Consider the following 72,089-nt stretch of genomic DNA (forward strand, 5'->3'; position numbering starts at 1 on the left):
TTTCCTTGGTAAACGATGTATAAGTTCTACTTAGAGCCACCTTTTTCGAAGCTTTTATCACAATATGTTAAATCATGAAATTCACTTTACACCACTTAGGTTATCTCAATGGTACGAGTAGTTTTGTAATATAACTAATTATTTGAAAATCCAAAATCCAAAACCCAAATCCCTTTTGAATATATATTCTATGGTAACATATCGTTTGATAATTTATATTTAATTGATTATATAGAAAATATTCATATTCCTTAATTTTTTTTTTTATTATTATTATTTCAGATTGTAAGGAGTGGTTTCGACAAGTACGGCCATCATAACTTTTGTCCTATTCGTTCTCGGGAGTTCATTTTCTTGTATAACTTTATACAGGTACACATGAAAGGGTGTATGCGTAAAAATCACAGGTGTATGTTGTAGTTATGCTTTTTTTATAGGGAATGTTGATTATTAGGTGACTTGGTGACAGGGAAAGATAATATAAATTCTCGAGTGACGAGAGTCCTACATTTTGTAGCCCCCAAGACTTCTAGAAAGTTAATGCAAATAAAAAATAAAACAGGAAGAGCTGGTTTATTGAATAATTCAGTTATGTAATAAGATATGATTAAAGCTTGGGGTCAGTAAAAATCTCTGCAAAGCTTAATAATGAAAAAGAATGTGAACAAGTTACCTTGCTGGATTATACTTCAAACTCCTTAGAAACATTGATTCTTTTGATACTTTCTGAAAACTTAAAGTTTAGTTTTAATAGCCTACGTTTTGGAATATATAGAAAACTTATAAAATGACATTTCTCGAGAGAGCAAAATTGTGTATGATAAATGAAGCATATGTAGGAATGAGTTTTGGCTAGGGTTACTGAATTGTTAGAAATTTGTCCTGAGACTTACTATAATCTACATCTCTTTGACTGATCCGACTCTGCTATTGTTTTGTGACTAGGTGCAGGAAGCTACAGTTCTGTGAAGGCTTGAACTATAATTGTACCAGTAATATTGCTTTGTGTTTGCCATTTAAACTATTTATGGTAAACATCTTACTTGGATTTCTCCACAGCGATTGCTATCATGCAATCTAATTAATTTTTGTAATTTGTGATATCCCATACAAAGTGCATCTTGTGTACCATTTACTCCTCACTCCTTAGCATTTTATAATTTTCCATTTGTAAAGTTAATATTAAAACTATATTTGCGTTTAAATTTTTGTATATATTACAATCCTATTATCTTTAGTGTTGAATAGTTTACCTAATACACCATATCGATGATCCATTTGCAATATTCATCAGCTGAAAAAATCTGGCAAAAGGACATTAAAAAAATCACTTACGTGAGTTTTATCTATATTCTGTATTACAAATCATACATACGTAAGGCTTTACCAGTCTACTGTGAAAAGACGGATAATTAAATAAAAATCCATCTGTAGAATCACATAGTGCAAGGGCGTTGTTAAGTTATTCTAAGCATCAATAGATGGCGCCACCTGATGACAATGTTACTTTATTATGTTAGTAGTTTCCAATCTCCCTAATCGTCTTCGAACGCATAACTTGACTTATTCGGCAGACGGAAGAAATGTCTCTTGAACACGGGTGTTTTCTTGAAAAGTATTTGTGTGTCTGGTGTACTTCCTAAGTTTTTACGAAGAATTTTAGTAATTTGGTAAGTATGAGTGTCATGAAAAGCTGTAAGCTAATGTATATTCGTGATAGCATTCGATTTTATACTGTACTATGTTGGTTACTAAGCAAAACAGAACATGCTAAATAATCCTTTCCCTGGGAATTGCTTGCAAAACCTTATACTGTACATGTTGTTCTGAAACATCCATTCACAGAATCAATGTAAATTATAGACGTGACTGGGTTTGCTTTGATAAAAAATGGGTTTCATTGTAGTGAATTACATGTCAATGTAACCTAGGAAAAAAACTACTGTTTCTTATAGAAAAAATTACGCTCTCTTCGAAAATGACACTTGTTCCCGTCGCAAATTAATAGTTTCTGATAAAAAATGGGTGTTTACTTCGAATTCTTGTTTAGCGAAGCCAAGGGAGCCTTTGTGTATCAGCGGCCAGTTCCTCCCGCATGCATAAAAATATGGACAACTAACCTAGACTTTCCCCTCCCCCCTAACCTGGTCTACAAGTCTTGTCCTTGTTTATTCTTGGTAAGCCGTCATCATACATACAGGGTAAAGGCTATCATACATACACCCCAAGCCAGGAATGATATGCTTAAGGAAGGATTGAGCACAGATATTATTATGGTAAAAATGTACACAAATACCTTGTTTTGTAAACTTGGAGAAATATTGAATGATTTCTAGACATATCTGAAAGTTTCAGATTACGTTGATATCTTTTTCATATGACTGTAAGTTGGTCAGTGTTGAAGCGAAGCCGTTTTTGTCAATGGCCTGAACCTGACTATTTTCAGTTTTTGGTGGTAAATTTCGGTAGTCTTCCACCTAGCAGTTGTTGCATGCAAAAGTGTTTTTTTTTTTTTTTTTGCCACAACCCAACATAACTCCTAACAGTAATGGGGGGACCCCCATGTGGGAATCACAGTTTTGGGTGGGAATAAATGGAAACTTAATCAATTACAAAAAATAACAGCTGAAAACAACAAGAAAACTAAAAGAAAAAATTTTCATGCAAAAATGAGAGGGCCAAAACAACACCTACAGATTGATTGCCAAAGTTATCTCTTGAACACCATTCTTTCTAGAGTTCCGGGTTTGTTAAAATACAAACCTTTCAATCTTTAACATGGTTTGATTTTTAAAGGGAAACTAACAGAACACCAGCTAACCTGAACTTTCCCACCTAACCTAATCTAGAAGCCGTATCCTTACCTATTGTGGGGTTAACCACTTGCAATTTCCCCCCCCCCCCCCCCCCCCTCTCTCACAGCTGTTCTATTAGCCTAGGCTGAGACATGGTCAGGAGTCAAGAGTGATCCGAATCAGGTGTAAAAGGAGGGGTGACAGTTTAGGTTCAAAATAGCACTTATCCACAAGACTAGCCTTGTTAGGTCTTTGTGACTTTATCTGGATACCAGCTACAGTACTGTGACACTGCCAGCAATGTTGATCCTTGCCTAAAATTCGTAAAAGTGCACGGCTTGGAACACTTTGGACACTATTTGGTAAACATATGATACTTTAATTTATAGCCAAATACATGAACAATATATTTTTCCTGCTCGATGTCTTGTGTTTTATGCATTTCTGACTGATTATTGGGGCAAACCACCCGTTCATGAGTTTTTGGACCCCCTTATATAAAGACAATTATGGGGGACACCAGTGGGGAAACCAGGTTTTCTGGGAGGGGAAATGCCCAAAAAAAAAGTTATTTGTATCAATAATAATGGTCAGAAATGCAAAATAAACACCACCAGTTGGAAAAATATATGGCTCATGTAAGTTCCTTAAAATTAAAGTATCATAATTTTCTATGATTCACTAAACCTTCTTAAGGTTTTTGCTGTGGCTTCCTTCGCTCGCAAGTAAACTTAATTTACTGCATCCATGTTCTGGCAAGCGGTATATGTTGAGCTGCGCTCGCAATACCCATAGGTCATTATTTCGGGGTTATTTTTTTACATTCACATGAGTAATAATATCTATACAGTATACTGAATGTAGTGTGTTTCCATCATAATTGATTGCAAACATAAATGAAATTACTCTAAATTTCAAAATAGATTGTACTGCCCCTAAGTTTCCTCTTAGCGACTCCTTTATGTGATGGTAGTTGAGCTTAAACTGAAGGGAAGGGTGGGGAAAAAAATGACTGTTATTGACTAACATATGGGTATTTGTGCATAAATACTTGAAAACTCGTAATTGGTTAAAAAGGCCAGGTAAGGAGTGTTATAGAAAAAACGGAAAAGCTTGCCAAAGTGAGTGCAAGCAACACATGTGCAATAACTGGCCATTAGTCTCCCAAATGAAAACTATGGACTTACTTCACGTTTTAATCGACAGATACGGAAGTAGTTATGCTCCAGGCCCCATTAAACATATGAGTAAAATACCATTTAAAGTAGCCAGCGCACTAATATTTCTTAAAGGAAATTTCAGTTTCGCTAGTAATATTTTAACCCTGGTATCATATCTTAACCCTTTATTTCTGACAGAAGTACGACGTGATTATGTAGAAATTTCAAACTTTCTTCTTTATTAGTTACACATCTAATGGCTGCATGTGGAGTATATACTCTTACCTTTCCCGTAGGTCGCTGTTACTGATCTAAGAATTTTTTATTTTAAATTAATTGCAGAAGTACATTGTTCAACAAATTTCAGGAAATTTTGTGGGCCTTTTATTATATCAGTAAGGGTATCCTACTGAACAACTCCCAACAAGTTTCATTTCTGTTGCAAGTAGTGGTGGTTTCAGGGGAAATATCAGCTGACTTAACTGGCCAATAGAGTGATTAAAATATGACGGTATCTGGATTCTGAATAGCCAATTTGAAGTAAAAATCATAGAAACCGGAGGGAAGAGCATTAGGAAATGTGATGCTTGCTTAAACAAGCCATGGACAGACTAATCATGATCCAAATGCAATAGCCAATAGTAATGCATTTAGCAATATTACCATATTTACATTAGAGCAATGATCCCAGTGGATGGAGCTATTGGACAATTTAGGTTAAAATTGAAGCATTATGCTATGGGGAGGAATTAAGTAGATGGGGAATAAGCGTACGAACATATGAGATCTTCTCATTGTGACACTGTGAAAAAAACAAATAACCTTGACATATTCCCTGCTTACTGTAATTTAATTATGTGTGTTTCTTGTTATCCATTTGGCAGGAAATGTATTGAGAAGTGTTTTGTTTTACTTATTATACTTTAGAAAAATATAAATTGCAACAAAAGAGGTGGGTGGGAGTACTTTTTCCTTCCATAAAGCTGCCTGAAACTTGGAAATGCTCCTGAAAAATCATGGGTATATATACATCCTAACTCTGGCTGCATATACAATGAAACATCTACTGGATGCGTATCCCGTCGATACCCTTCATGCTGATTTTCTTTAAATTTGTATTATTTGTTTAATGAGACTTTGTCCCCTGAAATAATTACTTGCCTTTCTAATTTTCCCTTATCATTAGAATCTGGCGGCCATGTGCAGCTGTGTAAATGACCTATTATCACCACCTTCATTGCCACATAACTTCTAGTCCTATCGCCTATCTTCAGTTTGAAAGCGACTACCTTCGTCATTCCAAACGGTTCTTCTGATTCACTTATTCATGTGAGTATTTTTGTCCTAGTTTTGAGCATTCGTACTACACCTTACTGTGAGTTTTCGGTGTCTGAAGAGACTACAAATGGACTGTATCGTAGATGTATCCTACAACTCAATTGTGTAGTTCCTGAGGAGAAACTGTATCATCATGAAATCATTGTGCAAAAGACCAAGTAATATCGCCCCTTCATACTAAGGGAATGTAATTTTTTGTTAGATTTAAAGCCTTGTAGAATTATGTTCCGCATAAATCTCCTAGTTATCTCGCCAGAAAGCACTGGACTGTAGTTGGCAATCAGGGTTTTACTATGGAATCTGGTGCGGAATTGCAATTTCTTGCTCTGTAATGTTGAATGGTGGGTATAAGAACAAAGTTGCAATCGGTCCCCGCCATCTTTGTTCCGTAATGGTGAACGATGGCTATGAGAACAAAAGTTGCAATCAGAGTCCTTCCCATCAAGGCATATATTGACAGGAGACTTGTTGCCAAAAGCAAGTACAGAAGAGGCTTTACTGTATTTTGAAGCGAGAAGTGGTTGTTTGGTGACAATGAACGTATCGGTAAATATACTGTATCTTCTTTGTTCTCTTGGTTGACTGTTTGTTTACCTTGTGACAGTAATACACTTCTGCCTATTATCCAGCAATGTTTTGCCATGGTCAGTTATTTTGACCTGGGCCCATTAATCATGACCTACATTTAGTCTGGTACAGCCATCTGACTGAATCCCTCTAGAGGTTTCTGTCCTCCAAGAACTGGATATTAATACAATACTTGGAACATGGAACTTTAGTGGATGGACTTCAGTGAGTGGATTAAGAAGCCTGGCATATACCTTGCTAGGTATTCAATTGTAAAAAGTTCAAATGGCTGCACTTACTATGCCAGGTCTGTAAACTGCAAGTTGATGAGCGGCTGCACAGCCTGATGAATCATCTACTGAAGAGCTGGAGCCCCTAGCTGTTTTTTTTTTTTCCAAACATGATGAATCGTCTACTGAAGAGCTGGAGCCCCTAGCTGTTTTTTTTTTTCTTTTTCCAAACATGATGAATCATCTACTGAAGAGCTGGAGCCCCTAGCTGTTTTTTTTTTTCCAAACATGATGAATCATCTACTGAAGAGCTGGAGCCCCTAGCTGTTTTTTTTTTTCCAAACATGATGAATCGTCTACTGAAGAGCTGGAGCCCCTAGCTGTTTTTTTTCCAAACATTAAGGCAAGACAATTGAGTTAAGGATTCGGCATCCTGAAGGCGTTGCAGAAAGTTGCAGGAACCTGCTCCCTGTAGGTAAGAATATGGTGTCCAATTTAGGTTAGTTGAGGAACCTCTGGCTAGGTTGTATTTTTGTTTGTTCGTACACAAATACAAACCCTCATCCTTTAATGGAAATATGTTTTCACTGAAGCTGGGTAAGACTAATAAAACTTTTAATGTGGTGGCTGTGGTTACTGCAGTGTGGTGGGGATACCATGCTCGCCAGTCAGGCCTCTGAGCTACACTTTGTCTTTGTCTTTTGTATTCCAAACATCTATATCGTGCAATTTTAACTTTAGCCAAAACTATTATCTAAAAGAATAAGAAAGATTGCCGTGTGTGAGGGTTTTAATGGAAGACAAATGTTTAGTTTGCTTACTGTTTATGATAGCTGTATGACAGTTGTCCATCCAATCTACAGATACCCTCTTCCTGTTGGACAAGTTTACCATTAGCAGTTTCTTTCCTCGTTGTGCTAGCGATGATGTCGACTTAATCGAATAAATTTTGCGTACTACTCCTGCTTACCTCCTCGTGGAAACACTTCATTCCAGCAAGATATATGGTATGCATTGGGAAGGAGTTTGCCTAATGGTGCCCGGCTGCCTTCCCCCATCGGCGCTCTGCAATCCTTACCCATTGGTTCCCTGCCACTCTCGCCCGTTGTTTCTCTGCCACCCTCGTCTGTCGGCGTCCTTCCGCCCTCGCCCATTGTCACCCGGCCATCGGCGCCCTTCCGCCCTCGCCCAATGGCACCCGGCCATCGGCGCCCTTCCGCCCTCTCCCATTGGCACCCGGCCATCGGTGCCCTTCCGCCCTCTCCCATTGGCACCCGGCCATCGGCGCCCTTCCGCCCTCTCCCATTGGCACCCGGCCGTCCTTCCCCGTCAGCCGCCGACCACTTGCGCATGTCGGCGCCAGGCCGTCCTCCCCCATCGACACCAGGCTGCCCTTAACAGTCTGTGCCCGGCCTCCCTCGCCCGTCGGCGCCCGGCCGCCCTCGCCCGTCGGCGCCCGGCCGCCCTCGCCCGTCGGCGCCCGGCCGCCCTCGCCCGTCGGCGCCCGGCCGCCCTCGCCCGTCGGCGCCCGGCCGCCCTCGCCCGTCGGCGCCCGGCCGCCCTCGCCCGTCGGCGCCCGGCCGCCCTCGCCCGTCGGCGCCCGGCCGCCCTCGCCCGTCGGCGCCCGGCCGCCCTCGCCCGTCGGCGCCCGGCCGCCCTCGCCCGTCGGCGCCCGGCCGCCCTCGCCCGTCGGCGCCCGGCCCCCCTCGCCCGTCGGCGCCCGGCCCCCCTCGCCCGTCGGCGCCCGGCCGCCCTCGCCCGTCGGCGCCCGGCCGACCTCGCCCGTCGGAGCCGGCCGACCTCGCCCGTCGGAGCCGGCCGACCTCGCCCGTCGGCGCCCGGCCACCCTCGCCCGTCGGCGCCCGGCCACCCTAACCCGACTGCTTTCCTAGAACATAGGCACTCCCCTGTTTCAGGACTCTCCCATGTTACAACATTTCTGCGCTCTTTGAAAGTCTGCATGCCCGTGGAATTCAAGCAATCGGTCTTCATGATTAGCAAACCTGAGTGCCATGCACCTGAAATCCACACACTGTGACAGTCGGAAGCATCGGAAATCAAGATTCCAATTACTCTTGTAATCCATGCCTTCCTGAAATCCACATGTACCCTACCTAGGATGCATACATTCGGTTTTTGGTGTAGGCGCCATTGAACAGTAATCTCGCCACTCGTGTGAGGGTTGTCCATCTCTTGAAGAAAAGCGACCTGGGGCGAACATGGGTGCGTGTGGTCGCGCGGTTGCGAGGGTGAGCCGTCGCGAGGGTGAGCCGTCGCGAGGGTGAGCCGTCGCGAGGGTGAGCCGTCGCGAGGGCGAGCGCAGGCGGCCGGGAGACCGATGGCGCGTAGGCGGGCGATGGCGCGTAGGCGGGCGATGGCGCGTTGGCGGGCGATGGCTCGAAGGCGCGTAGGCGAGCGATGGCGCGTTAGCGAGCGGTGGTGCGTTAAAAACGTTAGCGCGCAGGCGAAGAATCGCGCGGGGGCGTAGGAGATCGCTGACGCTTAAGAGACTAGAGAAGGTTGACGGCGAGAAGGCGACAGGAAAACTTCTTGCCTGTGCCCAGGTCTGATAGATCGTGGGCGAGAGGGCGAACTTTAGCGCGCATCGCGCTAATCAGAAGGTATGCAGGTGCATCAGGAAGGAGAGCGCTGATGCGAGCTGTCAAGCAGGCAATCCTGTGCGTCCAGGAAAACCGTTGGCGCCCATTGGCGCGTAGCAGGAAAGGGCGCGCAGATGTGCGCTGGTGAACTGAAGAGAGCTGGCGCACAGGACAGGTGAGCACTGAAGAGAGCTGGCGCACAGGACAGGTGAGCACTGAAGAGAGCTGGCGCACAGAAGGACAGGTGAGCACTGAAGAGAGCTGGCGCAGAGAAGGACAGGTGAGCGCTGGCGAGCAGGAAGATGATCTAAAGATGATCTACAGCGAGACTAAGCTACTGGAGATCGTGGTTCACAGCAGGCGAGCGCTACTGCGCGCGGGCGCGCAGGAAAAAACCTGGCACTTAAGGGACTTGCCCACACAGTGGAATAAGCCCCTTAGACCCGAAGGTACCAGTTCCCGTTGTAAACGGGGTGTGTTGGCGCCCACTGCGCATCTGCATCCAGGAACGGAGGTGAAGACTAGAAGGTCTGGCAGGAGAAGCAGCAGCAACGGTCGGTACTCGTCGAGGAGGGTCCTCTGCGGAGAACGTCGATCAAAGATGAAGACGACCTCTGACAGGTGCAACACCCTCCGACCTCCGAAGAGGAGTCTCTGAACGTGACTTCCCCCGAGGGGAAGAGTCACTTGCAGGAGAGACTGTAGGCATCAGCTGTCCCCAAAGGGAAACTGAGCCCTCAGCAACAACAGCAGGAGTCGTCCTCCGAAGAGGAGTCTCTGTGGTGAACTCCCCCGCAGGGGAGAAGCACTCGCAGGAGAGACCGTAGGCTCAACTGCCCCCCCGAAGGGGACAGAGGCTTCAGCAACAACAGCAGACGGAGGCCTCCGAAGAGGTGTCTCTGTGGTGCACTCCCCCTTGCGGGAGAGACCGTAGGGCTCGGCTGCTCCCCGAAGGGGATTGAGCCTTCAGCAACAACAACAGACAGAGATAAAGTGTGAAGTGAGTGTAGGGAGTGGTCTACCTCCCAGTGGGAGAGGTTTTTCCGGCGCTGGAAGAAGTCCAAACGGAATATTTCTCTTTCAAGGGTTTCCTTGAAGAAGGAAATTTCCAAGGACTCTTCTTCCGTAGCCCGAACCTCCTCCGAAGCTCCCACTCGATCGGTCTCTCCCGAGAGGCCGTCGAGTGGTAGCATAGGCCGTACATATGTTGACCGACCTCGGGATTCGGGAGAGGGAGTTGCCCCCATAGCGAGGCAGCTCCTGATAACAATGTTGCTAATGATGATTTGTTATAGCTTTGGGCTTCCTTGGGGCTTAAGAGTTCGCCCTCCACGGAAGCCCTGTTTGACATAATCAGGTTGGGGCCTGCTGTCAAACAGTCGCCGGCGGTAGCGGAGGTTGATCCTTTGTCTATTGTCGACGTTGTTGTGGCAAGGGCTTCCGATGAGTTAGATCAAACCCCTGCTTTGGTTCCTGATGCAGCTGAAGGCTTAGTTCCCCCCTCCGAACATCCTTCGGGGGAGGAGCTAAGTCCAACGGTTTCTCCTGCAGGTGATTCTCTCCCTCGGGGGAGTTCACTGACAGAGACTCCTCTTCGGAGGACTGATGATGGTCTGCCTGCCGCCCCCAGAGGACATATCAGACGGAAGGCTCGCCCTCCCCTTAGCCGTAGAGGCATTCCTTTTCCCCACAAGGGAGTTAGGAGGCGCCTCTTCGGTTCTTCACCTTCGCTGTCCCCCGCAGTGGATCCTCCCCGCCGTGTACCGACCGTTGCAGATGCATCCCTGGACCTGTCTGCTGATCGTTCACGATCTCCTTCGCCTGCCAGACCTTCGGACCTGCCATCTCCGTTCCTGGCTGCTGACGCGCTGTGGGCGCCCACGCACCCTGTTATCCAATGGGCATCGGTCCCTTCGGGGCAAAAGGGGCTTTCTCACATTGTGAGTAAGTCCCTTAAGCACCAGGTATCCCCTGCGCGCCAACGTTCTCCTTTGCGCTCGTGCGCAATTGCGCGCAAGCGCTCGCCTGCTGTGAAGTCTTTTCACTGTAGACCTTCACCTTCAGAGACAACGCCCCAGCGACCTCCTGCAGCCGAGACCACGCGCCAGCGCTCTTCTGTTCGCCAGCGCTCTCCTTCTTGCCAGCGATCTTCTCCTCGCCAGCGCACAACTGCGCACCCTCATCTGGATGCACGCCACGCGCGGCCACGATCTCCTGCTCGCCAGCGTTCGCCTGCGTGCCAAAGTTCACCTGCGCCCCCACGATCTCCGGATCTGGGCGCAGGAGGGAAGAACCTTGCTTCTCCTTTCCTTCAGCGATCTCCTACGCGCCGTCGTACCTCGCCTGCTCATCAGCCATCGCCTACGCGCCATCGCGCGCAGTCACCAGTTCCTGCTGTGCGCCCTCCTGCGCGCCCACGCGCTAGGGGTAATTCACGCACGTTCTCCTAGAGCCTGTCGAGATCCTGCACGCAAGCGCTTGCACACCCTTTTGTGCTTCCTCTTCCTTCACCATATCGCACAACCGTGCACCACCGATCTCCTGATCGCCCGCGCGCTCCATCGCCTGTGCGCCATCGCTCGCCAGCGTGCCCACTCGCCCTCTCATAGATCGCCAGCGCGCCCCCTCGCCATCGCTCGCCTGCACGCCATCGCTTGCCCATGTCCCCCCCCCCCCCCCCCCCCTGCCCCGCCACCGCAAGCGCAGACTAGCGCGCTCGCAGGAGGGAGGGAAGTCTCCAGATAGGTCCAGGAACCAACCTTCTTCTTCTTCCCTTTCTTTTCAGGCAGGCCCAATTGTCATTTCTACTCCGAAGGATCGCCCGATCCCCTTCCCTCCAGAGGGAGTCTCTGACAGCATAGCTGTCAGTAAGCAGCCATGGTTCGGGTCCCTCATCAGAACTGTCGTGCAGGCTGTCAAACCTGCCTTTGCTGAGATGGGCCTCAAATCAATGGCGGCTTTTTCTCCCTCTCCTGTGGACGAGGATTTTCCGTCCTCGGGAATCTTCCGAGGTGAGGCGTTCTCCCATCGCACCAATGGGAGAAACCCCACCTCGCGCAGGAGAATAGTCCCGGGTTGGGGCGGAGAAGAGCCCTCAGACGTCGTTGTTGGAGTCCTGTATTCCTCCCAGGAGGGAACCTAAGGACTCCAAGACAGTCCCCAAGTCATCCTCAAGAATTCGCCCAGAGCCAACAAGACCCGCAGAGAACGTCCACGTGTCCCCTCAAGAAGAGCCTTTGGGGATGGGAGACTTTGCTGCCAGTTCTCCAGGAGGGGAGCCACAGGAGTCAGAGCATGCCTTCTGGCAGGTTCTGAACCTGACGAGGCATCTCTACCAGTTTCCCGGTCCTGAGATTTCTCCTCGAGAGGGCAAGGACACGGTCCTGAACCGAGTCTTTGGCACTCGGAAGCCTGCTAAGGCCAGTGCAGCTTTGCCCTGGTCCCAACGGGTGAAGAGTGCGAGGGACAAGGTTGAGGGCCAGCTCTCCGAGCTCTCCTCCTCCAGCCGTTCAACTGCTGGCAACAAGCTCCTCCCTCCTCCTCGTATCCACTAGAGGAGGTACTTTGAGATCATGGAGGAGTCTTGTTTAGCTCTTCCCTTGCACCACTCTGTGTAAGAGCTTACCAAGGGAGTCCCTCTTGAGAGACTCTCTAGCTGGCAAGTGACTTTCTCGGCGACAGAGATCCTAAGCCAGGAGAAGGTTGCGAAGTGTGCCATGCAGGCTACTCCGAGGCTGGACATCTGGCTGGGGTCTCTTGGCATCCTGTTGCGATCCGAAGACCTGTCTAAGGAGAGCACCAGGAAGGCCCTGGAGACCTTCCTCCTCTCGGGCACCCACACCATTGAGTTTCTGGCCCACCAAGTCTCAAACTTGTGGGCCAATTCGATCTGAAACGACATGATGCGGTGACAGAGAGGTTCCACGCAAAGGTCCCAACCGTCGAGGTCAGCAGGCTCAGACATTCTTCCATTTTGGGGAAGAATTTGTTTGAGCCTAAAGATATGGAACAGGCAGCCGAGAGGTGGAGGAAGTCCAACTAGGACTCCCTCCTTCATAGGGCTCTTACATTGAAGCCCTATAAACCTCCGGCACCTCAACAACCTCGCCCGTCCAAGACGCCGAAACCGGCTATGGCAGTAAAGACAACGGTGTCGAAGCCCTTTCCTGTCAAAGACAAGAAAGGCAAAAAGTCCTCCAGGGGAGGCAAGAATCCTAGAGGGAGTGGCCGAGGCCGCAAACGCTAGGATTGGCAATCCCCCTGCATGTCCACCAGTGGGGGGATGCCTTCAAAGTTGCGCAGACAGGTAGCAGCAACAATGGGCCAATTCCTGGACTATTTCCGTAATCAGTCGGGGATATTGCGTCCCGTTCATAACATCTCTACACCTCCCCTGACAGCGGATCCAGTGTCGTTGAGCTCCTTTGCCATGGGATCGGCAAGGGGGCAAGCCCTATGGGCAGAAGTCTAGACTATGTTAAAGAAGGACGCTCTCCAGGAGGTCGTCGACGGTTCCCCAGGCTTCTTCAGTCGACTCTTTCTTGTAAAAAAGGCGTCTGGAGGCTGAAGACCAGTCATCGACCTCTCAGCCCTGAACAGGTTTGTCACCCCGTTCAGCATGGAGACGGCGGACACGGCAGACTTGCGATGAGACCACAAGACTTCATGTGTACACTGGACCTGAAGGACGCGTACTTCCAGATCCCAATCCATCCGTCTTCAAGGAAGTAATTAAGATTTAGCCTAGACAACAAGATCTACCAGTTCAAGGTGCTGTGTTTCTGTTTCTCCACAGCACCTCATTTATTCACCAGAGTGTTCACCCTGATTTCTTCGTGGGCACACAGGATCGGCATCCATCTCCTCCGTTATCTGGACGACTGGCTGATCCTGGCAGACTCGGAGTCGACTCCTCTTCGACACCGAGACAAGCCTCTGGGACTTGGCCAAGATCTAGGGATCATGGTAATTCTCGAAGTCTTCTCTGCTTCCAACTCAGCGACTGGTATATCTAGGCATGATCTTGGACACCAATCTCCACAAAGCCTTCCCATCAGACGACAGGATAGCAAGGCTGAGGAGGATCGCAGATCCTTTCCTCAGACGAGAAGAACTCCCAGCCCAATCGTGGTTACGTCTCATCGGTCACCTTTCTTCACTGGCCCGTCTAGTTCCAAATGGTCGCCTCAGGATGAGATCCCTGCAATGGCGATTAAAGTCCCGGTGGAATCAAGGACACAATTCCCCGGATGTCTTGGTCCTTATGGGTCCTGCGGAACGGACGGACCTTCAGTGGTGGGTGCCGGACGAGAACCTACGAAAGGGAGTGGATCTTCTCGTCCTCCCCCCGGATTTGATGCTGTTCTCGGACGCCTCTAAAAAAGGGTGGGGGCCCATGTTCTGAACCACAGGACCTCAGGCCTGTGGTCAGAATCAGAAAAGTGCCTCCACATAAACCTGCTAGAAATGAAGGCCGTATACCTGGCACTTCAACAGTTCCAACAATACCCGGCGGGTCACTCCGTGGTGGTGATGGGCGATAACACCACGGTAGTGGCTTACATCAACAAGCAGGGAGGTACCTTTTCAGAGCAGCTATCCCATCTTGCAGTAGAGATACTGAGATGGACCGAAGTCCACTCGATTCCACTATCAGCTCGCTTCATTCCAGGCAAGAGGAATGTGCTCGCCGACAATCTGAGCAGGGCATCTCAGATAGTGAGTACCGAGTGGTCTTTGGATCGTCTAGTAGCCAACAAAGTCCTGACTTTGTGGGGTTCCCCGACAGTGGATCTGTTCGGGACAGCTTTGAATTTCAAGCTTCTGCTATACTGCTCCTCAGTCCCAGACCCCAAGGCACTCTGGCAAGATGCCTTCCAACAACGGTGGGACAACATCGACGTTTACGCCTTTCCCCCGTTCTGTCTGATGAGAAGGGTACTTAACAAGACCAGAATATCAGTCAACCTTTCGATGACCTTGATAGCACTAGTTGGAGAATTGGTAATGTTACTCCTCTATGTAAATGTGTTTGTGGTAGCTCAAGTCCTACTGATTACCGCCCAATTTCCATAACTCCCATATTATCTAAAGTTTTTGAACGTCTTCTGGCAAAACGTCTTAATAGGTTTGCTGAAGGTAATCATCTACTTCCTAGTTTGCAATTTGGTTTTCGTAAAGGCCTTGGAGCATGTGATGCCCTTCTTACAATCTCCAATGCTGTACAGAAATCCCTTGATTGTGGTCGGGAAGTTCGTATGATTGGCCTTGATTTTAGTGCTGCCTTTGACCGTGTTAATCATGAGGCCCTTGTTTTCAAACTGAAACAGTTGGGAGTGGGTGGGTCGTTTCTTAGCATTATTACTGATTTTTTAAGTAATAGATCTCAAAGAGTTGTTGTTGATGGGCACCATAGTGATTATAGGAATGTGATATCCGGTGTTCCACAGGGTAGTGTTCTTGGCCCATTACTTTTCATACTATATACACATGACATGTGGTTTGGCCTAGAAAACAAGCTTGTTGCATATGCAGATGATGCTACTCTCTTTGCATCAATTCCATCCCCTGAATGTAGATCTAGGGTTGGTGAATCCCTTAATATAGATTTAGCTAGAATTAGTGCATGGTGCAAATTATGGGGTATGAAGTTGAATCCTAACAAAACTCAAAGTATGATTGTAAGTAGGTCAAGGACGGTGGTTCCTCAACATCCGGATCTCAGTATTGATAATGTTCCTTTAAATATGTATGACTCTTTCAAAATTTTAGGTGTGATTCTCGACAGTAAATTTACTTTTGAGAAACATATAAGGTCTGTGTCTTCTTCAGTTTCACAAAAAATAGGCTTATTGAGAAAGTCTTTCAAGATTTTCGGTGATCAATCTATTCTGAAGAAGTGTTTTAATTCTTTCATTCTACCTTGTTTTGAGTATTGTTCTCCTGTCTGGTCTTCAGCTGCTGATTCTCATCTTAATTTGTTGGACAGAAACTTACGGTCTATTAAATTTCTTATTCCTGATCTAGATATTAATCTCTGGCACCGTCGTTCAATTAGTTCATTATGTATGTTGCATAAGATTTTTCACAACTCTGACCATCCTTTACATTCAGATCTCCCTGGACAATTCTATCCTGTTCGTAATACTAGGCAGGCAGTTAATTCTAATAGCCAGGCCTTCTCCATCACGAGGCTCAATACTACGCAGTACTCTAGAAGTTTTATTCCAGCTGTGACCAAGTTGTGGAATGATCTTCCTAATCGGGTGGTTGAATCTGTAGAACTTCAAAAGTTCAAAGTTGGAGCAAATGCTTTTTTGTTGACCAGGCGGACATAGTCTTTTTATAGTTTATTTATGACATATTTGTTTTTGATGTTGTTGATAGTTTATTATATGACATGTCTGTTTTGACGTTGTTTCTTATTTTAGAATGATTTATTGTTAAGTTGTTCTCTTCATTTATTTATTTCCTTTCCTCACTGGGCTCGCTGCGGCTTCACGCCTGGAGACTATCCAGCATCTCCTCACAGAGAGAGGCTTTTCGCAACAAGTTGCGGAAAGGATGTCTCGACACCTGCGAAAGTCATCCGCAGGGGTCTACCAGGCAAAGTGGAGAGTCTTCTGTGGTTGGTGTCGTGGAAGGGGTATCTCTCCACTCGATGCCACTATACCAGCAATAGTGGAGTTTCTCGTGTATTTGCTGGAAGAAATCGCCTTTCAGTCTCGGCAGTGAAAGGCTATCGCTCGGCCTTAAGTCTTGCCTTCAGGCTCAAAGGAATGGACATTTCCTCTTCGCTTTCTCTACTCATACGAAGTTATAAACTCACCTGCCCTCAGTCGGAAGTGAGACCTCCTCCATGGAACGTGGTTCGAGTCCTCAGGTCTCTTGAGAGACCTCCTTTTGAACCATTACACCAGGCTTCTGATCGCCACCTGACTTGGAAGACGGTGTTCCTACTTGCTTTGGCCTAGGCCAAAGGAGTCCGCGAACTTCATGCTCTCTCTTATGACATCACCCATTCAAGGGGATGGGGGGAGGTAACGTTCAGATTCGTCCCTGAGTTTGTCGCTAAGACTCAAAATCCAGGATTACCGGACCCTCTGTTCGACTCTTTCCGGATTTCGAGTCTCCGTTCTGTAACAGATGACCCAGACCATCTCCTACTGTGCCCAGTAAGGAGTCTGAGGCTCTATCTTAAGAGAACAGCTGCAGTTCATCCTCGGGTGCAAGCATTGTTTGTGAGCACGGGAAGGATGAAGAGGAGGGTCACTAAGAATACAATCTCAGCGTGGATTCGCAGGGTTATCTATCATTCCCTGAATCCCGACCCTCCTCCGTCACGTCGCCCTAGAGCACATGATGTCAGAGGCATCGCTACGTCCCTGGCATTCAAGAAGAATTACTCAGTGACGCAGGTTTTACAAGCAGGGGTTTGGAAGCATCAAACGACCTTCACAGCCCACTACCTGCAAGACGTGACCCACAGGAGGCTCGATACATTTTCTATCAGCCCTGTGGTGGCTGCACAACAGCTGGTTTAAACCTCAGGCTCCTTAATGGACAATTAGCAGAAGGTTAAGGGCATTGTTACTCGGTTTTAGTCTGCATGAATGAAAAGGTATGCCTGGCCCTTATTCTTTCTTCATTCTCCCCTCTCTTGAGGAAAGCAGCATTCTGGGTTCTCTGCACAGCTGACCTCAAACCACTGCAGGTACTGTAAACCATGTTTCCTTGTGTTCCTAGTATTAAGATACTGTCACGTCCCCATACCCTTACGAGGTGGTATGGGGAACGTCCTATCCTAGAATTCCATCGAAAGGACTTCCGGTCAACTTCCTAGGACGAGTCACACTTCATTCCTTCACACACAAGCTTACGTAGGCCGTGGTCCTTGCAGAGTAAGGCACTTGCGAGGTGCAGGGACTCCAAAAGCTAGTAACGGCTGGGACTTACCACCCTACCTAAGGGTTAAGTCACCCATATTGAATAGCGTGGTTTGTATTTCGGTTACGGAACAAATGACAAATTCGTAGATAATTTGTATTTTTCCTAACCATGCAAACCTTAGCTATTTAATCAAACTTTCCTGCCAGCCCTGTCCCCCGGGAAGTCCTACCTCTAAGCAAAGTGAGCTAGTCACAGGTGTGAGGGGGGGAGGGGTATCTAGCTACTCCTCCCTACCCCCTCGCCAACTAGCGAGGGAGTAGTAAACCCTCGTTAAAATTCTAATGGCTCGTCATTTCAGCTACGCCGAAAGTAATACCCATATTAAATAGCTAAGGTTTGTATGGTTAGGAAAAATACAAATTATCTACGAATTTGTCATACTTTACATCTCGGCATCCTCATCTTGAGGCAGGTAGTGCAACTTGAAAGACACCAGTTTGTATAGCTAGAGAAAATAAAAATAACTCAAAGTTTTACTATATATTTCTATGCTTAACTACCTTTAGGTAAGATGAGGTTGAAAATCAGAGCTAAATGTTATGAACTTATCTCCTATCTTTAGTATAGTACTGTATAAGACAATTTCTGAATTACAAAACCATCTGTGTATATTATTATTATTATTATTATTATTATTATTTATTATTATTTATTATTATTATTATCCTCATCTTGAGGCAGGTAGTGCAACTTGAAAGACACCAGTTTGTATAGCTAGAGAAAATAAAAATAACTCAAAGTTTTACTATATATTTCTATGCTTAAGACTACCTTTAGGTAAGATGAGGTTGAAAATCAGAGCTAAATGTTATGAACTTATCTCCTATCTTTAGTATAGTACTGTATAAGACAATTTCTGAATTACAAAACCATCTGTGTATATTATTATTATTATTATTATTATTATTATTATTTTTGGGCTCAAGCCATGTCGTCCTGGTGGAAGGTTCCTTTAAGTAGCTTCCTAGGGTATATTTGACTACAGTGATATTCCCAGAGAATTTAACTTAAGGTCTCCAGAATTCTAAATCCTGGCGCGAATATCCTTAAAGTTTCCTTTAAGAATATCGCATAATATCAGGGGACGTATTCTTGACACGCCACATAGCAATTTGCACCCCGCATAGCGTTTACGCTTCGAGGGGGGAAAAGTGGCAAAATAAAAGGGGAGCCATTAATAAGGTTACCTTCCTCCGTTACTGTTATGAGTTCTCAGATGGCGCCACCATCGCCTCCTTCTTTATTCCTTTTTCTGTAGCGAACTCAGTCTGTGATTTTCCCGGTAGCTCTGTTTTTTTTATTTATCATACAATCTCTAGCTGCTTCTGCCTCTGGAAAGTTGAGTATTTGATCCTTACATCGTATAAATTCGGCTCTGGCCGTAAAGTGAAACTGGAAAGTAGAGTATTTGATCCTTACATATTATAAATTTAGCTCTGGCCATAAAGTGAAAATATAAAGTCAAAATTAAGTTAAATTTTGGCAGAGCTATTGCCTGAGCCGGAGGCGCCTTCGGCGCTGTCGCTCGCAACGCATGTGTTATTTAGTTTGTCAGAACGACTTTCCCAGTATACAGTGAACCCTCGCTACTTCGCGGTTCGACAATCGCGGATTCACCACTTCGCGGGGTTTTCCCATTACCCATATATATATACATATCGCGGATTTTCCGGAAAATTCGAAAATACCGCGAAATCTGAAGACAACCAAATACGATATTTTGTTACCTGTAATTCCATTAATACTGTAATTAGTAATATCTGCTCTTACTGATTGTTCATTGCATTACATATGATATATAATTCAGCACAGAAAGAAATAAAACACGAAAAGAGAATGTGATCATACGATAATTCAGTACATAGTAAAATTAAATCGAACATGAAACGCAAATCAGATGCAGTCATACCATATTAGAATGGTGTGTACTGTAATGGATGTGCTTCTTTTCCATGAATCTTTTGTATGTATACGTACGTAGTACAGTACTGCATCCAATAACATTCTTTGTTGCAAAAATCACATTTCGAATACTGTAAGCGTACGAGAGAGAGAGAGAGAGAGAGAGAGAGAGAGAGAGAGAGAGAGAGAGGAGAGAGAGAGAGAGAGAGAGGCGTAAAATAGCGTACGTAAATTTTTATTATTATTGTTATTATTATTATTGTTGTTGTTGTTAATAAAATTATTGTTATTATTATTATCATTATTATTACTGTACAGTATTATTATCATTATTTATTATTATTACGGTATTGTACTTAATCTACGTACGTTCATTATGCGCGGGGCATCTTCTATGAGTAACCAACGCATCATAGTACTGTAAGACGGGTTGTGATTGGTTCAAGCGCTGATAGATGACGAATCAAAACTCAAGTTTTGTTATCTAGCCTGTGATTGGTGTTTTGCCCGCATCTTCTACCCGCAGCATCAAAGTTCTCGCGGGGCTGGATCGTTCACTTTCTCTTTCCGCGTATCGCTGAGTAGACGTTCTTAAGTTTGTGAAGTTTAATCTGTGCTGTGTGCGACTGTTTTAAGTTGAACTTTTTGTTGAACTTTCTGTTAAATCCTACTGTACAATGCCTCCCAAGCGTTCTGCTTCTAGTAAGGCTGGTAGTGAGCCTAAACGCCACCGAAGGATGATGACGATAGCTGAGAAGGTTACGCTTCTCGACATGTTAAAAGATGGTAGAAGTTACGCGGCCGCCGGCCGCCATTTTGGCATCAACGAATCCACCGTTCGCTATATCAAAAAGGATGAGGCGAACATTAGAAAGACTGCTGCAATCACCTTTAGCAGATCAGCGAAGCGAGTCGTTACAACGCGTAATAAAACGATCGTACGCATGGAAGGTGCTTTAGCTGTGTGGATTGCCGACTGCCGGAAGAAGAACATAGCGTTGGATACGAACACCATCCAAACAAAGGCTTTGAGCTTATATGAGAATTTTGCTGCAAAGGAACCTAAAGACGACGACGGCAACCATGCTGAAGATGATGATGATGCAGATGATCCTCAACCAGGGACATCCACTGATTCCCAGCCTCAGAAACGTTTTTCCGCAAGCAAAGGATGGTTCGCGAAGTTTCAGAAACGCTTAGCCCTGAAAAGCGTTTCCCTGCATGGGGAGTCTGCTTCCGCTGACACTGCCGCTGCTGAAACTTACGTGAACCAGACTTTCAAGAACATTATCGCTGAAGGTGGATACAAGCCGACGCTGAAGGTGGATACAAGCCGAAACAAGTGTTTAATATGGATGAAACCGGCTTGTTTTGGAAGAGAATGCCGTCGCGAACTTTCCTGTTCAAAGAGGAAGCCAAAGCCTCTGGCTTTAAGGCATTCAAGGATCGCGTTACCCTCGTGATGTGTGGCAATGCTGCTGGATTTTTGTTAAAGCCGGGGCTTATTTATAAGTCGAAAAATCCTCGCGCTTTGAAAAATAAAAATAAGAATCTCCTTCCCGTGTACTGGATGCATAATCCAAAAGCATGGATTATGAAGATGCTGACCTCCAACTGGTTCCACCAGTGTTTCATCCCGCAAGTCCATGAATATCTCTTAGAGAAGGGCTTGCCATTCAAGATCCTTCTCCTTATGGATAACGCTGGTGGACACGCAACTGACCTGTCGCGTGAGGGCGTTCAGGTTGAGTTCCTGCCACCCAACACCACGTCATTAATTCAACAGATGGACCAGGGGGTTATCAGGGCGTTCAAGGCCCTCTACACGAAGAATACCTTGGCGGACCTCGTTGCGTGTGTGGATGCTGCCCAAGATGACGAGGATGAAGATTTCAACTTGAAGGCGTACTGGCGGCAGTACACCATAGCCACGTGCCTGCAGAATATTCAAAAGGCACTTCAAGAGATGAAACCTGCAACCGTGAATGCGAGCTGGAAGAAGCTGTGGCCCGATATTGTTTACGACGACAAGGGATTTACTCCGTCGGAAATCCAACACTCTGCAATACGGAAATCTGTGCAGTTGGCTGCCATAATTGGAGGTGACGGGTTTGGCGACATGACGACTGAAGACGTCGACGAGTTGTTGGACTGCCATTCCCAGCCCCTAACTGACGCAGACCTCGAAGACCTGACGAAATCGGCAAGTGAGGAAGAGAGTGAGGGTACCCAGGAAGAGACCCAAGAAAATGTCGAAGAAACGGGCTTAACATATGAACGGCTTGCCAAGTTCTGCAACCATATGAAGGAGGCGGAAGAAATGTTACAAGAGTGGGACGAGGATATGGTTCGCTCGATGCAATTCTGCAACAAGATCGATGAAGACATGACTCCCTACAAAATGCTCTTGGATCGAAAAAAGAAGCAGCGGCAACAACTTCCGATCACAATGTTCTTCCAGCCTCGCAAAAAAGAGCCAGTTCCTCCTGCTAGTACGCCTTCGGAAGAAATTGAAGAAGTTTCCCAGGAAGAAGTTGAAGAGGTGTCCCAGGAAAAGACACCTCCGTCTGAAGAGACGTAAAATACTATCATTGACTGCACAGTAGAACACATCATCAGCTTCATCATCATCATTTCTACTGTGCAGCAAATTCATCGCCATCACCATTCAAGTTTTTCTTCAACTTCTTTCGTGGTGAGTACAGTAACAATCTTTATTTTTTACTTTAACCTGTTTTATAGTTTAGTAATGTACGTACTGTATGCATTAAGTTAAAGGGAAGGTTTTAAAAGTCTACATGTTGTAACCTATCATATTTTTTTTGTTTAAAATTTACATTTACGTACGTAAAACAATCTCTCTCTCTCTCTCTCTCTCTCTCTCTCTCTCTCTCTCTCTCTCTCTCTCTCTCTCTCTCTCTCTCTCTCTCTCTCTCTCTCTCTCTCTCTCTCTCTCTCTCTCTCTCTCTCTCTCTCTCTCTCTCTCTCTCTCTCAAATTGTTTTCCTGCTTTGCTACGTACAAGTACTGTATAATTTATATTTGTAAGGTAACATATTTTGTAAATGCTTTTACTGTAAATACTGTATGTACTGTATCATTATTTATCACTATCATCATGCGCGTTAAATGCCTTGTTTGTTCTGAGCGTGGTTGTTTACTGAGCGTACACGCCGTCGTTTCAGGCGGCGTCATAAAGAAAAAGATTTCATTTGGAAGTCCTAAGAAAAATACGTAAACTAAAACATTGGTAATAAAAAAATCAACATACAGTACTGTATAATCAATATAATCGATGCAAAAACTAACCTATACATATATGTTTACACTAAATGAGTTTGTTTCTTCATTATGATCAGAGATGAACGTAAACAAAACATTGGTTGCCATTTTTTATCGTGCTTTTTAGGTGTTTAGGAAACGCATGATATAAAATCGCCTTTAATATTTGTGCCTGTTTTAGTTTAGGGTGCTGTAGTACATGCATTAAGTGTTCTGTACATTAAAGGGTGGTTTGTTAACAGTACTACGTACAAGGGAAGGTTTTAAAAGTCCGAATATACATGTTAAATAAATAGGTAAATATGCTGTCACTACTTCGCGGATTTTCACCTATCGCGCCCGCGTCTGGAACCTATCTACCGCGATAAACGAGGGTTCACTGTAATAGCATAAATGAAATTAGCTATTTAGTCTTCATTGCTAGGAATTAATTATATTATGCCGATAGTATTCGCATTAGCTTCGGCGATTGAGGTAGCCGATCGTGTTTACGCTAGGCTTCCTAGCCTAGGCGTTCTAGTGTACTTTCATGCATGATATAATAAGTTTTCCTGGTGTTATTAAATTTAAATGAAGATATTAGGCAATTTATACATGTATGATATATCGATTGCATATATTTCCTCTTCTGAGATAGTATACGAGAGAGCTTCGATGAGTTAGGTAGTCGATCTCACGGTCAAAAGGCTAATAGCCTATTGGCCTTAGTTTACTTTCATACATACTCCCCGGTTACCCTCATGTATAAGGTAATCTCTCCTTCCCTCTTGAGTGTAGCCTTTGGCTACAACCCTAGTTGGTCTACCTCGAGTTGTCATTCAGGCAAGACTAGCGTAGGGTTTTTTCTGCCCCTCCCTTAGCTGCAGATGGTAAGCTTTGGGTTTGGGTCAGAACCTCAGAGTACTGTATTGGCAGACCCTAAGCTGGAGATGGATTCTCACTGCCTATGATGGCGCCGATACTGAAATTGAGCTTCCTTAGAGTGTGGTAGGACTAGCAACCCGCCGGCTCCTCTCACACCCTATACAGGACCCTTTTCCCTCCCCCCTCTGTCCTTTAGTGATGGCCTAGCTATCACAGCCCTTTGGCCGTCGTCCTGCTATCTCGCCGCTTGCCGGCAGGTTGTAGGGCCGGCTTGGGTTTCTGCTTGTATGGCCTAGCCGCTGACTGGGCTAGTGTGCCGACAGCCGGCGACCGGCGGACCGCCGGCCATCATTTCAGTTGATGTTGTGCCAGTAGAATTGTGCCTAGGTGCTAGCCTTGCCGGCAACATGCCAGCTGCAACTGCAGTATATGTCTATACAGTAGCCAGTATATTTACAGTATATATCATACTGCAAACAGAAAACTACGGTATAAAAGTATACAGTAGTTTAATTTCCAACATACTGTGTGTCCAGGCGCAGTCTATTGTTGAGACCAGATAAGATAAGGAAATGAATTCTTTTTCCATATACTGATGGATGATCAGTTTCCAATGACCCTCTTTATTAACCCTTTTGGAAGTTGGTGTAAGCTACACGCATTTATCTTTATAGTCTAGATTCTTCCAGTGGGTCTCCTGAGGAGGATAACCCTAGGCTTTAATATTGAGGGAGGTCACAGTAATTGGCTGGGCAGGAAACACACGTATGTGTCTTTCCTAATTCATTTCTAGCTTATCTATCCTAAGCTATATGCAATAAAATAAAATGCAAAATATTGTTAATAATATTTATTAGTTTATCTAGTGAGATAAACTACCTTATACTCATTTTATTTTCCTCTCTTTACAGGAGGACCATGCGAAGTGTGGCAGCGTTTTCTGCAATGTCCGCAGCAAGGACTTCTGCGTCCACCTGGAGTGTAGGACACACTCCCATTTTTCCATCACCAAGGGACCTCTCAAATATTGGGACCCCCCAGGTATTTACTGTGTGCAAAGCCTTGGTTAGTGAGGCATTTGAAGACCCCAAGACAACGGAGTCAAGGGATGTAGCTCGGAATAAGCTGCGCAGATGGGTTTGTGGATTCCAGAAAAATGCCACGGAGCCTTACCTCCCAAACGAGTGTATGAGGGCCTATCTGTTCCCTAAAGCATCTGCAGATGCTGTTACTCCACAGCCTCACCCTGAGATCCCTTGCGTCCAGATTTCCGTGGACACTGATGTCTCGGATGCGATGAAGGACATCCATCTAGACGATGAGAGGATGTCAGAGGTTTCAAAAGACACCGAAAAGGACCTTCTTGCTGAAGGTCAAGAAGAGGAGTCGACGTTGGCTCTGGAGACAGAAGAGGATGAAGTCGAAACGGTGTCCGTTTCGTCCGTTCCATCCCCAGAACCAGTGCCCTCTACAGTGAACCCTCGTTTATCGCGGTAGATAGGTTCCAGACCCGGCCGCGATAGGTGAAAATCCGCGAAGTAGTGACACCATATTTACCTATTTAACATGTATATTTTTGCATCGATTATATTGATTATTCAGTACAGTATGTTGATTTTGTTATTACCAATGTTTTACTTAATTTTTCTTAGGACTTCCAAATGAAATGTTTTTCTTTATGACGCCGCCTGAAACGACGGCGTCATAAAGTACGCTCAGTAAACAACCACGCTCAGAACAAAGAAGGCATTTAACGCGCATGATGAAAGTGATAAATAATGATATTTACAGTAAAAGCTTTTAGAAAATTATGTTATTACAAATATTATTTACCATATCTATATAAAATCATACAGTACATACTGTACGTAGCAAAGCAGGAAAACAATTTACGAGAGAGAGAGAGAGAGAGAGAGAGAGAGAGAGATTTTTATTGTTTAACGCACGTAAATGTAAATTTTAAACAAAAAAATATGATAGGTTACAACATGTATACTCTTCAGACTTTTAAAACCTTCCCTTTAACTTAATGCATACAGTACTAAACTAAAACAGGCACAAATATTGAAATGTTAGAATATTAAAGTAAAAAATAAAGATTGTTACTGTACTCGCCACGAAAGAAGTTGAAGAAAAACTTGAATGATGATGGCGATGAATTTGCTGCACAGTAGAAATGATGATGATGAAGCTGATGATGTCTTCTACTGTGCAGCCAATGATAGTTATTTTACGTCTCTTCAGACGGAGGTGTCTTTTCCTGGGACACCTCTTCAACTTCTTCCTGGGAAACTTCTTCAATTTCTTCCGAAGGCGTACTAGCAGGAGGAACTGGCTCTTTTTTGCGAGGCTGGAAGAACATTGTGATCGGAAGTTGCTGCCGCTGCTTCTTTTTTCGCTCTAAGAGCATCCTGTAGGGAGTCATGATGTCATCGACCTTGTTGGAGAATTGCATAGACCGAACCATATCCTCGTCCCACTCTTGCAACATTTCTTTCAACTCCTTCGCATGGTAGCAGGCCTTGGCAAGCCGTTCTAATATTAAGCCCGTTTCTTCGACATTTTCTTGGGTCTCTTCCTGCGTTTCACTCTCTTCTTCACTTGCCGATTTCGTCAGGTCTTCTAGGTCTGCGTCAGTTAGCGGCTGGGAATGGCAGTCCAACAACTCGTCGACGTCTCCAGTCGTCATGTCGCCAAACCCGTCGCCTCCAATTATGGCAGCCAACTGCAAAGATTTCCGTATTGCAGAGTGTTGAATCTCAGCAGGTGTAAATCCCTCGTCGTCGTAAACAATCTGGGGCCACAACTTCTTCCAGCTCGCATTCACGGTTGCAGGTTTCATCTCTTGCAGTGCCTTCTGAATATTCTTCAGGCACGTGGCTATGGTGTACTGCCGCCAGTACGCCTTCAAGTTAAAATCTTACTCCTCATCATCTTGGGCAGCATCCACACACGCAACGAGGTCCGCCAAGGTATTCTTCGTGTAGAGGGCCTTGAACGCCCTGATAACCCCCTGGTCCATTGGTTGAATTAATGACGTGGTGTTGGGTGGCAGGAACTCAACCTGAATGCCCTCGTGCGACAGATCAGTTGCGTGTCCACCAGCGTTATCCATAAGGAGAAGGATCTTGAATGGCAAGCCCTTCTCTTCGAGATATTTGCTGACTTGCGGGATGAAACACTGGTGGAACTAGTTGGAGGTCAGCATCTTCATAATCCATGCTTTTGGATTATGCATCCAGTACACGGGAAGGAGATTCTTATTTTTATTTTTCAAAGCGCGAGGATTTTTCGACTTATAAATAAGCCCCGGCTTTAGCAAAAATCCAGCAGCATTGCCACACATCACGAGGGTAACGCGATCCTTGAATGCTTTAAAGCCAGAGGCTTTGGCTTCTTCTTTGAACAGGAAAGTTCGCGACGGCCTTCTCTTCCAAAACAAGCCGGTCTCATCCATATTAAAGACTTGTTCCGGCTTGTATCCACCATCGGCGATAATATTCTTGAACGTCTGGTTCACGTAAGTTTCAGCAGCGGCAGTGTCAGCGGAAGCAGCCTCGCCATGCAGGGAAACGCTTTTCAGGGCGAAGCGTTTTTGAAACTTCGCGAACCATCCTTTGCTGGCGGAAAAACGTTGTTTCTGACGCTGGGAATCAGTGGATGTCCCTGGTTGAGGTTCATCTACATCATCATCTTCTTCAGCATGGTCGCCATCGTCGTCTTGAGGTTCCTTTGCCGCAAAATTCTCATACAAGCTCAAAGCCTTGGTTCGGATGGTGTTCGTATCCAAGGCTATGTTCTTCTTCTGGCAGTCGGCAATCCACACAGCTAAAGCACCTTCCATGCGTACGATCGTTTTATTACGCGTGGTAACGACTCGCTTCGCTGATCTGCTAAAGGTGATTGCAGCCGTCTTTCTAATGTTCGCCTCGTCCTTCTTGATATAGCGAACGGTGGATTCATCGATTCCAAAATGGCGGGCTGCGGACGCAAAACTTCTACCGTCTTTTAACATATCGAGAAGCGTCACCTTCTCAGCAATCGTCATCATCCTTCGGTGGCGTTTAGGCTCACTACCAGCCTTAGTAGAAGCAGAACGCTTGGGAGGCATTGTACAGTAGGGTTTAACAGAAAGTTCAACAAAAAGTTCAACTTAAAACAGTCACGCACAGCACAGATTAAAGTTCACAAACTTAACAACGTCTACACAGCGATACGGCGGGAGAGAAAGTGACCGCGAATACGTAGATGCTTGAAGTTGGAGCTGCGGGCAAAACACCAATCACAAGCTAGATAACAAAACTTGAGTTCTGATTCGTCATCTATCAGCGCTTGAACCAATCACAACCCGTCTTATATGCTACGTAGGTTACCAATTCAAAGTAAAAGATACCCTGCGTACAGTATACTGTACAGTAATAATAATAATAATAATAAATAATGATACTGTAATAATAATAATGATAATAATAATGATAATAATAATAATAATAATAACAAAAATAATTTTAATAACAACAACAATAATAATAATAACAATAATAATAATAATAATACAGCTTTACGTACGCTATTTTACGCTTTTGTTGTAGGATGTGTCTCTCTCTCTCTCTCTCTCTCTCTCTCCTCTCTCTCTCTCTCTCCTCTCTCTCTCTCTCTCTCTCTCTCTCTCTCGTACACTTATTCGAAATGTGATTTTTGCAACAAAGAATATTATTGGATGCAGTACTACGTACGTATACATACAAAAGATTCATGGAAAAGAAGCTCATCCATTACATTTGTAGTACAGTAGTAGCCAACAGCAGCCTTACACCATTCTAATATGGTATGACTGCATCTGATTTGCGTTTCATGTTCGATTTAATTTTACTACGTACAGTGAACCCTCGCTACTTCGCGGTTCGACAATCGCGGATTCACCACTTCGCGGGGTTTTCCCATAACCCATATATATATACATATCGCGGATTTTCCGGAAAATTCGAAAATACCGCGAAATCTGAAGATAACCAAATACGATATTTTGTTACCTGTAATTCCATTAATACTGTAATTATAGTAATATCTGCTCTTACTGATTGTTCATTGCATTACATATGATATATAATTCAGCACAGAAAGAAATAAAACACGAAAAGAGAATGTGATCATACGATAATTCAGTACGTAGTAAAATTAAATCGAACATGAAACGCAAATCAGATGCAGTCATACCATATTAGAATGGTGTGTACTGTAATGGATGTGCTTCTTTTCCATGAATCTTTTGTATGTATACGTACGTAGTACAGTACTGCATCCAATAATATTCTTTGTTGCAAAAATCACATTTCGAATAAGTACTGTAAGCGTACGAGAGAGAGAGAGAGAGAGAGAGAGAGAGAGAGAGAGAGAGAGAGAGAGAGAGAGGCGTAAAATAGCGTACGTACGTAAATTTTTATTATTATTGTTATTATTATTATTATTGTTGTTGTTGTTAATAAAATTATTATTGTTATTATTATTAATCATTATTATTATTATTATTACTGTACAGTATTATTATCATTATTTATTATTATTACGGTATTGTACTTAATCTACGTACGTTCAGTGTGCGCGGGACATCTTCTATGAGTAACCAACGCACCATAGTACTGTATAAGACGGGTTGTGATTGGTTCAAGCGCTGATAGATGACGAATCAAAACTCAAGTTTTGTTATCTAGCCTGTGATTGGTGTTTGGCCCGCATCTCCAACCCGCAGCATCAGAGTTCTCGCGGGACTTGCATCGTTCACTTTCTCTTTCCGCGTATTGCTGAGTAGACGTTCTTAAGTTTGTGAAGTTGAATCTGTGCTGTGTGCGACTGTTTTAAGTTGAACTTTTTGTTGAACTTTCTGTTACAATGGCTCCCAAGCGTTCTGCTTCTAGTAAGGCTGGTAGTGAGCCTAAACGCCACCGAAGAATGATGACGATAGCTGAGAAGGTTACGCTTCTCGACATGTTAAAAGATGGTAGAAGTTACGCGGCCGCCGGCCGCCATTTTGGCATCAACGAATCCACCGTTCGCTACATCAGGAAGGACGAGGCGAACATTAGAAAGACTGCTGCAATCACCTTTAGCAGATCAGCGAAGCGAGTCGTTACAACGCGTAATAAAATGATCGTACGCATGGAAGGTGCTTTTTAGCTGTGTGGATTGCCGACTGTCGGAAGAAGAACATAGCGTTGGATACGAACACCATCCGAACAAAGGCTTTGAGCTTGTATGAGAATTTTGCGGCAAAGGAACCTCATGACGACGATGGCGACCATGCTGAAGAAGATGATGATGTAGATGATCCTCAACCAGGACCTCCACTGATTCCCAGCGTCAGAAACAACGTTTTTCCGCCAGCAAAGGATGGTTCGCGAAGTTTCAGAAACGCTTCGCCCTGAAAAGCGTTTCCCTGCATGGGGAGTCTGCTTCCGCTGACACTGCCGCTGCTGAAACTTACGTGAACCAGACTTTCAAGAACATTATCGCTGAAGGTGGATACAAGCCGGAACAAGTGTTTAATATGGATGAAACCGGCTTGTTTTGGAAGAGAATGCCGTCGCGAACTTTCCTGTTCAAAGAGGAAGCCAAAGCCTCTGGCTTTAAGGCATTCAAGGATCGCGTTACCCTCGTGATGTGTGGCAATGCTGCTGGATTTTTGTTAAAGCCGGGGCTTATTTATAAGTCGAAAAATCCTCGCGCTTTGAAAAACAAAAATAAGAATCTCCTTCCCGTGTACTGGATGCATAATCAAAAGGCATGGATTACGAAGATGCTGACCTCCAACTGGTTCCACCAGTGTTTCATCCCGCAAGTCCATGAATATCTCTTAGAGAAGGGCTTGCCATTCAAGATCCTTCTCCTTATGGATAACGCTGGTGGACACGCAACTGACCTGTCGCGTGAGGGCGTTCAGGTTGAGTTCCTGCCACCCCAACACCACGTCATTAATTCAACCAATGGACCAGGGGGTTATCAGGGCGTTCAAGGCCCTCTACACGAAGAATACCTTGGCGGACCTCGTTGCGTGTGTGGATGCTGGCCCAAGATGACGAGGATGAAGACTTCAACTTGAAGGCGTACTGGCGGCAGTACACCATAGCCACGTGCCTGCAGAATATTCAAAAGGCACTTCAAGAGATGAAACCTGCAACCGTAAATGCGAGCTGGAAGAAGCTGTGGCCCGATATTGTTTACGACGACAAGGGATTTACTCCGTCGGAAATCCAACACTCTGCAATACGGAAATCTGTGCAGTTGGCTGCCATAATTGGGGGTGACGGGTTTGGCGACATGACGACTGAAGACGTCGACGAGTTGTTGGACTGCCATTCCCAGCCCCTAACTGACGCAGATCTCGAAGACCTGACGAAATCGGCAAGTGAGGAAGAGAGTGAGGGTACCCAGGAAGAGACCCAAGAAAATGTAGAAGAAACGGGCTTAACATTAGAACGGCTCGCCAAGTTCTGCAACCATATGAAGGAGGCGAAAGAAATGTTGCAAGAGTGGGACGAGGATATGGTTCGCGCGATGCAATTCTGCAACAAGGTCGATGACATCACGACTCCCTACAGGATGCTCTTGGATCGAAAAAAGAAGCAGCGGCAACAACTTCCGATCACAATGTTTTTTCAGCCTCGCAAAAAAGAGCCAGTTCCTCCTGCTAGTACGCCTTCGGAAGAAATTGAAGAAGTTGAAGAGGTGTCCCAGGAAAAGACACCTCCGTCTGAAGAGACGTAAAATACTATCATTGACTGCACAGTAGAACACATCATCAGCTTCATCATCATCATTTCTACTGTGCAGCAAATTCATCGCCATCGTCATTCAAGTTTTTCTGGAACTTCTTTCGTGGTGAGTACAGTAACAATCTTTATTTTTTACTTTAACCTGTTTTATAGTTTAGTACTGTACGTACTGTATGCATTAAGTTAAAGGGAAGGTTTTAAAAGTCTACATGTTGTAACCTATCATATTTTTTTTGTTTAAAATTTACATTTACGTACGTAAAACAATCTCTCTCTCTCTCTCTCTCTCTCTCTCTCTCTCTCTCTCTCTCTCTCTCTCTCTCAAATTGTTTTCCTGCTTTGCTACGTACAAGTACTGTATAATTTATATTTGTAAGGTAACATATTTTGTAAATGCTTTGTACTGTAAATACTGTATGTACTGTATCATTATTTATCACTATCATCATGCGTGTTAAATGCCTTGTTTGTTCTGAGCGTGGTTGTTTACTGAGCTTACACGCCGTCGTTTCAGGCGGCGTCATAAAGAAAAAGATTTCATTTGGAAGTCCTAAGAAAAATACGTAAACTAAAACATTGGTAATAAAAAAATCAACATACAGTACTGTATAATCAATATAATCGATGCAAAAACTAACCATACGTACATATATGTGTACACTAAATGAGTTTGTTTCTTCATTATGATCAGAGATGAACGTAAACAAAACATTGGTTGCCATTTTTTATCGTGCTTTTTAGGTGTTTAGGAAACACATGATATAAAATCGCCTTTAATATTTGTGCCTGTTTTAGTTTAGGGTGCTGTAGTACATGCATTAAGTGTTCTGTACATTACAGGGTGTAAAGGGTGGTTTGTTAACAGTACTACGTACAAGGGAAGGTTTTAAAAGTCCGAATATACATGTTAAATAAATAGGTAAATATGCTGTCACTACTTCGCGGATTTTCACCTATCGCGCCCGCGTCTGGAACCTATCTACCGCGATAAACGAGGGTTCACTGTACTGTATACAGTACTGAATTATCGTATGATCACATTCTCTTTTCGTGTTTTATTTCTTTCTGTGCTTAATTATATGTCATATGTAATGCAATGAACAATCAGTAAGAGCAGATATTACTAATTACAGTATTAATGGAATTACTGGTAACGAAATATCGTATTTGGGGTCTTCAGATATCGCGGTATTTTCGAAATTTCCGGAAAATCCGCGATATGTATATATATATGGGTTATGAAAAAAATCCGCGAAGTGGTGAATTCACGATGGTCGAACCGCGAAGTAGCGAGGGTTCACTGTACATCCTCCACTCCTCCACCTGATACGTCAGATAGGACCCTGTCTGCTATCATGGCCATGATGGAGACCTTCCAGAAGAGGAGTGAAGAAAGGGAAGCTGCGCTAAGGAAGGAGATTCACCAGCTTGCAGCGTCCCGAGGGTCTGATAGGAGACTCAACGTCAAGGATCTTCCCTCGTGCTCTGAGGTAAACCCATAGAGGCATGCCGAGTACATGCCAATCACGAATGGGAAGATAGTCATCTCAGAAAAGCTGGGAGCCATCCTTTTCGAGGACATCGAGTTCTGGCCCAGCTTTGAGTCCTATCCCGACTGCTTTGTTCGTCTGAAGGCGGAGCCTTTATCCAAAAAGGAGACAGAGCCGAAGGAGGTCATAGTGCTTGACCATACGAAGGCTCAAGCTTTGTTGGCTAGCAGTCTGAAGGACAGGGGCTTCACTAATTCTAAAGTGCCAGCCCTGAGTAAGAAACGCCCTTCCTTTCTTGCTCCAGCGACAATGGTCTTCCCCTTTGCGGAAAAAGGGTTCAAGGCAGTGGAAGCTGGGAAACCTTGCCCTACACTGGAGGAGTGTAGGCCCCTTTCCCTAGCCCTGCTGAAGGATATTCAGCTTACCTTCTCAGTCGGGAAGTTGGAGGCTGATATCGCTGGACGTCAATTCAGCGAAAACCTCCCCAAGTTGTCTGATTTTCTCCTGCGTAGGGAGCAGGATACGAAGGAGAGGCTTGCTGCCTCTCTGTCCCTCCAGGTTACCTTGGAGGCAATGGCCAGTGAACATAGGTCCCCAGATATGTTCATGGTCGTGACCAAAACGCACTTGGCAACCCTAATTAAAGACTTGTATAGCTTTGTTAGGGATAGAAGGACTTGTAGGGAGTTCGTGTTTGCCTCGGCTGCGGTTAGACACGAACCCGGGAAGTTGATATCTTCCAATATCTGGGGGAAGGACCTCTTCCCGAATGAAGTGGTCAAGGAGATAGTCGACAAGGCCACCACGGAGAACAGGAATCTTCTCCAGAAGTGGGGTGTGTTGGCTAAAAGGAAGTCTTCCCCGGATAAGGGTCCCCAACCGAAACTGAAGACAAAGAGGCCAAGGTTGCCTTCTTGCCTCGCAAGACAACAGCAACTTCCCATGACCACGGTGCCCCAAATGGTGGCACTGCCCCAACCCACCTACCAGATGGTACCCCAGCAGGTGGTGACAAAGTCACCAGCCTTCACTCCTGCCTATGAGGCTGACCACTACCTTTCGCCCTAAAGGTAGAGGGTCAGGCAGAGGTTCCTTTAGACGTCCCTTGAGAGGAAGAGGGGGTAGGGGAGGACACGGTCAAGGAGGCAAGCCCTCCACACACCAGAAGCAATGAGATGCTTCCGGTAGGAGGAAGACTCCGTCTATTGCAGGATCGTTGAACCTTCGATCCCTGGGCCCACAGCCTAATCAAGAACGGACTGGGTTGGAGCTGGAAGACAGCTCCACCATCATTCCCTCAATTCTTCCAACACTCCACCCCTGTTCTGGAAGAATATACCCGAGAACTCTTCAGCAAACGGGTGATAAGGAGGGCAAAGTCCTCCAAGTTCCAAGGAAGGCTGTTTTGTGTTCCCAAGAAGGACTCTGACAAACTCAGTCATTCTGGATCTGTCGCCACTCAACAAGTTCATAGAAAACGACAAGTTCAAGATGCTGACCCTTCAACACACAATGACCCTATTGCCCAAAAGGGCATACACAGTCTCCATAGACATGGCAGATGCCTACTGGCACATTCCGAACAATCGCCAACTCTCCTCCTACCTAGGATTCGGGCTACAAAAAAGAAAGTACGCTTTCACAGCTATGCCCTTTGGACTCAACATAGCCCCAAGGATCTTCACAAAGCTTGCTCATGCAGTCGTTCAACAACTTCGCCTAGAAGGTGTCCAGGTGATGACCTACCTGGACGATTGGCTGGTGTGGGCAGCATCCGAGACGAAATGCATGCAAGCATCCAAGAAAGTGATCCAGTTCCTGGAACATCTGGGATTCAAGATCAACACCAAAAAGTCTCGACTATCTCCAGCTCAGAAGTTCCAATGGCTAGGTATACATTGGAACCTACAGTCACATCGCCTCCATTCCATTAAAGAAGAGGAGAGAGATAGCGGGATCTGTCAAGAGACTAATAAAATCCAACAGGATATCAAGACGCCAACAGGAGAGAGTGCTGGGCTCTCTTCAGTTTGCATCAGTGACAGACCCAGTGCTAAGAGGCAGCTAAAAGATGCATCAGGAGTCTGGAGAAGATACGCATCAAATGCTCAAAGAGATTTAAGAAGACCCATACCGATCCGACTACGATCACTTCTCAAGCCATGGTCGGAGGCCAAGAACTTGAAGAGGTCAGTGCCAATGCAACCGCCTCCACCCTCAGTCTTCATCCACACAGACGCATCACTGGAAGGATGGGAAAAGGTCACTCTCATCAACGGAAAGTTCAGGGAACTTGGTCCTCTCTATTCAAGACCTTCCACATCAACACTTTTGAAGCCATGGCGGTCTTCTTCACACTAAAGAAATTGTTCCCTCGCCCTGCAGTCCATATAAGATTGATTCTGGACAGCGAGGTGATAGTGAGATGTCTGAATCGTCAAGGCTTGAGATCACCTCAACTCAACCAGGTAATGTTGGCCATCTTTCGTTTAGGGGAAAAGAAGAGATGGCACTTATCAGCAGTTCACCTTCAAGGGTTCCGCAATGTGACGGCGGATGCTCTATCCAGGCTAACGCCGATAGTCAGAATGGCCCTAGATGCAAGATCATTCTCCTTCATCTTACAAAAAGTCCCAGAACTGCAATCGACCTCTTCGCGACGAGCGACAACAAGAAAGTTCCTCAATATGTGGCCCCATACGAGGACCCTCTAGCGGAAGCAGTGGACGCCATGTCCCTCGATTGGAACAGATGGTCCAGGGTTTATCTGTTCCCTCCAACCAACCTGCTGATGAAGGTCCTCAACAAGCCGAGATCTTTTCAAGGAACAGCAGCCCTAGTGGCTCCCAAGTGGCCCCGGAGCAACTGGTTCCCTCGGATATTGGAATTGCAGCTGAGGCTGATTAACCTACCGTACCCAGTTCTGTCTCGACAGGTACAGAAGTCGACTGTCTTCGCTTCATTACAGAAAACCCAAGACCTTCATCTCGTGATTTTCTCTCCTTAGCGGTGAGAAAAAGGTTTGGGATCTCAAAAGAAAGTCTAGACTTCTTAAAGGAATATAAGTCTAAATCTACCAGAGGGCAATATGAGTCATCTTGGAAGAAGTGGGTTACTTTTGTCAAGGCAAGAAAACCAAAATAAATCTCAACATATTCCTGTTTTATCTTTCTTTATTCATCTTCATGAAGAAGGTTTAGCAGCCAACACGATAACTACGTGTAAATCTGCCTTGACTAGACCCTTGCTTTACGCTTTCCAAGTAGACTTTTCTAATGAGATCTTTAACAAGATCCCTAAAGCCTGTGCTAGGCTTAGGCCTGCAGCACCTCCAAAGCCCATTTCATGGTCCCTGGATAAGGTACTACACTTAGCCTCGACGTTGGATAACGGAAATTGCTCTCTGAAAGATTTGACTCAAAAAGTTATATTCTTGTTTGTTCTAGCCTTAGGGCTAGAGTTAGTGAGATAGTGGCCCTTTCTCGGGAAGAGGGCCATATCCAGTTTACTGAAGCGAGAGAACTGAATCTTTTTTCCTGACCCAACGTTTCTCACCAAGAACGAGCTACCCACCAAGAGGTGGGGTCCCTGGAGAATCTGCCCTCTGAAGGAAGATGTCTCGTTGTGTCCAGTAGAGTGTCTAAAGGTCTATCTTCGTAGAACTTCAGACTTCGGGGGAGGACAGCTCTTTAAAGGAGAAACATCGGGCTCAAACTTATCCCTGAAACAACTAAGGGCGAAGATCACCTACTTCATTCGCAGAGCGGATCCTGACAGTACACCCGCAGGTCATGATCCTAGGAAAATTGCTTCGTCGTTAGATATTTTCCAGTTCATGGATTTCGAGCGACTTCGCTCGTATACTGGATGGAAGTCATCCAGAGTGTTTTTTAAGCACTATGCAAAGCAAGTGCAAGAATTAAAGAGCCATGTGGTGGCAGCAGGTAGTGTACTAAAACCTGTCGCTTAGTGCTGCGAGGAACAGTGAATTAGTTGGGACTATAATTCTATAGGGTGTGCATGTTGGCACATTACAGCGCAACATGGTAAGTGAAATGTCACCAAGGTGACATTATGAACTGTTCCAGTGTATAAATGTGAAGAAACATAGACTTAACACTAGTGCCGGGTGTTCTTACACAAGTGTAAATAGACAGACTTCTCAGAAAAGTAATAGAAAATTACTGTATTTTCTATGAGTGGCATGAACTTTTGTTTTCAGGTTAAACAAGTATTTCTGATTTGGCCTGTATTTTCTGTTTTTAAATTTTGTTCGCTTGCATTTTGTATGTTATTATGAGATGTATGCTAAATTATCATTTATTGGTTGCCAATAAATGTGCAATTGGTTTTCTGCGTCTTATTTCGCCCCAAACATATACAAATAAAGTTATGTCTGAGCATTACTTTTATTCCTTATTATTCTGCATAATACTGTAATACTGAACAACGATAGTAACCTTGTTCCTAAATGTATACAAACCTTTTCTGCCATGCTTGCCCTGTTTCGACACTGATATAAACTTGACTGTTAAGGTATACACCTGAGCTGATATACCTTAGATGCTATGGTGGCTTTTGTGAACTTTTCTCTTAAAATACAAACTTTGGCTAAAGGCATACAGTGAGACCCGTATGCCCCTTTGGTTGCTAGGTTGGTCATATGAGATATGCAAACTTCGAGTCTTTACCTAAGTCTAGGATGACTCTTCCCTGTAGGGGGCAGGAAGCACTAACATAGTTCATGATTAGAAGTAATGACGTTTAACGGTAACGTCATAGGTCTCTAGGTCTAGGTGACCAAGGAAAATATTGTCTTGAGGTTAAGGCACGATGGGAAAATCTACAGATACTATAATGCTCTGGTAAACTTCCATCAGGACGACATGGCCTGAGCCCATAAAACGGATTTTGAGCGAAGCGAAAAATCTATTTTTGGGTGAGATAGCCATGTCATCCTGATGGCCCCGCCCTCCTTTCTATGAAAGGCATTGGCAGGACCCCTCCCAATAATACTGTATCTGTAGTACCGGCTCAACGCTAAAAGAAATAAAGATGGCAGCGATGGTGGCGCCATCTGAGAACTCAAACGGTAACGGAGGAAGGGAACCTTATTAACGGCTCCTCTTTTATTTTGCCACTTTAACCCCTCGAAGCATAAACGCTATGCGGGGTGCAGATTGCTATGTGGCGTGTCAAGAATACGTCCCCTGATTTTATGCGATATTCTTAAAGGAAACTTTAAGGATATTCGCGCCAGGAGTTAGAATTCTGGAGACCTTAAGTTAAATTCTTTGGGAATATCACTGTAGTCAAATATACCCTAGGAAGCTACTTAAAGGAACATGGCCATCTCGCCCAAAAATAGATTTTTCGCTTCGCTCAAAATCAGTTTATTATTTATTTATTATTTATCATAATTATTTATTATTATTATTATTTATTTATTATTTATTATTTATGATTTATTTTTTTTTTTATTATAAGCTAAGCTATAATCCTAGTTAGAAAAGAAAGTTGCTCTATGCCCAAGGTCTCCATCTGGGAAAAATAGCCAAGATGCTATTTGCCCAAAGGCTCCTACAGGAAAAATAGCCCAGTGAGGAAAGGAAACTAGGAAATAAATAAACAAGAGAGAAGCAATAAACAATCAAAATAAAATATTTTAAGAACAGTGTTATGACTTACTTTGCCCTATAAAGAGGCACACGGTATTACTTTGAGTACATTCAAGATAGAGATTTTTAATATACTAATAATATTTGGTTCTTTCTCTCTCTGAATAATTTAAAGGGTTTGATAAACATAATACTTTGTTCTTGCAATGAATAACGGTAAAAATGCATTAAACGCTTTTTCATGATTTTAATTAAAAACTAATAAAGCAGAATACTGTACAGTAAATGAAAAGTGATAGAAGAATTTAAATGAAGTAGGAATAACCTCCCAATGGCACTACAGAATGATAACATCTGTTACTTGTTGACGGGATATGTTCCGCAAAACGAGCACCAAACAAATAATCCCTTTCACTGCCTATACAGATACGTTGCCAATCAAGGTAAATCTTGAGACACTGGTGGCGTCGTGTGAAAACACAATCCAGAAACCCGACGGTGGCCAGCACTGGTACACACAGTCCACTATCAAAGAAATGTAAATTCGGTTGCAATCGGAATACCCCGAATTCATGAAAGAATTCCAGCACCAATTGCCTCCGTCCAACCGTCGCCACACTAAGACCAGTAATCTGCTGGAAACAGTCCTCCTTTGGCCGAGCTAAACCTCCAGAGCCAAAACCTCAAAATAGGAAATGACCATTAGAATAATAGGAGAAACTATTACAAACTTGGCTATTTTAAGTAATCATCATAATTACAGGTTTATGACAAACAGTAGCAAGATTAATTTGAATCTTTCATATATATATATATATATATATATATAATATATATATAATATATTTATACAGTATGTATAATAAAAAAAGAAAACAGAAGTAAGGTAGAACAGCATTCCCAAGTGTACCTTCGAGCAAGAGAACTCAAATCCATGACCATGGTACAGAGGCTATGGTACTACCCAAGACTAGAGAGCAATGGTTTTGATATTGAAGTGTCCTTCTCCTAGAAGAGCTGCTTACCATGGGTAAAGAGTCTCTTTTACCTTTTTCAAGAGGAAAGTAGCCACTGAACAATTGCATTGCAGTAGTTAACCACTTGAGCAAAGAAGAATTGTTGGGTAATCTTGGGTTGTCAGGTGTATGAGGATAGAGGAGTGTGTGGAAAGAATAGGCCAGACTATTCGGTTTATGTGTAGGTAAAGAAAAAATTAGCCATAACCAGAGTGGAATCCAATGTATTACTGTCTGACAAGTCAAGAGGACCCAATAACACACTGGTGGTAGTATCTCGACTGGTGGCTGGTGCCCTGGCCAATCCATTATGCTTATGCAGCAACAGGCGTTTTATCAAATATTAGTCATTTCAAGATATTTCAATTCGCTGTATCCTTGGAAATTCAAAGTACCGTAAAATAAAGGGATTTTGACGAAGGAAAAATCTATTTCTGGGGAGAGACCTGTGGCGCCCGGTGAAAAGAGTCCTTCTTATGTATCTTTTCTGATAAAACCTTCCAATTATACCAGAGAAAGATAAAAGCATGGAATGCTGAGGTTACTACCCTCGCGCGAGCACCTTTTGCGTGTCGTGTATAAAGCAAAGGCGCGTGAAAACCACTATTCACAGGTTGTCTTCCATTTAGTTAATTCCTTCGTCAAAGGGATGGGCCGATACAAGGCCCTAGCCAAGCACCAGCGCCACACCACCACGCCACGACGCGAGCGCCATCTGAACAACATCCTTCTTTTGGAATCTTAAGTGTTGAATTTGTTTGTGGTGCTCTCGGTCTTTTTTGTCAATCGTGGATTTATTTTGTCATGTCCGAAGCTCCATCTTCACACATTCCAATGTTAAGTACTATTGTTTGTTTTGACAGTTTTTTATTGTACCGGGCTTTTGTTTTATATCCAGTATAGTCTGTTTTATTATTCCCGTCTGGCCTTTCATGGCCATTGTTTGTTCACTTGTTTGGGAATTCATCTTTGTCTGCCCGTTTAGTACTCTGTCACTTAGGTTCTTGGTTAAGTCCCTGGCCTTATGCCTTTAGAACCGTTATTATTTATTTTTTTTTTTTTGTGTATTTATGCTCATGGTACTTTTTGCTAGCAAGTCCAGCCTACGAACGAGATAGCGATCTAGCTTTGTATTTGTTTAGTACCCGCCCCACCGAGGCGTTCGTCACTGGACTGTGCTATTTATTTTAAGTTTTACCAGATGCTATTCTTCGATCGTAGTGTTATATGGATGTACATTTTTATTTTATACGTTTATAATAGTGTTGTGTGATTTTTAGTCCTGTTTTTGTGTCAAAGAGAGCGAGAGATTGGGGTCCCCGTTTTCTGTTCGCAGTCACGAGTTACCCCTTTCTCTCGTTTTCTTTCTTAGCTCCGGTGGTTGAGCGGATTTCCCGTTTTCCGTTTTGTGCGTTCAACGGGTTCTCCCTCCCTCACCTCTCCCCCTCTGGGTGGATGATAACTTACGAGTTATTTATTTTTCGTGACTTTTCAATTGTTAGTGTTATTTTGGTCCGTGTTTCGTCCTCTCCCCGTTACGGCTCGGGAGTAGTTTATGAACGTTTTCCACTCCGCCTTGAGTTCTACTCCGGCTTGAGGGATTCTCAATGACTTTCGTTCTATTGTTATATTTATATATTGTTTACTGCATGGGACGGGCTTCATATTGTTTAGATACGACCCTCCGGTGGCCCTTACTGCGGTCTCAGGCCACGGCCATATCCACAATAGCCATTGTTATTACAATTGTGTTTTTATTCACAATAATTATTCAGGACCTTTCTTCTCCCTCCGACCTCACCGGAGATCGTAAATACGCTTTGCTATGATCTAAGCCTTAGCCTTTAGCTGCGGCTTGGCTTTTATATCTTCACAATTGAATTATTAGCCACAATTGAATTATTCAGGGTATCTCATTATCCTCCGGCTCACCGGAGGTCGCCCATACACTTCACACTTATATTTGCCTTGCCTTTGGCTAAGGCGGCATTATTCAGGACATCTCATTACGCTCCGGCTTCACCGGAGGTCGCCCATACACTTAACACTTATATTTGCCTTGCTTTTAGCTAAGGCTGGTGTTTATATTTATTTTAAGGGCATGTCACTGCTTCCCCGACCCTCGCAGGTCGGCAGATTGCTTTAAGTTATTTATCCTTATGTCATTAACAGACATTAGGTAAATTACAAATATACAAACATTTGGATATTATAGTGCCAACAATGGTATTGGGCGAATAGCGATTTAAACATTTAGCGATTTAGTCTGTTAGTTTGTACTCGCCCCAGGAAGGCTCGATTTAGACTATATCCTTATTTATTGGTTACGTTGTCGTTATTCATCGTTCGGTTTTTCCTAAACATGCCACCTAAAAGGGAAACCATAGTTTTATTTTCATTTCATTGCCAATCACAACGAACTAATAAACGCATTTGCATGTTCCTGTAGCTTCCAATCCTCCTTTGTCCAAGGAACCAGTCCCATTTCAGAGTTATCTAGGAAATACAGTAAAGGGAAAATTTCTGGAAAAATATGTGATAAGAGGTCTTGCATCCTGCTCTGGGATTTTACAACAGAAGTTATGCATAGTCCCTCTAAGCATCAGTGTTTGAAGACCGTTCTATATGTCTAAAACCTCAAGCAGTTCACACGGTTAACCATGGATATACCCTCAACACTTCTGGGAGGGCAATAAAGAAAGGAGTGGATGTTTTGAATAGACCTTAGATTCATATTTCCACATTCCTATTATTCTCAATTCAAGGAAATACCTTAGATCAAAGGTTTTCCAATTTAAATGCCTGTGTTTTGGTTGCAGGATTCCTCTTAAGTTTCCACAAGGATACCCCCCCCCCCCATTTCAAACTGGTTAAAGAATCTTGGCAAAGAGAATTTTATATCTTGACAATTGTTATTTTTGATGAGTTGGAAAGTACAGTACATAGGTTTGACAAATGTGTTTTTTTTTTTTTTTTTTTCTTCAGTAATTTGAAGTATTCTGGTTCCCACTCGCAATATTCTTTATTTGGAAATTGTAACGGAACTGTTCCTTTTGGGGTTTCTTCCATCAAAAAAAGAAGATTCGGTCTTTTTGTCTGTTGTTAAAAAGGTTCAGAAGGTTGAAGTCTGTTCAGATATAGAGGAGACTTCTGGGGACCTCTATTTCCTTGAAGAAATTTGTTCCGATGGGACACCTAAGGTTGACGAGTTTTCAAATTTAATCTCCATCTGAATTGTAACAGTGATAAAGAAACAACATTTTTGGGATGATCACAAGCAATTATCCCATGGAGATTCCTTGAAATTGAAAATCCATTAAATTTCTGTTCACAGAACCTTCATAGGAAGGATAGCGAGCAACTCTAGCTCTTTTACATCTGTCAGGGAAATTGTCCTCGCAAGAGTCAATTCCTCATATCAATTGCTAGGAAATAATAGAAATATTAGAGGGTCTTCAGGACCAGGAATCATTGGTGATAGGGAAAAACGTGTTTTTAGACAATAAAACCACGTGTACACCCATAACTAAAGGCGGACACGGTCACAATCTTTGTACTGTATAGCATAGGTGCTATTGACTTGGACAAATTTGAAAGGAGTAAGCCTTCTTCCTAAGTTCAAATCTAGAAAAATATGACATTTTAGTGGATTGGTTAATCAGAAAATGTCGCTCTTCCTAACGAACTGTAACCTAGATGTGTTACATCTAACCACATCGAAACTATCCTCCGTTTTCAGAAATTATTTGTTTTCGTTGTCCTCTAGATTGTCATAGGTTCCATAAGATAGTCTAACAATATTTTTATTGGTGCAAATCCATAAATATATCTACTACTAGAACTAGTTAAGGTAATAAGATTTTACATTGCCCTATGTATGATAAATATAATTTCAGCCTTTAAGGGATATAAATGCATGGTTAATTCTGTACTTAATCATCAGGAATTAGATCTACCTTTCTGGTATTATAGCAGATATTTTTAGGTCTTACATTGTTGAAAGACCTCTGTTTCTTGGAATTTGGAAGTAGATTTACAATATTTTGGTTAAAGATCTCATAGCTAGAACTTTTTTTTCTTTTTTCCCTATTTGCATTAGCTTCAGTCAAATGCATAAGTGAACTAAAAGTACCACTTTCTAATGTAGGCTTTAGGGAATGAATATATGTTTTGCATACTCTAGAGCTAAAAAGGATGTTAAGACTAAAAATTTGTCACAATTCTTTCGGATTACCTCTGGAAAATGTTAGCATTACAGTATATAATAAAAAAAAAAAAAAGATTTTTGTATGGCAAGGGCCGTTAAATCTTATTTGGACAAAATTACGTCCATTAGAGGTATTGTTCTATATTTGTTTTATGGGATTAAGATTCCAAATCATCCTCTGTCCAAAAATATCATGTAATTTCTTGGTAAAAGTTTGGTCATAGAGGCTTGCTAAAAATTGGATCAAAATGTAATGATAGACGGGTTAGTATCCAGGATATTAAGTCCAGCTTCATATGTTAATTTTTACGGAAATAATGTTTTGGAAAGGGTTTTAACAGGATGTCAATGGTTGGTTTATCAGTATTAAAGGGCTGTAAGGTCCTATAGTTAATGTATATTGTTGAAGTGGTGTAATATCACTTTTGGGTTTACAGTAATTCATTTTTATTCTTGGTTCAAAGATTGTTTTAGTTAGTGTTTGATTATACTGTATAAATAGTAATTAAAGGATAAGGTACTGTTTAGGGGAACTCTCGAATCCATGACTTTTTTTGAGTTGGTTTGTAAATAATAATATTTAGACTAATGGTGAGTGTAGCATGGTAAGTTATAGTTTTCACTAGCAACCGACCTTCACCAGAGTGTGGGAAGTCCGCAATATGAACATCAGGGGAGTTTGATAGAAGTAATGGCAGCTCTTTCTATTGGTGTCATATAGTAGAGAGTTTACTGTTTTGTGAGGGAGTACAGTACGATACTGTTTATTATTGTAATTTCATGGTAATATTTACGTACTGAACCTACGATGTATAAAGATAATCTCCAAAAAAAATTATCTTTCAGGTAACGTTGTTGTGGTTAGATGATTATTGCTAGGCAGCTGTATAACCTGAATTACATAACCAGGCAAGGAAGAAAAATTCTTCAGAAAGTTAGTTCTATTGACTTGCGTCATGATTTTAAGGTTTGTCTAGCAACTGTCATTAGTTCTATTGACTTGCGTCATGATTTTAAGGTTTGTCTAGCAACTGTCATTGTACTAAGTCCTCCTTTCTTCTGAATATTGTTTTTTTTCATTAACTAGGAATTACTTATTTTAGTGTCCATAAATATATTACTCATACTTGCACAAACTGTTAGCTAAAGAATAATTATCAGCAGGCATATTGAATAAGTTTTACTTTTACTACCAATGCAAGTTATTTTGGAAAACAAATAAATGTTTGTTAACCCTGTGAACACCATATAACAATTTACTTCCAGTAATTGAGTGTTTTTTCTGCTATGTATATGAAACTTTTACAAAATATGTACTTTAGCTTCTTTTTTTATCAATGGAAAAGAAATAGTCGGTGTGATAAAGGCTGAGAAGTTCTGTCTTGTAGAGTATAGTTATTTTGTCGAGTAAAATTTCCAAAAATGGGCCATGGGTTACAGTGCCAAATCATTTGGAAGGGTTGATAATAAGGTAGAAAATTTAGTTGTAGGTGTATAAAATACTGTAGGGTATGTTTTCTTTCTTATTTCACTAATCCATATGGTTGGTTGTAAGTTTAAAATGGAGATGAATTATTAATTCCAGTAAATAAGTTTACATTTCTCAATGGATCTCTTCTGCCTTTCCATTATTTATTTTTGTGTTGATTACCTGCTAAGTGCCTTCCCTTTGAAATCATAGTAGATTACAGGCCCAGAATAAAGTACAGTAATCTTTCGTGTCTGCACTCTATTCGTATATACTGCCAATAACCACACATTTTTTCTAAATGTTATTGCTCATGTTCAGGGACCTGTTTTATTAAAAATTACCGTGAAGAATAGTAGATTGTTAATATTGTAACCCCCTCCCTAGTAGGACTATTATATTGCCACCCCACCTCTCAGGCAGAGAGGTAAGTGAGAAGGAAGGGTGTCCTTCTTGAAGAAAAAGTGAATCATAACTGAATACTGTACTGTAAATATGAATGTCCTTTTTGTTGATATTTTTAATCTAATGTACTTTTCATTATCATTATTTTTGTATACTGTAGTTTAATATTGGAGTTTAAAGTTTATAAGAGTACATATATTAACCTTTCAATTTTACATTGGTATGTTTTTGTAGTTTGCCCAGGTAATGTCTCAATTGCTTGTCAAATAGGGTATATTTGGACATTCTATTTTCACTCTTCTTGTTCTTTAGGGATTTGTTGACTTCGATGTGTAGACTCCGATGGTGACAAAATTAATGAATATGCAATTACCCATGGTTAGGCTAAAATAATATAAGATTCTTGTTTGGGTTAGGACTGGTGAATTTGATAGGTGTTTTGTTGAGACCTTTTGTTTGAGTTGAGACTCGCAAATCTTAGCAACCATTTTGGTGAAGTCTGCTGCAAGTGCTACAGTTGAAGCATATATCTCAAGGGTTGTTTACATAGCATTGAATAATTCAAATTCAAAGCCCAGTATGGAATAACTCTTATATCATTCTTTTAATTAGAGCAAATTATCTTTAAAGCCAAAGTGGTTTTTTAGCTGTAAATAATTTTGTATAGTCTTCCACGGTTGTTACCAACATAGTTTCTTAATCATCATCGGTAATATCAGCAGAATACAAATGAGAATTTGTTTAACCATGGATCCATTATCCTTCCCACTTTCACTGTCTTAAGGCAGTTTTAAGTTTAGTATTGTAGGTAGTAGGTTGGCCAGGGCACCAGCCACCCATTGATATACTACTGCTAGAGAGTTATGCGGGCCTTTGACTGGCCAGACAGTACTATATTGGATCCTTCTCTCTGGTTACGGTTCACTTCCCCTTTGCCTACTCATGCACCGAATAGTCTGGTATATTCTTTACTGATTCTCCTCTCTCCTCCTACACCTGACTACACTGAGATTATCAAACAATTCTTCTTCACCAAAGGGGTTAACTACTGCACTAATTGTTACTACTTTCCTCTTGGTAGGCCTAAGTGTAGAAGAGACTCTTTAGCTATTGTAAGCAGCTCTTCTAGCAGAAGGACACTCCAAAATCAAACCATTGTGCTCTAGTCTTGGGTAGTGCCATAGCCTCTGTACCATGGTCTTCCACTGTCTTGGGTTAGAGTTCTCTTGCTTGAGGGTACACTCGGGCACGCTATTCTATTTAATTTCTCTTCCTTTTTTGTCAAAGTTTTTATAGTTTACATAGGAAATATTTCTTTTACTGATGTTTTCTGTTCTTAAAATATTTAATTTTTCCTAGTTTCCTTTCCTCACTGGGCTATTTTCCCTGCTTGGGCCCCTGGGGTTACAACATCCTGCTTTTCTAACTAGGGTTGTAGCGTGTACTTTTTCTTTTTTTCTCACTATCAGATCCTAAGAGTTTGGTGAAAGAAAAGTGTTTTATTAAAGCAAGTGTCAAATTTCATACTTGTGTCAACGCCATATCAGACATTTTTTATGAGTATAACTGTTTTAACAGGCCATAAGTTTACCTCAACACATTCATATCCACTTTAGCTGCTAATTTATTTCTTGCACCCATTCTCATTCTCGCTACTTTGTTCCTAACCCTATCTAATCGAGATAACCAGTCATACTCCTCATACACTTCATCTCAAATTTCTGTCTCTCAATCACTTTCATTCCACACAACTCTGATCAATACATCACAGTTGGTACAATCACTTTCTCATACAGAACTCTTTACATTCATTCTAAACCTATTCTTTACCACTCCCTTCACTGCCCCCAACACTTAACCTCCTTCATTCACTCTTAACGTACATCTGCTTCCACTCCACCGTTTGCGGCAACAACAGACCAAAGTACTTAAACTGATCTACTTTCTCAAGTAATTCTGTTCAACATCAAATACAACCTAGCACCTCCCTCTCTTTTCTACATCTCATAACCTTACTCTTGCTGCATTGTCTCTGCTTTCTTCTCTCACACACCCTGCTTTCTTCTCTCACACACCCTCCCAAACTCTCACTCATCGACCCAGCTCCTCCTCCAGGTCTGCAGCCACATCACTCTCACAACTCCATCAACAAACAAATTGAACAACCTTGGCAGCCATCACACATACTTGTTTCGGCCCCACTCTTGCTGGAAACCACAGACTCACTTCATTTCCTATCCTAACACATGCTTTACTGCCTATGTATAAACTCTATACTGCTAGCAACAACCTTCCACCAATTTTCTATATAACCTCATCACATTCCTCATTGCTTCCCTATCAACTCTATCATAAGCTTTCTCCAGGTCCCAAAATGCAACATACACCCCCTTATCTTCTGCTAAATATTTCTCACATCTGCCCAATTGTGAAAATCTGATCAATACATCCCCTACCTCTTTTAAAACCACCCTGTAATTTATGAACCATAAATACTAGGGGAAAATGTCTGTGTTTATAAACATTAAATTCTACTTTACTGTAATAGCCTGGAAAACATGGGAATCTGTCTAGATCATGCAATGCAGACAACTACAAATACTTCTAAGCCAAACATCAAGTTTGTCCGGCTAATTTAGCAGCCATCATGTATTTCTAATGAACCATTTTGCCATATTTTATTAGTATGACTTTGAGAAAAAGTGTGACAAATTTGTTGCTTGATTTTTGTGCTGTTTTCCGAACAATACTTTGTCAAAAATCTTTTCATATCAATTTCTCCATAGACATTCGCATGATTTTCGTTAATACCCATTCACAATTGGTAACAAAACTTTGCTTAGAGTAACTGAGCCTTTATATGCTCTTTTGTTTGCTTCCTCCACCATCATTCTTGTATTATTAATATTTCTATCCATACTTCTATCATGCATTATATTATTAATATTTCCATCCATACTTCTATCATATAATATATTGTCTTTCATTATCTCATCTACCCTGTTATCATCCTGTCCCCAAATCTCTTATTTCTGTAAGTAGTTCATCCAGTTGAACCAATCTATTTTTTACATTTACAAGAAAAACATTCCTAATACTTACCATTCTCATATTTCTCTCTTATATTTGTCATATTTAGATTTAAATCCTCTGACCTAAAACTACACTGACCTCCATGCAATAACCCCTCAGGAAAATGCATCACATACACTTCACACACAGGAGAATTCATCCAGCTGAAGCCTCTTACACATGTTTCTCACTCAAACATCTTGGCTTGTTCAATTCCTTCCTCCTACATGCCCATCTACATAACTTTCAGTACACTAGGCACGTTGCTCTTTGCACATCCTTGATTGATGCCCATCCATACCACAATAGTCGCAAATCACACGTGTACGATTATCACGATATCCACACCAATAACGCGTAACCTCTTCCTCTTTCCTACACTCACTAATAAGATGCCATTTCCACACCCAAAATTTTACCTAATGAGCATCTACACTCATTCTTATGATCTGCTTTCCCACACCTATAACACTTCTCACGGCTACAACTACCCTTCCTTACTGAGCCCTAGCACTCTTATCTCTCTAAAGCTGATTTCCTATTATAAACTCTTATTTAGTGTTATGTGTATTCCTACATTACTCGCCCTGATAATCGCATCTACTACGATATCAGATATCCTCATTATCCATCTGTCCATCTAAAAACGGCCTTATTCTGGCACTTTTGTTCTAAAACGGACTTTCTAAAACTTATAAATTCTGGCACTTCCATCCATTCTAATTCTTGCACTCTTTTTTATTATTTATGCATTCCAGTTCTTGCACTATTTTATTTTTCATACACCTATCCAACTCATTTAGCCCTTCAGCCCGATGCTTCTTCAAAACTAAAGTTTCTAAATGGCATACATGCAAAGGTATAAAGTCACCAGCATTCATTCAAGTCTCTTCAAACTCGTCTATGCCTATACCTAACACTTCCTTTTATAAGTTTTGCATGTTAAATTATTCTATTCTCTTTACATCCCCTTTACTGGCCATCACCACATATATAGTTAAATGTCCTGTCAAACACGCTCCCAATTCTTGAGCGCAAACTCTTGCTGTCACCATACTTAGCCCGACATCACTCAGCCTCTAATACTCTTGGAAAAAGTCTCGAACATCCTTGCTATCATGTTCATTAAACTATTGATCAGAAGTACCTCTCATATAGTTTAACTGTCTTGTGTACTTGTACTTGGTTCAATCACACAGTCTTCTCCACTACTAAATTGCTATTTGTTTCCTTCTTTCTCAGTCGAATACAATAAAACTGAATTTACACTAATGTTATTGTCTTTACCAATTTTACTCATGATTGTCCTCACTCTTGTTCTGGCCATTTTTCTTTTCTTTCTTCACATCCTCTCTTATCTTTCCTCTCTCACCTTACTGTTCATTTTTAATGTGCTTAATACCTTTACTTTCTTCACTATTACCAATACTTCCTTCCCCTAATTATTTACCTTAGTCTTTTCTTTTACTTTCCACACAATCCTTATTTAAAATGTTGGTAGGGGTCATGGGAATTAAATTTTTAAAAATTCTCTCTCTTGATCAAGCTAAAATAGGATATAAAAGTAAGGGTCATACATCAAGGTTATGCTATTTCATATTGGGCAGATGTATTGACAAGGAATCAAAAGGTAGGTTTCTATGCAATTTGATTTAAATATTGATATGAAAGCTTTCGTACCCAATCAGTTTAGTGGAACACCTTTTCCTATTACACAAGAGCCCTTTTACTTAATGAACATTGAATCTTAGACACTTTCAAGTCTGGTTCATTCCAACACAAGGGAATCTGATTGTTAGTCTTATTTAAAGGATTAATAGTTCAAGTTTATTCCAGTTTATGGGCTTCGTTTTTACATGGCGTCAGGAGGGTAACCACTACTATCAACTTTGATGAAGTTTGCACTTGGGAAAAGTTCTGACTGCAACAAAATACAGTCCATCTTCAAAAAAATCTATGCTCCTATCTTGCCTTCAAATGTATCATCCTGATTATTCCACCAGAGTCCAGCTAATTGCCCTCAGACAAAACTCTTGTACATCTATCAAAGGGCAATCCTTCCTAGAAAATTATTTTCATAAACCTTTTTGTTGATAATTTTATCAAGAAACATACAAATTTGTTACACGTTTAATCTTAGCCCTATAACTTTGTTGGGTTGTTTTGAAATAACTATACTCGATCAAATTTATGCAGTTAGGGTAAAATTTCTGTTTGTAGCATCTTTGTTTTTTGGATGAAGTTGAATATATTTTTTTCCCTTTTAGAAAAATCATTTTTTTTTATTAGATATGTGAGTGAGAGAGTGAGAGTGAGAGTGAATGTTTGTAGCATTGGTTTAATTGAACAGAAGTTATGTTAAAGGTGAGATTTTACATAAGCAGCTTTTCTTTATTGTTTATTTGATAGCTATACAGTTCATATTTACAAACTTCCTAGTCATTTCTATGGGTTAGTCCTAGTCTTGTTTTCTTTATGACCAGACAATCAAAGGAAATGGGTTTGATTGCATCATTCTTTAGTTGCTAAGTAATCATAATGCATACGGCACATAGCGCTTGCTCATGATACTCGTCACTACCCTCCTGGTTGTGAAGTTAGGAGGACGTATCCTTACTTACTCTCTACGATTAGACATTCGCACTATCCCTCGTGTACCCTTATAGTGTTAAGTGTTTGTGCTGTGTGTGTGTATTATTTACTGTCGATTGCATTTCTATCTTTATTTGCGAGTCACAAGTGAGTGCATTACGTGTAGCAAGCCGAATAATATATGTTCATTCCTTGACCGTGATGGACGTCCCTGCGTAACCTTCACGAGTCGGCTAGAAGTTTATCTGCCCCCTTTGTTCCTCTTGCTGTAGCAAGAGGTGTCCAGTGGAATCACCATGCAATACTGTAGGAAGTGACCGTCCTCCCAGTGGGAGAGATATCGTTCTTACTGCAAGAAACCATCTAAGCGAGATTGTTCTTCTTCGTCCTCTGCTAGCAGTGGCAAGAAATGAAAGTTAATTTCCGCGAAGAAAATGATCCTGCAACCAGGTCCTTCGTGTCAGGAATCCACTGAGGCTCCAGTCATGGATAACGACAGCCATGATAATTTTGTTGATGTTATTTCAGTGTGTTGATAATGTACAGTATGAGCTTTGAGCCAGTACTTGTAGGGAATCCTTTGGCTACAGCTGCCGCGCTCCCAGAACCAGATCCAAACTCTGTACCCTCAGTCCCTGATTACCTTGTTATGCCCAGATCTCTCTCACCTCAGACTATTGTGTTGAGTGGAGAATCTTGCGTGTCTGATATACTGTACAGAGAAGATCTTTCCGCTCGTTGAAATATCTCCAATCCAAGCTTTGAAAGTCTGTCCGCACTCCTGATTGTGGAACCTTGGAGTCGAATCACTTTCCCTCTTACTGAAGCAGCCTTGTTGAAAGACCATTATTACCAGTCTCCACCTCTATCCCACAAGCAAGGCTTGCCTTGTACACCCACGGGTCCTCTAAAGAGTTCCCAGGATGCAATACAAGGCATGTCGTCTCTTTATTACGAGGGTGGTCGGACCTCTTCAGCTGTGTCCACACCCCAAGACTTGCCTCCTACACCCAGGGGTCCTTGGTATTGATCTCCTCTAAAGAGTTCTCAGGACACAATGCAGGACATGTCATCCCTTTATTACAAGGGTGGTTGGACCACTTTGGCTGTGTCCACACCCCAAGACTTCGCAATGCCAAGCTGATCTAAACAATTTTCTTAGTCTCCATCTAAGCCTACTAGTGCAAAGTACAGCAGTAGTGTGAGAAAATCTTTAATTACCTGAAATTTGTCTTTTTAACAATTCAGCCCGGCCAAACGTTCAGCTCGACTAACCTGTACGTGCTGGTGTTCCTACGTCTGATAACTTCACTCAACTCACCTCCATCCCTATGCATAAAATAACTCCTCTGTGGGTTGGTCAGGGCAAAAAGTCTAAATGAGTGGTCACTCCCATACGTAATGATGTCATTAAACGCTCTACCATTTTGACGTGTGAGAGTATTCCTCTTCCTCTTCAAAACAACAATGTTATTGCATGACTTGAACTTGCTAAAACCTCTCAAGCTAGTTTACAATCCACACATCCTAGGGGTTGTGGTAGATTGACATCCCATTATTTTATAGTTCCCCTGGAGTTTTATAAACATCCAGCTAGGACTCGCAATCCCAAAACCATGAATTACTGTACAGTAATTGCAAACATACGGATCACCGCTAATAGCAAACTCGTTAATTTACATAAACAGTCATGCACTAGTTCCTGACCTAATGTTTATAATGATTTACATGTCATGAGTTCTAGGGAACAGCCTTTTTTCAGACTGTTCTTTTCAGGTACAGAGAATGGATAAGGGACAGGAAGCATTTTCCCCTTCGCACGAGTTACACCTCCATATAATGGAGATGAAGTCTCTTTTCTTGAATCTCTCATGGCAGTTCAGATGGCAACCTATAGGGAATTCCTTCTCACCTTGACGATACACGATAGAGTTCAGAAAGGTATTTAAATATTTCTGCCTCATACTTTGCTGCTAGAGGCGAATACTCTTATTACAGGAGCGAGCTGGATTCCTCCTGTTCCCTCTCCACCTCCTGTTCCTGTTGCAATATAAATGACACGAGAAAAGAAGGACGTTCAATGAAAAATCAATTAACAAGCAATAACTGTGAAAAAAGAAAAACCAGTTATCTGAAAAGTGGAACAACCCCTTGACAATGATATCACTATTAATGACTCTCTGAACAACATTGATGCGAGCACTAGCTCAGCTGATGTAGTCCTGCTTGAGGTCACGATACCTGGATCGGAGGCTTCTGAAATGATTATAGTTATAAGCATCATTCGTTGCGTAGATGCAGTGGATGAGCCTCATTACGCGCAAACTGTTAATTGATGATACGCGATTGATTCGATTTCCCCACAATCACTAAGTCCTAGACACGGGTTCGATGTGACGCGCACTAACCAGACTAAGGACATGCTAGATTTACTCAATACGCAAGTCTTGGCATGTGAAAATTGCCTTAAGGCCAGTCGGTCCTCAAAGTTACCGCCCTTGGCCTTTTCACGCCAGAGAAGATTTTATGAACACGCGCCTTTCAGAGCCCACGGTTGTTAACCTGGTACCATCTGTTCCAGTTGATAAGTTATCCACCCTTCCCTCCATTTTCTCAGGTCCTGAAATGGCAAACATGGAGGTAAGAGCTATGTTGCCTATCCAAGCCTGCTCCTGGCTTGACCACCAGTCTGGAGCAGTATCCTGCTATACGGTCACAAAACTTGATAGAGGAACAAGCTCTCGAGCAATTTGAGGAATTATGGTGATCAGGGGCGAAGCCATAGTATTCTTATTACACCATTTTCTTCCTGTGGGGTGACTGTATCCTAAAGATGCTGGATGCAGTCTTGGCCAAGTGCAATAGACAGCTGTCGCCCAGGGACACGTTAGCCCCGAGTAACTCTTGGCTTGGCGAGTTCTCCTCTGTTCCCTCTCTCGGATGTAGCTACAACTTAAGAGAAGGTAGAGAGGTTGGAATAAGCCCCTATGATGAGGAGAGTAGTGACACAAAGGTCGCCTACCCCTCGGCAGCATCTAAAATACTCTCCTTTTAAGCCAGGGCCTCAACAAGGAAGACTTCTGCCTCCAACAGATTCCTAATAAGCTGGAAGGCAAGCCACTAGACCCACCTCTCGTCAGAGAGGACATCCCTTTGGATGTAGAGGGTGCAGTTGCAGAAGCTCCTGCTAGAGAGGGCATGTCTCAGTTTACCACCAGTAAGGGAATGCCTACAAAACTTTTAGCTCGGGTGGCAGGAGTTGAACGATTAGCTCCTGACGGAGTCCCGAGCTCCCCTTTTGAAGCACAGGGATCTACTCCTAGATTTTTGCAATGAGTTATTATTATTACTTGCTAAGCTACAACCTTAGTGGGAAAAGCAGGACGCTATAAGCCCAGTGAGGAAAGGAAACAAGGAAAATTAAAATAATCTAAGAAGGGTGACAACATTAATATAAATATCTTCTAAGTAAACTATGAGAACTTTAACAAAACAAGAGGAAGAGAAATAAGATAGAATAGTGTGCCCGAGTGTACCATCAAGCATGGGAACTGTAACCCAAGACAGTGGAAGACCATGGTACAGAGGCTACGACTCTACCAAAGACTAGAGAACAATGGTTTGATTTTGAAGTGTCCTTCTCCTTGAAGTGCTGCTTATCATAGCTAGTCTCTCTTCTACCACTGAAGAGTTACAGTGCAGCAACCCCTTCGGTAAAGAGTAATTGTCTGGGTAATCTCAGTGTTGTCAGATGTATGAGGACAGAGGAGAATATGTAAAGAAAAGGCCTGACTATTCGATGTGTGTGTAGGCAAAGGGAAAATGAATCTTAACCAGAGAGAAGGATCGAATGTAGTACTGTCTGGCCAGTCAAAAGACCCCATAACACTCTAGCGGTATTATCTCAACGGGTGGCTGGTGCCCTGGCCAATCTATTACCAACTGAATGTGGAGAAGTTTAGCCTCCTTCCTCAACAATCCATTTAATACCTAGGCATGAATATAGACTCGGTTCAAGCCAAGCGTTTCCATCTGCACACTTTTAGCAGAAGCTTTTAGGCCATCTCTCCTCGGAGAAACTCTTCCCCTTTGGGAGAATGCATCTTCTCTCGGTGCAGTGGCTCTTTTGCAGACATTAGACCACCCTGCAACCCTGCTGTCAGTGCCCTAGGAGGTTGTAACAGACCTCCAGTGACTGAGAGAGGAGAACCTGTTGGCGGGAACCCACCTTTCAGGCTCCTTCCCCACAATACTACTGCTCGAGAGTTATTGGGTCTTCTGACTGGCCAGACATTACTACGTTGGCCCCCTCTCTGGTTACAGCTAATATTTTCTTTGAATATTCTCGCCTATTCTTTCCACATTCTCCTCTGTCCTCATACACCTGACAACTTTTAGATTGCCAAACAATTCTTTGCGCAAGGGGTTAACTACTGCAATGTAATTGTTCAGTGATTTTAATCTTTCTCCAATGTTTTACAGAAATCCTATGATTTTGATCAGGAAGTTCGTATGATTGGGCTTGATTTTGGTGCTGCCTTTGACAGTGTTAATCAAGAGGACCTTGTTTTCAAACTGTTGGGAGTGGGTTGGTCGTCTTTTATCATAATTGAATTTTTAAGTACTGTAATAGATCGCAAAGAGTTGTTGTTGATGGGCACCATAGTGAGTATAGGAATGTGATATCTGGCATTCCTCAGGGTAGTGTTCTTGACCCATTATTTTTCATACTATATAGACTTGACATGTGGTTTGGCCTAGAAAACAAGTTTGTTGCATATGTAGATGATGCTATGCTCTTTGCTTCAATTCCATCTCCTGAATGTAGATCTGGGGTTACTGAATCCCTTAATAGAGATCTAGCTAAAATTAGTGCATGGGGCATGGAGTTGTATCCTAACAAAACTTTAAAGTATGATTGTAAGTAGGTCAAGGACAGTGGCTCCTCGACATCCGGATCTCGGCATTAAAAATGTTTCTCTAACTCTGTATGGCTTAAAATTTTAGGTTTGATTCTCGGCAGCAAATTTACTTTTTAGAAACACATCGGGTCTGCGTCTTCTTCAATTGCACAAAAAAATTGGCTTATTGAGAAAGTTGTTTCAAGTATTGTTCTCCTGCGTGGTCTTCAGATGCTGATTCTCATCTTGATTTGATAGGCAGGAACTTGATGGTTTATTAAATTTCATATTCCTGATTAATCTCTGGCGCAGTTGTTCAATTACAGTAGTTCATTATTTATGTTGCATAAGATTTTTCATAATTCTGATCATCCTTTACATTCAGATCTTCCTGGACAGTTCCATCCTCTTCGTAATACCAGGCATGCCATTAATTCTAGTAGTCAGGCCTTCTTCATTGTGAGGCCCAATACTACACAGTATTATAGAAGTTTTATTCCAGCTGTGACCAAGTTGTGGAATGATCTTCCCAATCGGGTAGGTGAATCGGTGGAACGTCAAAAGTTCAAACTTACAGCTAATGTTTTTATGTAGAATAGGGTGACACAAGTTTTTTTATTGTTTATATAAGAAATAAATGTTTTAATCTTGTTACTGTTTGAAAGATTTTATTTTAATTGTTTGTTATTTCTCATAGCTTTTAGTTATTTTCCTATCCTTTCCTTGCGGGGCTATTTTTCACTGTTGGCACCCTTGGGCTTATAGCATCTTTCTTTTCCAACTAGGGTTGTAGCTTAGCTAGTAGTAATAATGATATAATAATAGAAGAAACTCTATAGCCATGGTAAGCACCTCTTCTAGGAGGACATTCTAAACTCAAATCATTGTTCTCTAGTCTTAGGTAGTGCCACAGCCTCTGTAGCGTACCATGACCTTTCACTATCTTTGATTAGAGTTCTCTTTCTTTAGGGTACACTCACACACTATTCTATCTTTTTCCTCTTCCTCTTGTTGATTTTGAGGTTTATATGTAAATGATGCAACTTAATGTTGTCACTGTTCTTAACATACTTTATTTTGGCGCCCAACTTTTTTCTAGACCAATACCGATATTTTTTTTTTTTTAGACCGATACTGATACTAGACGATACTCTGATGCTTTAGCAATTATTTCTAATGATTACAATAACAGTATAATATTAATTTGATGACTGACTTTTCAACTTCTTCAGTGTGTGCAATGCAGTGTGAGGCATCATTAGGCTTATTCAGTAAACAATATAGGCCAAGGTGGGATAGAAGTAGAAATTTGGAATGTATACCGAAATTCATATAGGGATTGTACGAAGAATAATCAGTAATACTAAACATCTTTATTCAGCTAAGTCCATATTTATTATTGAAATGTTAAGTATTGTATTCAAAACCCAAGTTAGTCCCATTCAGTGGCATGACTCCATTTTTAATAGGCAAGAGATTTGATTTTGCTAGAATGAATTACTGTATGATATATTGTCAGGCGAAATTGGCAACTTCACTTCCACCCCCTCCTCCGTCCATATTCGAGGATAGGCTAGTTCGTCGAGTAACGGTACAACTAATTATTGTTTTACAGAACTTATAAAAATGTTTTATATCAGGTTGAATATGAAGAAGTATAGAAAGAAATGACTCATTCACAAATAAATGATTTTGCAAATTTATAATGAGTGAGAGGGAGATAAGGAGTGTTAAAAGCATTTTTGAAGTTTTTAAGACTTTTTAGTGTCCATCCACAGACTCCATTTGCTCTTTGGTAGAGCAATTTAGTTTAAGCAATTTGAGTTCTTATGATCATGTCTAACTTATTCTTGAACTCGTTTACAGTGTTACTGTTTACTACATCCGGTGGAAGTCTATTCCAGGTATTTGCTATTTTGTATGTAAAAAAAAATTGCCACATTGAGTGGTGTTGTCCTTTCAATTCCAGTTGGTATGCGTTACCTTGGGTCTGATTTGTGCTAAGCAAGAGTAGTTTATTGTGATCTACATTTGTTATTCCTTTAAGAATTTTGAATACATCTAATAACTGTCCCTTTAGTCTTCGAGTTTGTAGATGAAGTAACTTCAAACGTTCCAGCCTCCTCCTATATCCAAATTGCCTTAATGTTGGAACTAGTTTGATGGCTCTAGCTTGTACTGCTTTCAGTCTATATATCCTTCTGAATACATGGATCCCTGAATTGGACTCCACATTCTAGACCTGATTACCAGCGATGCGTACAGCTGTAGTACAGTGTCTTTGTTTTTTTATTTGAATTTTTTCTTTATGTAACTATAGTTTTTGTGCTTTTTTTTTTTTTTTTAGCTTTTATGCTCTGTTTGGTGGATCTCAAATCCTTGCTGATAATAATACTGCAACAGCTTCCTTCTTATCTACACTTTCTATTTCATTACCCAGTTGTGAGTAATCTGATAGTGGGTTACTATACCCTATGTGCACGACTTTACATTTCCCACAGTTGAAAGGCAATTGCCATTTTTCTGGACCAATCTTCTAGCTTCATTAGATCCTCTCTTGAGCCTTCTATGTCTTCCGAGTTCGCAGCATGTATGCCTAATTTGGTATCATTGGTAAATTTGGTTATTCTACTAGTAAATCTTAATTCTATGTTGTTAATGTTGATCAGAAATAGCAATGTGCCAAGGACAGATCCTTGAGGTACTCCTTATAACAGCTGCCCACTTTGAAGCTTCTCCATTGATTACAACACTGTTTTCTGTTTGTTAGCCAATCTTCGATCCATTCAGCGGGCTTTTCAATAATGCCTAGTTCTCTTATTGTGACCATTAATTTTTTATGAGGAGCTTGTCAAAAGCCTTTTGAAAGTCTACTAGCTATATGATGTTCTTTGCCTCGCTTTTGTCCTAAAATGTTAAACATGCTGTGGAAAAATTCCAAAAGATTTGTCACACATGATCTCTTTCATCTGAAACCATGTTGGGGAGTAGAAGAAAAAGAAACATTGCAAGTCTATTTCACATCACTATTCTCCATTTATTTCAGCCTTGTTTTGCTGTGCGATGTCATAATTATTGGAAACACATTTAATCTGAACACAAGAAACTCTAAGTATCTGCAAGTTAAGCTCAATTTTTGATTGGCTAATACAGATATCAGATACAGTAAGCATAGTGAAGGCTGATACTGGTACTGGTGACCTGACATTGGTCAATAACAATACCAATACTCGCAAAATCGGTCATCACTACTGACGATAACTATACTAACGACACATTTCAAGTCTGTGGTATTGCTGCAATCCTTAGCGCTCTGTAAGAACCATCGGTAGCCCAAATTCTCAGAGTTGGTGTCTGAGAAGACAGAACACTCACAGGTCACTACCTGAAAGATTTTGTTCTCGGAGATCTTTAAACTTTTTTCTTTAAGCCATATTGTTGCAGCTCAACGATTAGCCTAGCGTAACTTCTTAAGGGACACCTAATTGTTTATCAAAGCATCGGTTATTCTCTGCATTATAAGGGTATGAAATGTGTATAAAGTCTGATTGTACTCATAAGATGAATCTGAAGTTCAGTACTTGATTGAATCATACCCTAATTATTATATTTGATACAGATTTTGTTTGATTCTTGATTTTATTTGTAGCTTTATCTGTGTATTAGACTGGACCTAAAGTATTGGACACTACAACCCTGCCGCTTTACGAGCTGGTTAGACTATCTTTACGTACAATTGTATTAAGCTCATACAGTACCTATGTACTTGTTAATTATCATAGAGAGTGAATACCTCTTAACAGAAACTTCCCCCCACTTCAGGAAGGGGGCCAGGCAGCTAATGCCACTTTTCAAGGACAGGACTTTGACATTCATAAGACTTAATAAGGTGACTTAGGGCATCTCCAAACTGCATTGGGATTTTTGCCTCTGACCTTTGGTTTTGTAACACCAGGGCGATTTATCTTGAAAATTAGTGTTTTTCAAATTCAATCTCCTCCTTTGATACTTAATATTAAGACTTGGGATTAATGCTCTATATAGACGTGATATAGACCTTAAATAAAATAGTTTTTTTTTTTCTTTTTTCATTATGGTAAAAGTATAAACCTTGTATTTCAGGGGAAAAAAGTAAGAAAAAAAATTAAAAAATGTTAAAGAGGGCTCTATTTTATTGTTTTAAAATATCTTTCCAAGTTATATACAAAATGTCAAGGCTATATTTTTAAAACTAAGGGAGAAGATAGAATTTGAAGGTCAATAAGTATAGTTTTGAGGTAAGGGCATTCAAAGTTTTTCTATGTATTTTTACAAAGATTAAGTTGTGATTATTATGAATTTTATGTTCCATTTTGGGTATTAATAAACCAAAAGTTATTTTTTCATAATTTCATAGATCCCTTTGCTCAATATCTTGCTTCTTTAGGCGAGACGGTGGCTCCTTCATCAGCTCTCTCCTTCACTAACTTCGCTAATTTTGCCAATATTACCCACTTCTTAACTCTCATTAGAGCGAAGCTTCCAATTACTTATGTTAGCGAGATTTTAAAATTGCCTTATCCTCTTAGAAAGGATAAAAGTCTTGCCAAAAAAGAGAAAAAAGGACCTAAAAATGAGTGAATGTCGGAGGTCAAATTCAAACATGTACTCTCTAAGAGGTTTGTGGTAGGACTGAAGGGAGAATAGTGTAATTTACCATGTAATACAGATAGTCTTATGACTCGTTGGAGTCTATACAGATGCCATTTGCTCACAATTTGTTTGACATCTAAATGTAATAATTATCCAAATTTATGATAGAAGAAATACTGTATTTTCTTGTAGGAAACAATGTTTTTGGTTTATCGAGTTACTTTTGCTAAATTACCCTGTAACTATGGAAGAAAGAAGAATTTTGACAAAATATTTCTTACATGCAGTCTCCATTGCCATACGAAGCTTCGTGAATTTTTTTAGTATTTTGCATTTTTCTTCCTATACCCCTATGTTGCCATTCCGGCCAGGCCCCTCAAATGACTTGGAAGTTTCTATGTTCATAGGAATAAATTGTAGATTTTAAGGAAGATTTGCATTTTTTATAGCTACACAAACTAGTCATTTAAGCAAATGATCTTCCTCGACCACCCCAAAAGTCTTTGACCACAATAGAGTGAAGCGTATGCAGGGCGCTGCCCAGCAGTGGTAACCCAACCATAGTGCAACAGAGCCCATTTTCTTTTATTGTCTGGTCATAGAATACAGAACTAGAAGTGAACCTACTTAAATTACTCTGGTTTGTTTACAGAAGGGCCTCGGCTTACAAACATTCTGAGATAAAACAAACGTAAATCCATCTTGAATAATAAATCTCTGGTATTGTAATAAGGTAAAAAAACACTGTAATGAATATATATAATTATAATACAATAAGAAAAACTACATTTGCAATAGAGGTATTTCATATGTTGCTGGATACTGTAGGCATGGGAGTCTGGTTAGGCTTACCCTAGGCAAAAATTTATTGATAAATTTCAGTAGGGATTTTTGTTATACATTTGTAGATTTTTCTTATGCAAATACAAGCCTCCAGAGTCATAGTCATTTGAATGGTGAAGTTTATTGTATCATTATTAGAATGTTGTTGTTTAATTTATTACAAGACTGCACTATAAAGAGTACCGATTCATCGTCATCGTCATACTCTATTTTTACACATCTGTGACTATATATATAAGCAAGCCTGAATTTTCCCTTTTGCTATTCTCGTTATTATTTTCTTGAATTTTACCGTCCATTTTGGATACCATGTTATTATACAAGTGTCAGAGATATAATTTATATATATTTTTGGGATGCAATACTGTATTTTGTAATAACAAACCCTCTGATAGTGATAATGAGTATAAGTTAAAAAAGAATTATTTCTCTGACATTAGTTGTGTGATATTCTTAATTGCTAATTCGTTAATCATATTAATTTTTTATTGATCAATAATAATCTCAATTTCACTTCTTATTCAATGAAATAATTTTATTACAAATCTACGTTTTTTTTTTTTTAAATCAAACATGTTAAACAATGTCTTATAGTTTATTTATAGGGAAATAGAGAATCGGGTGAAAATATTACCTGAAGAAAGGGATATATATCAATACTGTACCAAACAGTTGAAGATGAGGGAAGGGATTATGCAAAATAGTTTCGGTATCTACAATACTATTCATATTGGTGATTTTACCAATTTTAATCCTGGAAATTTAGATTAAAAATACTGCATTTCTTGCTAGAACTTGAATTATTAAATGTTTAATATTCATTAATAACTTATTGCAGGCCCACCATTGTTGCAGAAGATTGCAGAGTTGCCAAAGGAGGCAGCTGTTGTTGCAGAAGATTGCATCCCCCAATGTTGCATAGGATTTTAGCGGTTGCATAGGATTTTAGCTGAGTTATTGCAGAAGATTACAGCCATCATTGCCAATGGATGCAGCATTCGTTGTTGCTTGTAGATTGCAGCTGCTATTGTTGCAGATGATTGCAGCCATCATTGTTGCAGAAGATTGCAGTTGCCATGGTTGCAATCTGCAACTGTCTTTGTATCTGAAAATTGCAGATGCAAAATTTGTGCTGCTGCCATTGCTGCTGAAGATTGCAGCTGCTGCCATTGTTGCCGAAGATTGCAGCTGCTGCCATTGTTGCCGAAGATTGCAGCTGCTGCCATTCTTGCCGAAGATTGCAGCTGCTGCCATTGTTGCCGAGGATTGCAGCTGCTGCCATTGTTGCCGAAGATTGCAACTGTGTTGCAGTAAAATGTGGCATCACAACTGCCATTGTCGCTGAAGATTGCAGCTGCCATGTCGCCGAAGATTGCAGCTGCCATTGTCGCCGAAGATTGCAAGCTGCATTGTTGCAGAAAATTCCAGCAGCCATTGTTGCAGAAGATTGCAGCAGACATTATTGCTGGAGACTGCTGTTTCCACTTTGCAGAAGATTGCAGCTGCCATTTTCTAGAAGATTGCAACTGTCATTGTTACCTTAGATTGCAGCTGCCATTGTTGCCGTAGATTGATGTTGCCATTGTTGCAGAAGATTGCAGTAACCATTGTTGCAGATCAGCTGTCATTGTTGTGCAAGATTGCAGATTGCTGCTGCCATTGTTGCAAAAGTCAGTTGCCGAAGATTGTATCTGCCATAGTTGTGGAAGATTGCAGCTGCCATCGTTGAAGAAGATTGTAACCACCATTAATGCAGAAGATTGTAGGGGCCATTGTTGTTGAAGATTTTAGCCGCCATTGTTGCAGAAGATTGCAGCTGTCATTGTTGCCATAGATGGCAGCTACCATTGTTGCAAAAGACTGCAGCTCATTGTCACAAAAGACTGCAGCCGCCATTGCTGCAGAGGATTGTAGTGGCCATTGTTGCCGAAGATTGCAGCTGCTGCCATTGTTGCCGAAGATTGCAGCTGCTGCCATTGTTGCCGAAGATTGCAACTGTCAATGTTGCAGTAAAATGTGGCATCATAACTGCCATTGTCGCCGAAGATTGCAGCTGCCATTAACGGCGAAGATTGCAGCTCTCATTGTTGCAGAAGACTGCAGCAGGCATTTTTGCTGGAGACTGCTGCTTCCACTTTGCAGAAGATTGCAGTAACCATTGTTGCAGATCAGCTGTCATTGTTGTGCAAGATTGCAGATTGCTGCTGCCATTGTTGCAAAAGCCAGTTGCCGAAGATTGTATCTGCCATAGTTGTGGAAGATTGCAGCTGCCATCGTTGAAGAAGATTGTAACCACCATTAATGCAGAAGATTGTAGCCGCCATTGTTGCAGAAGATTTGCAGCTGTCATTGTTGCAGAAGATTGCTGCTTCCACTTTGCAGAAGATTGCAGCTGCCATTGTTGCAGAAGATTTCAGCTGCCATTGTTGCCGAAGATTTCAGCTGCCATTGTTGCCGAAGATTGCAGCGGTCATTGTTGCCGAAGATTGCAGCGGTCATTGTTGCCGAAGATTGCAGCGGTCATTGTTGCCGAAGATTGCAGCGGTCATTGTTGCAGAAGATTGCAGCGGTCATTGTTGCAGAAGATTGCAGCGGTCATTGTTGCAGAAGATTGCAGCGGTCATTGTTGCTGAAGATTGCAGCGGTCATTGTTGCTGAAGATTGCAGCTGCCATTGTTGTTGAAGATTGCAGCTGCCATTGTTGTTGAAGATTGCAGCTGCCATTGTTGTTGAAGATTGCAGCTGCCATTGTTGTTGAAGATTGCAGCTGCCATTGTTGTTGAAGATTGCAGCTGCCATTGTTGTTGAAGATTGCAGCTGCCATTGTTGTTGAAGATTGCAGCTGCCATTGTTGTTGAAGATTGCAGCTGCCATTGTTGTTGAAGATTGCAGCTGCCATTGTTGTTGAAGATTGCAGCTGCCATTGTTGTTGAAGATTGCAGCTGCCATTGTTGTTGAAGATTGCAGCTGCCATTGTTGTTGAAGATTGCAGCTGCCATTGTTGTTGAAGATTGCAGCTGCCATTGTTGTTGAAGATTGCAGCTGCCATTGTTGTTGAAGATTGCAGCTGCCATTGTTGTTGAAGATTGCAGCTGCCATTGTTGTTGAAAATTGCAGCTGCCATTGTTGTTGAAGATTGCAGCTGCCATTGTTGTTGAAGATTGCAGCTGCCATTGTTGAAGATTGCAGCTGCCATTGTTGTTGAAGATTGCAGCTGCCATTGGTGCAGTAAATTGCAACTGGAATCGCAGCTGCCATTGTTCCCGAAGATTGCAGCCGTCATAGTTGCAGAAAATTTAAGCTGCCATTGTTGCAGAAGAATACAGCTGCCATTTTTTAGAAGATTGCAACTGTCATTGTGCAGTAAATTGCAGCATCGTAGTTGCCATTGTTACCGAAGATTGCAACTGCCATTGTTGCCAGAGATTGATGCTGCCATTGTTGCAGAAGATTGCAGCAGCCATTATTGCAGATCAGCTGTCATTGTTGTGCAAGATTGCAGATTGCTGCTGCCATTGTTGCAAAAGCCAATAAGCCAATTGCTGAAGATCGTAGCTGCCATTGTTGCAGAAGACTGCATCCATCATTGTAGCCGAAGATTGCAGCTGCCATTGTTGCCGAAGATAGCAGCGGCCATTGTTGCAGAAGATTGTAACCACCATTAAATGCAGAAGTTTGTAGATGCCATTGCTGCTGAATATTGCAGCTGTCATTGTTGCAGAACACCGCTGCTTCCTTTGCAGAAGATTGCAGCTGTCGACATTGCAGAAGCCAGTTGTAGGAGATTGTAGCCACCATTGTTGCAGAAAACTGCTGCTTCCACTTTACAGAAGATTGCAGGTGATTTACAGATATCTACTGCCATTGCTGAAGAATGCATCTGCAATTCTTGCAGGAAGTTGCAACCAACATCCACCGCTGTAGCAGAAATGTATGCAGCGGCGATTGTTGCAGAAAAACAGAGCTGCCAGTTGTTGCAAAACCACCAATTTTTTCTAAAGTTACCGGGAATGATGACACTGAAACCAGAAGTATTTCTTGTAATTTCCTGTAAATTCATTGACTATTAGTAAACAAAATGGTATAATATAATATAATGTTTATAAACAAAATATTTTGTAACAGTAAAAGGCTTTAAATCTAAATAATAGCTAACTGCACCACAGCAAACTCAAGTCCTATATAGGAAATAAATATTGTATATAGTAATTAAAGAATTCCAAAATACCTGTTCTTCACCAAAGATGTACTAAACTTTATATGCAGAGAGTCATTTTACAGAAAACCTAACGAATTAATAAAATGTGAGTACAAACTTTTTGGCATAAATATCGAAAATTAGTTGCTTATTTAAGAAATAGTTAGTGTGCAAAATTACTTTTATAGCAACTCTAAATTATATATAATTTATCTGAGATAAAGATCAAAGATTTTATCATTAGATTTCAAAAACTCTAAAAATATGTTTATACTAGTAGACATCATACTTAAGAAGTATTTTGTAGTAATGCGAATGTCAGAGTTTTGAGTTAAGGACTTCAGGTGGTAAAATTCCCTGTCAAGACTAGGGTGAATCTACCAGCCAAGAAATTTGATATGTTAATATACTGTAACTTCCATAAAAATATCAAATCTTACTCTGCCACCATTATGCAACAGAACAATTTTATTGCTGAGTAAAACTGAACAATTAAGTTGTCAAAGTATGTTTGATTATACATATCCAGGGAATGTTAAACTGACTATTTTGTAACAATAAGAATACTGCATACTGAACTAAAGGGTGTTATTTAGAATTAATAAAATGGACCAAGAAATAAAAACTAACAGGCTTTACTGTTAACTACACACAATTATATGGACCATAGGGCGAGATCTTATGGGAACGTACACCGTGAGAAAAAAAAAATCCCGCTCCCGTCGTACAGGAACTCATGACTACGTAAAACAACCTTGAAGACGATAAACTAGTAAATCTAACTGCAATCTCGATCCAAGTCCAGTTGTTTGAAAGTCCCAGTCGTACCAGTTACATCCTCGAAGAAAATATACCCCCTATAGCCTGCATAAAATTTTTTTCTCTGTCGTGTTTAAGGAAACAATGTTACTTTTTTTTTTATAAATTGGTGTTTGAAGTTATAGATTTTAAAACTTTTTTTTTTTTATCTTATCACAATTCATACGGGACAAATCATAAACATGGGTGATGGAATTCATAATTAAATGACACACATTTATGACAGCACTTGAAAAAAAAAAAAAGTCACATTATGTAGTGAAAGTTAAAAAAAGTCACATTATGTAGTGAAAGTTAAATAACTAATTGACACATTGCTAATTAATTATTGGACATTACTAAATTTGTAAATTGGCCAACTGCCATTTAGTTTTGACAAACAAGTAACAAGTTGAAATTTAACAGAGAGTGAGTTAACTTTGTAAATGTTTGCTCTATTCTTAACATTCTTCAGAAACACCTCGCTGAAGCTCTACACTAGTTGTGCTGTCTTAACTATGCTAGTGTAATTTTTTAGCCATACCACACAGATAGTCCCGCGGTTTTTTTTAAGCCCAAAATCGCATTATTTCGTAATGTGAAGCAAAGTTTTTGGGGCAACTCGCGCAGGAGCTAAAAATTTCAAAGGTCAACCACCAAAGAAATTATTGGAGATTACAAAAGACGACGGCCATCTTTGATCATTTGATGCACACAGTAGGTATTCTTCAAGATCGGATGAAATTAAGTACCAACTGTGCAAAAAAGTAGAGTATATGAATATGTTCTATGGGGACAAAATGTCAACCAAATTGTTGTATGACAGTGTGAAATAATGCCACTATGACAAGTGCTACTTAATTTGACAATTTTATTAATGGACTGGACACCTAATATTTTGTACCGGGTCCAAGCCAGCAATGTTTAATGTGACTGCACATTTGTCACGCCGAAATTGAACATATTTGGATAGCTGCATTTTTAAAAATGTTTCACCTCGCCACGTTTTCTTAAACAATCGAACATGGCTTTTCTGTACTCAAGGCTGGTAAGCGATACGACAATTACATAGTTAACCGCTGTAATGTGCAAGTTACATGAAGACAAGGAATTACCCCCAAGGCATAGAGAAAAATTTACACAACAGGCAATTGAAACAAATTCCCTTAGATTACCATGGGTAGATATGTGAGTAAACTTTAACATTAGTTTTTTTTTTTTCAAGCATTATAATTTGTCTTTCTCAAGTAATTGCTATTTCTCCAAGTAATTATTGTTGCCATGATAGAGAAAAAAAACCTTGTACAGTCCCTTACTACTGCATATGTAAAGATTTTAGTATTTTTGTTATTTGTCAAATAAATATAAAATTGTCGATCATTGTCTCATTATTGTCCCTTTTAAATGTAGTTTACCAAGTAATTAGTGACAGAACTTATCAATCAGCTGTTGTGCTACGTTGAATAAATTTCAATCTAATTTTAGGAATTAGGAGTCACAACATACAAATGGGTTGTTTGAGAGAAAAAATCATTAAAAGTATCATTACTTTTCTAACAACCCTAACGCAGCTTATTGAAACTATCTGTCGATTTGCTTAGCTGTACCGTTGCAAGAGAATTTTGTGTCCAGCCTTTTACGTTAAATATAAATGGATTGGCGGCTTCTAAGACTTTAACTAATCTCGTAAGAAGAATCTTCAGACATCCTTTATCTTAAACTGCAATAAAACAGGTGTCAAATAGTGTATGTAAAACGATCAAATTTGTATCCCGAAAAGACAAATTTTAGGCCTAAATGCTTAAGTGGACGTAAAAACTATTGATATTTATTACGAAGATTATTAAAGAAACGGCTTAACCATTTGAAACAAAACTGCTAACTGAACATTTCATTGCCTTTTCCATTCTAGTCAAGTTTCAATATTCAATTTGAAATGGCATTAACTAATGTAGCAAACATGTGCAAGTAATTCATCACGTAGAATTGTGATAGTCAACAAATTATTTTAAAAAGCTCAATTCTACCTTTCACTTTAGCCGCTAGTACAATTTTTTTTTCCCTAACCGAGGCTGGGCGTGGTCTTAACGCTAGTAATAAACAAAGTTTAGCAGTGCGAAAAGGTTTCAAGACTGTTCGGGACTATCAAACTTTGGCCACCATATGGCATTATTTACTCTATATTTTCCATCCCAATCAATTGAAAAAAAAAAAGGTCTAGCTTACATTGTCAGACACATTGAATACCTATCCAATGTACCAAAAAGGAATAAAATACTTTATGAAGTATATATTCATGTGCCAATATTCCAATAAACAGGTCAATAATAAAATATATATCCACCCAGTATTAGACTAAAGCCTAATTTACTAACAACCCCATTATGAAAATGCTATTCCAACCGGTTAATGACAAGAATATATTTGTTTTTTTTAGATTACTCCTAACAACATGTACCCCATTTAAACTAATTGCAATTGAATAATGAATGTTCCCATGCAATAACTATATTCCGCTAAAGTTTCACGAATATTTAATTAAAAAATTTGAGGATGTCATCAGGGATTGCAACACGAAGGTTGATAATTAGACTTATTTTGGAAGTTCTTTTCTGTCTTTAGTTTCTCATTCATGGCTAGGCAGACTACCTTTTTTTCCTTATATAGATATTGGGTATCATTTCTGTTCTTTTATTTTTAAGATAATCTACCCTATCAAAATCCTCCTCCACTGCCGAACTATCTCCAACTTTTCTAAAGACCTTTCTGTTTACCTGGACAATTATCCCAGATAGCAAATTATCCCTTGTGAGAGGACGTGGTATCAATATTTCGGACCAAGATCAGCAAATTGGAATTTAGTCGAGTAGTGCGCTTTACCGGTTTTATTTGGCTGAATATTGCTAAGTGGATTGGGTTTCTAGTCCTTAAAGGATTTGCAATGTGGATGTCCGAAATGTATTTACCATTGAAGAGTTTGTTTCTATTCATCTAATCCAAATGAGACTACAATATAGAGTATCAGTAACCTCAACTTTATATTCATGTTAGTGTGATAAACGAATAGTACAAATAAAATAATTCAGAAAAGTGATCTCTAGAAACTATTCAAAAATACTTTTAAAGGCAAATATTAAATTTGACACTTGCAACTTCCATAACATACTTACAACACTTAAGTTGTACTGCTCATTGATTGTGCCAGAAGTCATTTTCTTGATGTTCACTTAGTCCTCATTTTGCAAATGGTGGTCCAATAATTACAAAGTCATGACCATAATCTTGCAGGTACAGTATCGCTTGTTGGAATTTCTTGTATGAACTGAAAATATAAACTATTCTGGTTATTTGGAAAGAAGAGTGTCTATGCATTAAAATATTGTATTACTTATTTTAAATGAACAGAGATACAGAATGTAAAACATGCAATCATGAGAAATCCTGTACTTGAATTATCATTGATGGTTCGCAGAAATCACTATACTTTTGTTGCTGAAGATAGAGTAGTTTCAAGTCTTCAGTACTAGTTATTTCTAATTTTACCTAAAACTAAAATATATGATACCGATATATAAAGACAAAAGTGTTAAAAAATAAATCATATTCCATTAAGCCAGGAGTTTCAAACTCAAAACCGTTCGAGGGCCAATTATGTAATGGTTATGATCGAGGGCCACCAAATATTTGGTTAATAGTTTATTGGCAAGACTTAAGATTACAGCTTATTTTGCTGGCCATCCTGGTTTACAAAACTGCATTAAACTCAGTCATAGCCATTCTAGTTAAAAAGATCTTTTGTCACCTTAAGGTTATGAGTTTGACATCCCTGCATTAAGCTATTCCACAGTCTCTCTGCACTGACTTCTATCTTTCACACAACTGCATACATCTAACTTTACTTAGAAACTTCTGCCTAATTTTTGTAATATGGTACCCATGAATTGAACTACCGTAGAGAAAGGAATCTCCGTTATCTTTAAAATATTTCTTAAGCTTTACATCCAAAGTCTAAGCAGTCTAAACACCTAAGAATGAAGCTGGATGTCTGAAGAGGTGGAAAGGACTAAGAGTCCATACGTATACTTTATAGAATTTGACAATTATTAGTATAAATTTGGGTAATTCTTCCTTACTTATTCAGGAAAATTAAAATCAACTTGCTGATTAAACGTTCTTACGTTTCAAATAACTAAAATGGATTCACAATATAAGGCGAGTTTAACATCAAATTACTAATTTGATCAATCTTCAGTTACTTTTTTAAGTAAACCACTTTACCCTGAATGAGTAATTTCATTGTTATTTTCTGTCAACTCTCAATAAAAACTTAACACTACCTTTTGAAGTAAAGATATGTCAAATGAATGATGAACAATGACCAATAGATTCTTTTATTATTCTATGCTCTGCATAAATGTTCCAAGTCATTTCCACCTTTATATACATCAGACTCCACAAGGGTAGACCTCTGCCTAATAATCGTAATTTATGTACACTCGAATTTTACTTTTAAATAATCTCTTATTAAATTCCTTGTAATCTACCCTAAACCTAAAAAGCCGAGCGTTGGGCAAGATAAGTTTCAAGACCTTTGAGTGAAGGAAGATCATCATAGGTAGTGGCAAGAGACTTTAGAAAGGGGTGGCTTGAGAGTAAATGTGGATAAGACTGAAGCTATGGCGAACAGTACGGAAGGCAGGGACAGGATTGCCATACACGAAAGAGAGACACTTATAAAACAGGTAGAACCATTTAGATACTTGGGATCTACTATAAATCAGGAGAGAGGATATGAGGCTGTAGTTGAGAATAGGATAAAAGAAGCTTGGGAAAAGTGAAGGGAGGTAGCAGGAGTGGTATAAGAAAATACCAATCAAGGTTAAAGTAAAGATCTATTGCACAGTAATGATACTAGTGTTAATGTATAGATTAGAAACTTGGACCTCTAAGACGAGAAAGGGAAGCGAAGCTTGAGAGAACAAAAATGTGAATGCCGAGGTGGAATATGGGAATATCACTGCTTGAAAGATTGGAAAATGATGAAATAACATCGGTAGGTGTAGTAAAGATTACAGAGATAAGTGTATCACTGCTGAGATGGGATAGGCAAGTGTTAAAGATGGATGGTGGGGAGTGAGTGAGGAAGGTTAGAGAGGAACCTGTTAGGGGGAGACGATCAAGTGGGAGGTAAAGAATTAGATGGCAAGATACGGTGTAGGATGATATGGAGAGAAGATGTTTAGTGGAAGAGGAGGCATTTGATAAAAGGCAATGGAGAGGGCGCATCTGGCAACCAACCCTTCAGTGTACTGTAGGGATAACGGTGGGGAAGATCATCGTATGTCAATTTTAATTTCCGTTGAAAGCGAATCACGAACACGTGAAAGGTAAGTG

The 72,089-nt window shown here is 41.3% G+C and overlaps 2 long non-coding RNA genes across 5 annotated transcripts in view; one reads left to right on the forward strand and one right to left on the reverse strand.

The window, feature by feature from the left end:
• Positions 1-1,546: 1,546 nt before the first annotated feature.
• On the forward strand, positions 1,547-45,708 carry LOC137631997 (uncharacterized). Its single transcript, XR_011041978.1, has 4 exons — positions 1,547-1,670; positions 5,142-5,284; positions 44,633-44,753; positions 44,805-45,708. It is a non-coding gene; the product is annotated as an uncharacterized lncRNA (long non-coding RNA).
• A 19,613-nt stretch (positions 45,709-65,321) lies between these two features.
• Positions 65,322-72,089, reverse strand: part of LOC137631602 (uncharacterized) — a 58,084-nt gene continuing 51,316 nt past the window's right edge. For 2 of the 4 annotated variants that reach the window (XR_011041916.1, XR_011041915.1), the window contains exons 4-5: positions 69,866-70,017; positions 65,322-65,718 (exon numbers count right to left, since the gene is read on the reverse strand). This is a non-coding gene — a long non-coding RNA (uncharacterized lncRNA). Of the gene's footprint in view, positions 65,748-69,861; positions 70,018-72,089 lie in introns of all 4 variants that reach the window. The other 2 variants (XR_011041917.1, XR_011041918.1) reach the window with 2 other exon arrangements.

This window comes from Palaemon carinicauda, chromosome 40 (genome assembly GCF_036898095.1).
Source record: "Palaemon carinicauda isolate YSFRI2023 chromosome 40, ASM3689809v2, whole genome shotgun sequence".
NCBI lineage: Eukaryota > Metazoa > Arthropoda > Malacostraca > Decapoda > Palaemonidae > Palaemon > Palaemon carinicauda.